Source organism: Impatiens glandulifera, chromosome 1, assembly GCF_907164915.1.
Source record: "Impatiens glandulifera chromosome 1, dImpGla2.1, whole genome shotgun sequence".
In the NCBI taxonomy this organism is placed as follows: Eukaryota; Viridiplantae; Streptophyta; class Magnoliopsida; order Ericales; family Balsaminaceae; genus Impatiens; species Impatiens glandulifera.
Window position 1 is genome coordinate 27,303,194 of NC_061862.1, and position 66,065 is coordinate 27,369,258.

General features: G+C 28.4%; 2 protein-coding genes across 2 annotated transcripts; both read right to left on the reverse strand.

Moving 5' to 3' along the window:
• Positions 1-14,383: 14,383 nt before the first annotated feature.
• On the reverse strand, positions 14,384-15,962 carry LOC124922117 (glucan endo-1,3-beta-glucosidase 14-like). The gene is made up of 4 exons (XM_047462846.1): positions 15,813-15,962; positions 15,216-15,602; positions 14,609-15,136; positions 14,384-14,531 (listed from the first exon to the last, which is right to left on the reverse strand). The coding sequence occupies exons 1-3, from the start codon at positions 15,960-15,962 to the stop codon at positions 15,062-15,064; spliced, it is 612 nt and encodes a 203-aa protein (XP_047318802.1). The 3' UTR covers positions 14,384-14,531; positions 14,609-15,061.
• A 15,185-nt stretch (positions 15,963-31,147) lies between these two features.
• On the reverse strand, positions 31,148-40,601 carry LOC124921163 (molybdopterin biosynthesis protein CNX1). The gene is made up of 13 exons (XM_047461784.1): positions 40,357-40,601; positions 39,858-39,984; positions 39,264-39,394; positions 38,752-38,853; positions 38,475-38,558; positions 37,950-38,177; positions 34,304-34,482; positions 34,034-34,138; positions 33,543-33,851; positions 32,469-32,626; positions 32,123-32,229; positions 31,486-31,542; positions 31,148-31,383 (listed from the first exon to the last, which is right to left on the reverse strand). The coding sequence occupies exons 1-13, from the start codon at positions 40,546-40,548 to the stop codon at positions 31,153-31,155; spliced, it is 2,010 nt and encodes a 669-aa protein (XP_047317740.1). The 5' UTR covers positions 40,549-40,601; the 3' UTR covers positions 31,148-31,152.
• Positions 40,602-66,065: the final 25,464 nt, after the last annotated feature.

A 66,065-nucleotide genomic window follows, 5' to 3' on the forward strand; every position in this document is an offset into this window, starting at 1 on the left:
AACTCACTTTTTCATCAGACTAATATTCAAAATTGTGAAACAATGTCATGAGAAATGTATCACAACAATTTATCGAATTCAAACAAAATAAAAAACTGGAAAATAAATTTCAAATTTTAATTAGGTCTATTTTACCTTATAGAAAACAACTTGAGTGAATACATAAGTCTTCATATGGGGAGTTTACCATCTAATTGTGTTTTCAAAGGTCCATTAACATTCGATATATAGCCAATAACTGGAATGTTTAGTGTCGATTGCCATTCTATTCTGATTAGTAGAGCTAAAACTCTCCAAGGAATTCTGATCCCTGATAATCAAATGCATAGATGTTAGGAAATAACTTCAAAAAGATTTATTGACAAAAAATGATAGACTAAAAAATGAGATGGGGCATGGATACTAGTAGGTAGAAGATGATGACCAAGTTTCGATCTAAATAAGGAATTTAGAGGATCATTAATGACTTTGTAAAAGTTACCATAAGAAGTAATGATTGCTTAGTTCATAGAAAAATAATCAATTAATAATATTTGTCTGTCAAATTGAAAAAAAATATATTTTCTTTTACTCTTTCTATTAAAATTTTTACTCAACAACATACCTTACATTCATTTTCATTAGTAGTTTGTAACCGGACATTCCAGGCAACACACTTCATATTGATATTGATCCAACTAGATTATTGTTTCTTGAATTTATTTAAATTGTTTCGCCTGGTACGTCGTATGTGCATTCTTGGACCTTTACTATTATTGTAATGCGAAAATACCTCTTACCTCTACTTACAAAATGTTCTAGGACATTTCCTAAAGATCTCCTTTTAGCTGTCTTGAATCTTTCGCATTATGAAGCACAAAATGGTAGGGTGTTCGAATTATGGTCTATTTTATTATATATTGGTTTATTATTTAATAATAATATAAAATTTAATTTTAATAAAAATATACAAGTTTGTTTATGAATTTGTGATAAATATAAGATTAATTTAATATTATTTATAATTATAATAAGAATATTTAAAAAAATAAATTATATAACAAATATATAAGTAAAAAAATCTAAATAAACATTAATGCAAAATATATGTTTAATAGATTTAATATAAATTTAAATTTAATAAAAATAGATTTATTAAAAAATTTAAATTATATTAGATTAAATAGAAATAATACAATTCTTATAAGTTATATGTAAAAAAATATAAAAGTTTGTTTATGATTTAATGATAAATATAAGTTTAATTCAAAATTATTTATAAAAATAGTAAGACTATTTAAAAAAATAAATAATATTCTTAACATAATAAATATAAAAGTAAAAATATAAAATTTAATACAAAATATGTTTATAATAAGCTTGATCCAAAATTAAATTTAATGAAAGTAAGTTTAATACAAAATTTAAATTATATTAGATTAAATATAAAAAATGCAATATTAATAAGTTTAATTTAAATTTAAATTTAAATTTAATGAAAATTCATTTAGTGCAAAAATATGTAAATGTGTTTATGAATTAATGATAATATGAGTTTAGTTAAAATTTTAAAATTATTTAAAAATATTATAAGAATACTTAAAAAAAAATTTATATGAAAGTTTAAATTATATTTGATTATTAAAAATTAATTATAAAAAAATAATACTAATTAAAATTATATTATATTTATAGAAAATATGAAATTTTTATAAGTTTAATGCAAATTTAAATTTAATTAAATATATTCAATATAAAATATAAATTTTATTTATGAATTAATAATAAATTTTAATTTAGTCAAAATTTTAAATTATTTATTAACATTATAAGATTATTATTTTTAATATAATATATATAAGTAAATCTAAATAAATATTAAATATAAAATATGTTTTTAGTAGTTTTAATTCAAATTTAAATTTAATGAAAATAAATTTAATATAAAATTTAAATTAGATTAGATTAAATTAAATTGAAAAAATATTTTTTATAAGTTTAATGCAAAATATAAAAAATTGTTTATGAATTAATGATAAATTAAGTTTAATTTAAAATTTAAAATTATTTATAAAAAAATAAATAATAAGAATATTTAAAAAAATATTCTTAAGAAATATATAAATAATAATTCTTAAGAAATATATAAGTTAGATGCAAATTCAAATTTAATAAAAATAAGTTAAATGTAAAATTTATATAGTATTAGATTAAATAGAAAACATGTATTTTTTTATAAGTTAAATGTAAGTTTAAATTAATAAAAATATGTTAAACTAAAACTAATAATAAGATATAGGGTTATTTATTTCTAAACTAAAAATTAAATTATTTAAATTTGAATTCTTATAAGTCTTAAAATCTATAATGCATAACAAAAATAAAAATTATTGCATATTAAACTAAATATATAATGCATAAAAACATGTCATGCATATAAAATAGAAATATGATAATACAAATTTAAGTAGAGTGAAAAGAAAACTTAGTATAGTGTTATTTAAACAAACATAAATATAGTAAACACATTAAAAAGATAAATAAAATTATTATACATGTAGGACCAACAATCGGCGGCTAGAGAGATTATTTTAGTTCATTCCACTTGATGTTTTAAACGTTTTTCACCTTTAGATTTTTTTCGTGCTTTTGAAACAAGTTCCAAAAGATTGATAAATTAAAATAATTAAAATTCTGTAAATATAGAGAAAATATAGAGAGCATCACAAAACCATGTTAAGCTTACATCATTCAATATTAGTAAATTGTTTTACCCGCTCAAAAGTCTAACCACTAGCACCAGATTGCCTCTCCAAAGACAGCTAAAGAATTTGGATTACCATGATCTATTTTGTGTTGAACAAATTTGTCAATCCAACCATTAGCTGCCTTAGGACCATCTCACTGAATATTTTGAGAGTTATTCCAATATCCCTATAATTCACGGAATCTATCAAGGTGATGGTATCTAGCTTTGACATCTCCATCAATTTTACTTAACAAGTAACATACTACATATGAATTTGCAAATAATGAAAATGCATAGAAATTGTAAAATATAAAACCTAGATAGAACCATAGTTTGGAAGGACCATGACACATTAAGTCTCTAGCCCATGATTCATGTCGCTACAATCATGTATAATGTGTTGTTTGTAACCTTCTAACACGCCTAAAACTAGAAGAGGCAACTGATTAAATGGAACACTAGCTTGACTGCTATTAACAAATTGATGTAGAAGATATACAAAAAAAAACCTTTTATATGAGAGTAGTCTTGAAACACAACAAGAAACAAACAACTCACTTTTTCATCACACTAATATTCAAAAGTGTAAAAAAATATCGTGAGAAATGTATCAAAACAATTTATAAAATTCGAACAAAATCAAAAACTTGAAAACAAATTTAAAATTTTAATTAGGTCTACTTTACCTTATAGAAAATAACTTGATCGAATGCAGAAGCCTTCATATGGAGAGTTTACCATTCAATTGTGTTTTTAAAGGTCCATTAACATTCTATATATAGCCAATAACTTAAATATTTGGTGTCGATTGCTAGTCTATTCTAATTAGTAGAGCTAAAACCCTCCAAGAAATTCTGATCCCAATAATCAAATGCATAAAGGTCAAGAATTAACTTCAGAAAAGTTTATTTACAAAAAAAATTATAAACAGAAAGATAAGATGAGACATGGGTAGTAGTAGTTTAGAAGATGATGACCAGCTCCGATTCAAATAAGAAATTTAGAGAATCATTATTGGCTTGGTAGAAGTTACCATCAGAAATAACGGTTGATTAGTTCATAGAAAAAATTATCAATCAATAATTTTTATCTATTAATCGATCCACTACATTCTTTGATAACATTATCACAACTGTAATCTCTTTGAAAAAACTCTGTAAAATTAAAAAATATATTTTTTTTTTCTCTTTAAGTTCAAATTTTTAGTCAAAATTTTAGACAAAAAAATTTACCTTGATCTTCATTAGTAGTTCGTAACCAGACATTCCAGACAACACACTTCACCTTAGTATTGATCCAACTAGATTATCGTTTCTTAAATTTATTTAAATAATTTCACCCGGTACGTGGTATGTGCATTCTTGAACTTTCACTATTATTGTAATGCGAAAATTTCTCATACCTCTATTTACACAATGTTCTTGAAGATTTTTAAAAAATCTTCTTTTAGTTGTCTGGAATTTTCCCCATAATCAAGCACAAAATAACATTGTGTTCGAATTCTAATCTTTTCTCAAAAATTAGTTTTATTTATTTAATACTAATGTAAAATTTGAATTTTATAAAAATTATACAAAATATACAAGTTAATTTATGAATTAGTGATAAATATAAGTTTAACTTAAAATTATTTATAAACATTATAATAATATTTAAAAAAATAAATTATATTCTTAATATAAAAATTATATAAGTAAAAAAACTAAAAAAAACTTTAATACAAAAATATATTTTTAATAGATTTAATACAAATTTAAATTTAATGAAAATAGGTTTCTTGCAAAATTTAAATTATATTAGAATAAATAAAAATAATACAATATTTATAAGTTTAATGCAAAATAGAAAATTTTATTTATGAATTAATAATAAATATAAGTTGAATTCAAAATTATTTATAAATTTAATAAGAATATTTAAGAATAAATAATATTCTTAATATAAGAAATATATATGTAAAAATATAAATAAAATTTAGTACAAAATATATTTTTAATAAGCTTAATCTAAATTTAAATTTTATAAAAGTAAGTTTAATACAAAATTTAAATTATATTAGATTAAATACAAAAAATACAAGTTTAATATGATTAATACTAATGCAAAATATAAAAATTTGTTTATGAATTAATAATAAATATAAGTTTAATTAAAAATTGAAAATTATTTATAAATATTATAAAAATATTTTAAAAATAAATAATATTCTTATATAATATAATAAATATATAATTAAAAAACTAAAAAAATTATAATTCAAAATATGTTTTAAAAAACATTTAATACAAATTCAAATTTAATGAAAATCAGTTTAATACAAAATTTAAATTTAATTTAAATTAAAATTAAAATTATATTTGATTAAATAAATAAAAATTTAATTTTATAAAAATATAAAAGTTTTTTTATGAATTAATAATTTAATATAAATTTTTTTGAAAACTAAAATAAATAATATTCTTAAGAAAATATAAGTATAAAACCAAATAAAATTTAATACAAAATATGTTAAATGTAAATTTAAAATTTAATAAAAGTAAGTTAAATGCAGATTAAATAGAAAAGATTAAATATAAAACATGTATTTGGTATGAGTTGAATACAAATTTAAATTTAATAAAAATATATTTAATAAAACATTTAAATTTAATAAGAAATTATATTTATATAAAAAATAATATTTTAATAAATTTAATAATATTTTTAACATTTACAAAGTTAAACTTAGTATATGATATATGTTTATTTAAATTCAAATTCTAATAATTTTTAAAATCTATAATGTATAAAAAAATGACTTTTAAAATCAAACCTATCATGCTCTAAAATAGAAATATGATAATATAAATTTAAAATATAAAACCTAGATAGAACTATAGTTTGGATGAACCATGACACATTATGGTGCTAAAAGTAGAAACTAAAAGGAAATATATTCATAGTTTCAAAATTTAGATTTCATAGAGAATATGGAGCGCAACCTGTGCATTAATTAATTCTTTGTTTTTATTGAAAAGAAGTGTTTAGCTCATGATTCATGTTGCTATGATCACGTATATTGTGTTGTTTGTCACCTTGTGCCAAGCCTAAAACTAAAAGAGGCAAATGATGATCATGTATACTGTGTTGTTTGTCACCTTGTGCCAAGCCTAAAACTAAAAGAGGCAAATGATGAAAAGGAACTCACTGCTAATAGAAAATTGATATAGAAGATTTATTAAAAACTCTTTGAATGAGGGCAGTCCTGAAACACAACAAGAAAGAAAAAGATCACTTTTTTATCACACTAAAATTCATAAGTGTAAAACAATATCGTGAGAAATGTATCAAAACAATTTATCAAATTCGAACAAAATCAGAAACTTGAAAACAAATTTAAAATTTTAATTAGGTCTATTTTACCTTATAAAAAATAACTTGAGCGAATACAGAAGCCTTTAAATGGAGAGTTACCATTCAATTGTGTTTTCAAAGGTCCATTAACATTCAATATATAGCCAATAACTTGAATGTTTGGTGTTGCTAGTATATTCTAATCAGTAGAACTAAAACCCTCTAAAGATTTTGATCCCTGATAATTAAATGCATAAATATCAAAAAAAATAACTTCAGAAAAATTTATTGACAAAAGATTTTAGACAGAAAGATAAGATGAGACATAGGTACTAATAGGTAGAAGATGATGACCAAACTTCGATTCAAATAAGAAATTTAGAGGATCATTATTGTCTTGGTAGAAGTTACCATTAGAAGTAACGGTTGATTAGTTAATAGAAAAAATAATCAATCAATAATTTTTACCTGTCAATCGATCCGATACATTCTTTGATGACATTACCACAACTGTAATCTCTTTGGAAGAACCCTGTAAATTAAAAAAAAAATATATTTTCTTTTCTCTTTATGTTCAAATTTTTACTCAAAATTTTAGACAACAAATTTTACCTTGATCTTCAATAGTAGTTCGTAACCAGACATTCCGAGCCACATACTTCACCTTAGTATTGATTCAACTAGATTATCGTTTCTTGAATTTATTTAAATAGTTTCACCCGGTAGGTGGAATGTGCATTCTGAGACCTTCATTATTATTGTAATGCAAAAATTCCTTATACCTCTACTTACACAATGTTCTTGGAGATTTTTGAAAATTTTTCTTTTAGTTGTCTTGAATTTTCCGCATAATCAAGCACAAAATGATAGTGTGTTCGAATTCTGATCTTTTCTCAAATATTGATTTTTGTTTAACACTAATGAAAAATTTAAATTTAATAAGAATATACAAAATATACAAGTTAGTTTATGAATTAGTGATAAATATAAGTTTAATTTAAAATTATTTATAAACATTAAAATAATATTTATAAAAATAATTTATATTCTTAATATAAAAAATATATATAAGTAAAAACCTAAAAACTTTAATACAAAATTTAAATTATATTAGAATAAATAAAAATAATACAATATTTATAAGTTTAATGCAAAATAGAAAATTTTGCCTATGAATTAATGATAAATATAAGTTGAATTCAAAATTATTTATAAACATAATAAGAATATTTAAGAATAAATAATATTTTTAATATAAGAAATATATATGTAAAAATTTAAATAAAATTTAATACAAAATATATCTTGAATAAGCTTAATCTAAATTTAAATTTTTATAAAAGTAAGTTTAATACAAAATTTAAATTATATTAGATTAAATGAAAAAAAATGCAATTTTAATATGATTAATAATAATGTAAAATATAAAAAATTGTTTATGAATTAATAATAAATATAAGTTTAATTAAAAATTAAAAACTATTTATAAAGATTATTAGAATATTTTAAAAATAAATAATATTCTTATATAATATAATAAATATATAAGTAAAAAACTAAACAAAATATAATTAAAAATATGTTTTTAAAAAAAAATTAATACAAATTCAAATTTAATGAAAATCAATCTATTTCAAAATTTAAATTTAATTAAAATTAAAATTATATTTGATTAAATTGAAAAAAAAAATTGTAATTTTAATAAATTTAATAAAAGAAAAATTAATTTTATAAAAATATAAAAGTGTTTTTATGAATTAATGATTGATAATAACTTTAATTGAAAATTAAAAATTATTAATAAATATTATAAAATATTTTAAAAAAATTTTAATTTAAAATTTAAAATTATTTATAAATATTATAAAAATATTTAAAAAAACAAGTAATATTCTTAATATAAGAAATAAATAAGTAAAAAACTAAATTTAATAAAATATAATTATAAAAAGCTTAATATAAATATAAATTTAAATTATATTATATTTATAGAAAAAATGTAATTTTAATATGTTTAATACATATATAAATTTAATTAAATAAATTTAATGTAAAATATAAAATTTATTTATGAATTAATAATAAATTTAAATTTAAGTCGAAATTTTAAATGATTTATAACGATTATAAGATTAATTTAAAAATAAATATTATTTTTTATAAAAGAAATATATAAGTAAAAAAACTAAATAAAATTGAATGCGAAATATGTTTTAAATAGTTTTAATGTAAAATTAAATTTAATAAAAAATAGTTTTAATTCAAAATTAAATTATATTAGATTAAATAAAAAAAAAATGTAATTTTTATAAGTTTAATACAAATTTAAATTTAATGAAAAATATATTTAATGCAAGATATAAAAGTTTTTTTATGAATTAATGATAAAAATAAGTTTAATTTAAAATTATTTATAAATATAATAAGAATATTTAAAAAACAAATAATATTCTTAAGAAATATATAAGTATAATTTAATAAAAGTAAGTTAAATGCAAATTAAATTAAATAGAAAACATGCTTTTTGTATGAGTTGAATACAAATTTAAATTTAATAAAAAAAATTACATTTAATAAGAAATTATATTTATATAAAAAATAATATTTTAATAAATTTAATAATATTTTTAACATTTATAAAAGTTAAACTTAGTATATGTGATATATGTTTATTAATTTTCAAATAAATAGGGAGTATTTAAATTCGAATTCTAATCATTTTTAAAATCTATAATACATAAAAAAAATGACTTTCAAAAATAAACATATCATGCACTAAAATAGAAATATGATAATATAAATTTAAGTAGGATAAAAATAACTTACTTGAACTCATAAATAGTGATATATAAAGAAGGAATCCTGCAATTAAAATATATTGTATAGTGTTCATCATACAAATATATATAATAAATAAAATAAAAAGATAAATATAATTTTTATACATGTATGGGCAATAAGCGCCTCTACTCCATGGCAACAATATCCGATATATTTACGTCTCTCATTTGATTCACCTTCATGATCTGAGATTAATCATGTTTAACATATAAAACATAAAGGTGTCAATAATTGTATATTGAAAAGATGAACTAAATAAATACAACAAGTTACAATCATTCAATAGAATGTGAGTATAAAAAAAATCATGTCAATGCAATAATAGAGAGATCAGTTTAGTTCAATCCACTACATATTTTACAGGTTTTTCGCATTAAGATTTTCTAGTACTTTTGAAACAAGTTTCAAAAGAATGATAAAATTAAAATCATTAAAACTCTATAAATATAGAGAGAGCGTCACATAACCAAGTTAAGTTTACATCATTCAATTTCAGTAAATTGCTCTACCCGCTCAAATCCAGTTCAACCAATAGCACCAGATTGCCTCTTCAAAGACAACCAAATAATTTGGATTACCATGATCTATTTTGTGTTGAACAAATTTGTCAGGTCAACCATTACTGCCTTAGGGCCAACTCTCTAAATAATTTGAGAGTTATTGCAATACCCTTCAATTCACGGAATCTGTCAAGGTGAGGGTATCTAGCTTTGACATCTCCATCAATATTACCTGACAAGTAACATACTATGTATGAATTTGCAAATAATGAAAAGGCATAGAAATTGTGAAATATAAAACCTAGATAAAACTATAGTTTGGATGAACTATGACACATTATGCTTGTATGTTAAAAGTAGAAACTAAAAAGTAATGTATTTATAGTTTCAAAATTTAGATTTCATAGAGAATATGAAGCGCAAGCTGTGCATTAATGAATTCTTTGCTTTTATTGATAAAGAAGTGTCTAGCCCATGATTCATGTTGTTCTGATCACGTATACTATGTTGTTTGTCACCCCTTGTGCCAAGCCTAAAACTAGAAGAGACAAATGATGAAAACAAATCACTGTTAATAGCAAATTGATGTAGAAGATTTATTAAAAATCCTTTGAAGTAGGGCAGTCCTGAAACACAACAAGAAAGAAACAACTCACTTTTTCATTACACTAATATTCCAAAGTATAAAACAATATTGTGAGAAATGTATCAAAACAAATTATCAAATTCGAACAAAATCAGAAACTTCAAAACAAAATTTAAATTTTAATTAGGTCTACTTTACCTTATAGAAAATAACTTGAGAATACAGAAGTCTTCATATGGAGAGTTTACCATTCAATTGTGTTTGCAAATGTTCATTAACATTCGATATATAGCCAATAACTTGAATGTTTGTTGTCGGTTGCTAGTCTATTCTAATCTGTAGAGCTAAAACACTCTAAGAAATTTTGATTCCTGATAATCAAATGCATAAATGTCAAGTAATAACTTCAGAAATGTTTATTGACCAAAGATTATAGAGAGAAAGATAAGATTAGACATGGGTAGTAGTAGGTAAAATATGATGACCAAACTTCGATTCAAATAAGAAATTTAGAGGAGCATTATTGGCTCGGTAGAAGTTACCATCAGAAGTAACGGTTGATTAGTTCATAGAAAAAAATAATCAATTAATAATTTTTACCTGACAATCGATTCAATACATTCTTTGATGATATTATCACAGCTGTAAGCTCTTTGGAAGAACCCTGTAAATTAAAAAAATTATATTTTCTTTTCTCTTTTATGTTTAAATTTTTACTCAAAATTTTAGACAAAAAAATTTACCTTGATCTTCATTAGTAGTTCCTAACCAGACATTCCGATCCACACACTTCACCTTAGTATTGATCAAACTAGATTATCGTTTCTTGAAGTTATTTAAATAGTTTCATCCGGTAATCATAAAAAAAACTAATTTTTCGGGAATCTTAGACCAAGCTTCTGCTAAACTTATATTTGACACGGTTTTGCCGTAATGCTGAAACTATGGCGATGGGAGGTACGAAGTCATGTAATGATAGAACAGAACGGCCGACAGCTACTTGTAGCCTATTCGTGAACACGCGAAATAGGGGATTTCCTAAGACCTTCCATTTTTTTCTTTGAAAAAGTAATAAGAATAAGGGTTGTTAAGCTTTTTATCATCCTGGCGTCGAGCTATTTTTCCGCAAAACCTCCCCTACAATATCGTTACCGCAGTAGAGTATTCTGAGACCTTCACTGTAATGCAAAAATTACTCATACCTCTATTTACAAAATATAATTTAAATTTAATAAGAATATACAAAATATGCAAGTTAGTTTATGAATTAGTGATAAATATAAGTTTAATTTAAAATTATTTATAAACATTATAATAATATTTAGAAAAATAAGTTATATTCTTAATATAAAAAATATATAAGTAAAAAACTAAAAAAAACTTTAATACAAAAATACAGTTTTTAATAGATTTAATACAAATTTAAATTTAATTAAAATAGTTTCATGCAAAATTTAAATTATATTAGAATAAATAGAAATAATACAATATTTTAAAGTTTAATGCAAAATAGAAAATTTTGTTTATGAATTAATGATAAATATAAGTTAATTCAAAATTATTTATAAAGAAGAGTGATAAAGAGAGTGAATTTGGTAAAGGAATTTGGTGAGGAATGACATGGCATCACCTTCATTTGGTTGGAAAATGTAAAAGTGGGAGGAATGAGAGAAAAGAGAGAAATTATTTGATTTTTATTATGCCAAGTCATTCCCTTACCAAATTCCCTCACCTGATCATTTCTGATTTATAAATATAATAAGAATATTTAAGAATAAATAATATTCTTAATATAATAAATAAATATATATATATAAATTTAAATAAAATTTATTACAAAATTTATTTTTAATAAGTTTAATCTAAATTTAAATTTTATAAAAACAAGTTTAATACAAAATTTAAACTATATTAGATTAAATAAAAATAAATGCAATTTTAATATGATTAATATGCAAAATATAAAAATTTGTTTATGAATTAATAATAAATATAAATTTAATTACAAATTAAAAATTATTTATAAATATTATCAGAATAATTTAAAAATAAATAATATTCTTATATAATATAATAAATATATAAGTAAAAAACTAAACAAAATATAATTCAAAATATGTTTTTTAAAAAATTTAATACAAATTCAAATTTAATGAAAATCAGTTTAATACAAAATTTAAATTTAATTTAAAATTATATTTTATTAAATAGAAAAAAATGTAATTTTAATAAATTTAATAAAAGAAAAAATAATTTTATAAAAATATAAAAGTGTTTTTATGAATTAATGTTTTAATATAACTTTAATTGAAAATTAAAAATTATTTATAAACATTATAAATTATTTTTAATAAAAAATTTTAATTTAAAATTTAAAATTATTTATAAAAATATTTAAAAAACAAGTAATATTCTTAATATAAGAAATAAATAAATAAATAAATAAAATAAAATGTAAAATTTATTTTTAATAAATTTGATACAAATATTAAATTTAAATTATATTATATTAAAAAAATATATATATAATTATAAAAAGATTAATATAAATATAAATATAAATTATATTATCTTTATAGAAAAAATGCAATTTTAATATGTTTAATACAAATTTAAATTTAATTAAATATATTTAATGTAAAATATAAATTTTATTTATGAATTAATAATAAATTTAAATTTAAGTCAAAATTTTATATTATTTATAACGATTATAAGATTAATTTAAAAATAAATATTATTTTTAATATAAGAAATATATAAATAAATAACTAAATAAAATTTAATGCAAAATATGTTTTAAATAGGTGAAATGTAAAATTAAATTTAATAAAAATAAATTTAATTTAAAATTAAATTATATTAGATTAAATTGAAAAGATGCAATTTTTATAAGTTTAATACAAATTTAAATTTAATAAAAAATATAATAGTTTATTTATGAATTAATTATAAAATTAAGTTTAATTCAAAAATTAAAATTATTTATAAATACACTAAGAATATCTCTTAAAACAAGTAATATTCTTAAAAAATAAAACTTAATACAAAATATGTTAAATGTAAATTTAAATTTAATAAAAGTAAGTCAAATGCAAAATTTAAAAAATATTAGATTAAATAGAAAACATGCCTTTTGTATGAGTTGAATACAAATTTAAATTTAATGAAAATATATTAATGAAAAATTTAAATTAATAAAAAATTATATTTATATAAAAAATAATATTTTTAACATTTACAAAGTTAAACTTAGTATATGATATATGTTTATTTATTTTCAAATAAACATGGATTATTTAAATTCGAATTCTAATCATTTTTAAAATCACAAAAAAGAAATGACTCATTCATTTAAAAACAAACCTACTATTACCCAGCTCTAAAATAAAAATATGTTAATATAAATTTAAGTATGATGAAAATAACTTACTTGAACTAATAATATATAATATATATCGAAGGAATCTTACAGCTACTTTTTCTCTCTTAACCAACCTTTTCCACACATTCATTCAGTACTTGAAAATACAATATGTATGAATATGACCACTTTAATTCTACAACACTTAAGAAAGAAAGTTTAGATAAACTTTAATAACTAAACCAAAAATATAATTTTCCAGACCAGACCATTTGAAAGAAATAGATATTTGTTGCAATCTTTCATTCATTAAAAAAATTTTAATTGGTAATATCATTTTTTGGATCATAATTTATATTATTTTCTAGATCACTATCGAGATTATAGTATAATTTTTTTTTTAATTTAGTGTTAAGATTATTTTTTAAATCAAGAACTGGATTAAAATATGAATTTTAACGTCATTTGATATAAATATCATTGTGAATTTAGTCAAATATAGATTTTTATGGATCATAATTTATATTATTTTCTAGATCACTATCGAGATTATAGTATAATTTTTTTTTTGATTTAGTGTTAAGATTATTTTTTAAATCAAGAACTGGATTAAAATATGAATTTTAACTTCATTTGATATAGATATCATTGTGAATTTAGTCAAATATAGATTTTTATGGATCATTATCCAAATTAAAAAATGCTAACAAACAGCATATTAAGTAATAAATACTAACTCATCATAAACTAGCTAATCACAGTATGAGAAAGATTACTTTTTTAAGTTAGGCTTGTTTTGGAAAATTTAAGAACTTAATCTGAATTCTTGTTTGAAAACAAATCCGGGGCTTCTGATCAGATATTTTAAATAAATTAGACTAAAATAACACAATGGTGTTTTAGAGATCTTCTTCCAAACAAGGTTATAGGTAAAACAGAGAGATTATATGCGGAAAAAAACTCTTAACACATTTTGTATAAGAAAACAAATTGTGTATCATACCTTTTCCTTCTTCGATAATTCAAATACCTTTTCCTTCTTCGATAATTCAATATGATCAACTTGGGATCAGTTGACATTGCAGCCTCTCTGTAGCTATTGATGCAATACACAAGCTGGTCTATCACTGAACCCCTCTCTGTATGTTCCTTGTGGCGCTCTTCAATAGGATCACCTTGCTACAAATTTGGTTTTTGAAGTTAGGCCAAGAGAAATTCCTCCAAATTCAGAAGATAGAGAGTATTGAAAATAGTACCTTCTTGAGTTCATCAAGTTTATCAACGTATACTCATTTAGTCTCATCCTCCCCATCTTCATACAACCAATCCTCTACTTCTTGTAGTTTGATAGCGAACCCTTCTCGTTCCGACTCAGTAACAAACTCTTGATACTTGTCATAAAGCTGAAAATATAACAACACCATATATAACTTAAAAGGCCCAAGAACTATTAGCGTCATATTGTCTCCTAAAATACAAAACCAAATAATTTGGATCACCATGATATATTATGTTGAACAAATTTGTCAACTCAACCATTAGCTTCCTGACTAGCTTCTGAATAATTTGAGACATATTGTCAAATTTTGAACTAGAATGACATATTTTAACATTTTGTGTATGAAAAAAAAGACAAATTAGAGGATTCTCTGTTCATGAATGAGTTTGAGAGCTTTATTAAAAATGAACAAATAAAAATTATAATACATCTAACTGAAATGAATGAGAAACAGAGTGGCCATAGCCCATGGCGCCATGTTTGTCCAACCGCCAAACCTGAAATTCTACATTGTAGAAGAAAACATTGATAAGTATATAATAGAAAAAAGACAAGTTAATGATTAAAGAACAATAAATACTAACCTTAATCTTAAATGATGAACCCGAAGAGGGTACAAGACCCCTAAACCCAATATCATAAGCAGTACTTCCATCAGCCTTAAACAATCCGAAATTCCTCTCAGAAGTAGGACCCGGTTTCAGATTCTCATTAAACAATGCGAAAACATATCCCTTCACAGTTCTCTTCGGGTTATAAGGAGTGCCCTTCTTCTTCAACAATCTCTTTCGTAGATTTTTATTATAAATCCTAGCATTCCCAACTTCATTCGCATCACCTTTAGAAGCCCACCCTGTTTCTGAAACAATCACCTCTGTTTTTCTAAAACCCTCCTTCTCCAGGGTTCCAGATGAAGACGGTATGCAAGGAACATCATTTGCCAAACTTACAACAACAAATAAACATAGAAACTGAAACAATCAAACACAGACTAACGAGTAAAAGCTTATAAAACAATACAAACGTAAAAGAGAAGAGCAGAACTAACCAAAATCAGTAGAGGGACGAAAACGATCCATAGATGTTAATATGATCGTGAAGATCCTCCGGTGATTGTCATTAATTGGATTGACCATAGATGATGGAGAAGAGGAATAGACATGGAAGACGATCGACTAGACTAGATCCTCGGCGATTTTCACGGTGGCGGCGCAACTTGGATCGTCGGTTGAAGAAGTCGGCATTTGGTTGCAGGCACAACTTGGATCGTCGGTCGATTTGGTTGCAAGACGGATATATACGTGCAGAGAAAGAGAGAGTTCATTATACATAGGTTATAGATTTTCTTAAGATTTAGGTTTTAATTGTCTTGCCTTTTGGGTTCAGGTTAAAGATTTACTTTTTAATTTTAGGATTTTCTGTTAAGATTTTTTTTTATTGTCTTGTTTTTTTGAAATTTTTCTCACAAATCTTTCCTAGATCTCATCAAGTCAAATTTAAAATTTAAAACTTAACATTTTATTAAATTAATACAAAATATTATATGAGCTTTTATTATAATTTTAATTTTTTAGATTAAGTTATATAATATTAATAATTTTATATATATATATAATTTTATTTTTATATATAATGAAAAATGATACAAAAAAATATTTTTAAAATTTGTTGTATAAAATTTAAAATTATTTTTTTATTATATATTATATGATAAATGTTTGAAAAATATTTAAACATAATAAATATATATATATATATATATATATATATATATATATAATTAAATAAATGTTATTTTATAAATAAACATAATTGAATCAAAATATTTTTTAATGATTTTTAAGCAACAATACATTCTCATATTCTTACTCTCTCACATTTTTACGCATATTTGTTCTCAATATTGTCAATTTAGTTACATTCTTTTTGAAATATATATTATTAACAATTCAACTCAATTCATTTTTTTTAATCCTTATATATATATACCACCATTGTCTATTGTCATTTTAGTCTTATAAGTTATACCACAAACATTTTAATCGCTAGATCAATTCTTATTGTTAAATTTAATTTTTATATATATATAATAGTTTTTTACTATTTTGGAGGCACGAAAAAGGAGGTATTATTGATTTCTTTAGGATGAAGATTTGAATCTGATATAGCTTGTCTTGCTAGCCTCTTTCTATTGAAGAAATCTTAATTGTTGAAAAAAAAAATCTAATTTAATTTATATAAATGTAATATCTTAACATAGTTTTAATAAATTTTATACAAGTCCAAACATTTTATGGAAAATTTCATATAGTGAAATATTTGTGAGACAAAAAACAAAAGAAAAGTTTTTGTCTTCACTCTACCAAGAGGGTCACGTTTATCTTTTTATGGCTCGTTCGTTTATAACTTTTTCATCATTATTCATTATTATATTAAAAATCATTAGGTACAAATTTCTATCTTATGTCTAAGTCGTAGTTTTGTCCCGTTTTTATATAAAGACTTAAGCTCGTGATTTTACGAACAAAATTTGTGTGCTTTATCACTGAACTAATTACGTCATTAATAATTTAAGCGATAAGAATAATTCTTAAGACTTATGAGATCAAATATCACGGTTTAAAAAAAAATGATTACATATCAATTTTAAGTAAGAGAATTCATTTGAAGTTGTTTCATAGGGAAGTTTATTTTGTATTACTGATATTATTATTACCTGTTCTAACTCACCCTTTCGAGATAATTTAATCTAGAGTATTTTTGTTTTTCTTAGATTTAAAAAATATATTCTTTATTACATTATTATAATTTTAATCATCATCACTTAATTATTTTCATTCCACTTTAGAGCACTATCCACAAGTGCATTTAAGGTGAACTTGTAATATTTTATTTTTGTCATTCCACTTTAGAGCACTATCCACAAGTGCATTTAAGGTAAACTTGTACTAGTTGTAATATTTTATTTTTGAAACATCATCGTATATTTGGATCAGTGGAATTTGAATTAGAATTGGCATTGGAATCTCAATTCCAATTCCATGAGAATTGACATTGAATTACAATTCAATTATTATGTTTGAAAAAATTATAGAATTGTAATTCAATCATAACTCTTATGTTTGAAAAAATTATAAAATTGTAATTCAATCACAATTCTTATGTTTGAAAAAATTATATAATTGTAATTGAATCTCAATTTCTATGTTTATAAAATAAAATATAATAAAAATAATTTTAATATATATTATCTATTTTATTAAAATATTAGTTTGACAAAACTAATTATGATATCTCAAGGTGAAAAGATTTTTTTTAAGTTTCGATTTTCATTGATATTCAACATGTTAACTTAATATATTAAAAATAAAAATATTGTTTCAACATTTTAACTTCCTAAATTCAAAAATAAAATATCGGTTCAAAATGTTAATTTTTTAAATATGTTTTCACATTTTTGGCACGTTTAACACGTTTTTACACGTTTAACACGTTTTTCAGGTTTTTGACATGATTAACACGTTTTCACACTAAAAACATATTTTCACACGTTTAACATATTTTTCACGTTTTTGACACATTTAACACGTTTTTGACATTTTTAATACGTTTAACATGTTTTCCACACGTTTTAACATGTTTAACACGTTTTTCACGTTTTTTGCACGTTTAACACGTTTTTGATATGTTTAACACGTTTAACATGTTTTTCACATTTTTGGCATGTTTAACACATTTTTGGCATATTTAACACGTTTTCACAAGTTTTACACATTTTGACACGTTTAACACGTTTTTGGCACGTTTAACACGTTTTGACAAGTTTATCACATTTTTGGCACGTTTAACATATTTTTAGCACATTAAACACGTTTTGGCACATTTAACATGTTTTCATCTTTTTGGCACGTTTTTTACGTTTTTGGCACGTTTAACATGTTTTTGACATTTTAACACGTTTTGACACATTTAATACGTTTTTAGCACGTTTAACACATTTGACAAGTTTTAACACGTTTTAGGCACATTTTACATGTTTTGACATGTTTAACGACACATTTAACATGTTTTGACACTTTTGACACATTTTGACACGTTTTGACACATTATGACACGTTTTATACGTTTTTGACATGTTTAACACGTTTTGGCCCATTTAACATACTTGTGAAACATTTAAATTTTTTGTCCGTTTAATTTACTTTTTGCTCCGTCTAATATTTCTTTGACATTATTATACGTTTTTTTATCCGTTTAATATAATTTTGATTTTTTTATATTATTTTAATATTTTAATTACTAAATTAGTTGAAGAATGTTTCTATTATATAATTTATTTCTGTGATTCGTGATAATCAAATTAGAGATAAATGTAAAGCTTAAAAAAATAAAAATAAAACGTAAAATTTGAAGCTTGAAAAACTTAAATGAAATTGAGCTTCGGAAACCCTATTTTTGTCATTTTGGTTGCACAAACGAAGAGACGTGACTAGTAAAGAGCAAACAAAAGAGCATCCGATAGGCAATAAGAACGCAAGCAATGGAAGATCCACCAGCCGGAAGTGAAGAAGAAGAAGAACGCGAGAGCAAAGGAATAGAAACAATAATAGAAGAAGAAGAAACCCAAGGAGATGCGACTGGTAGAGAGACTCTTTTTCGATGAGAGAGAAACGCATTTTCATTTTTTCTTAGTGTCAGTCGTTGCCTTCCTCAACCCTCTTATAAATAATATAAATACAATAACAAAAATCAGCTCGGAATTCGAGCTATCAAATTTGGGCCCATAATATTTTGAATGGTCTCATATTAACATCTACCAAACATATATTAGTCCAGTTGGGACCTTAGATCAAATTAGAGCTCGCCATGGTATTGGCCCAGCAAGTAATACTCTATACAAATATTTTACCCTTGCATTATATTTTATTATTTTACTTCATCTTTATTATTTTTCATTTCTTTATTTTAACAAATTATATGTTCGGTTTAATTATAGACGGAAATTGATAGTATTCTTTATTATTTTTTAAAATACAAATTGTTCTAATTTAAATATGGACAATAAGTAAAAGAAAAAGAAAATGGTCAAATACAACTTCCATGGATGATGGGGCCGATCATCTACTATTTTAATGGGCAAAAATTAAAGTTATAGCTAGAGGGTTGGAATAATGATAACAACTTCTTTTTTCCCTTTTTTAAAGTAAATTTGGTTAAAACACACCAAATTCCACAATGGTAGAAAAAGAAACTGCATTATCATTTGTTTATGAAATAGTCGTTATAGCATGAATGAATGAAGTTGAAATGATAACTATAAGTTTTGATGATGAATTTTCAAGTATATTTTTTTTATAGGATGCCAAATTATATTATATATATATATATATATATATATATATATATATATATATATATATATATATATATATATATATATATATATATATATATATATATATATATATATATATATATATATATGACATGAATACATGATTGATTCCTTTTAACCAACTATTATATTTATAGTGGTTAAAAATGTTAATGATTGAATATTAATAGTCCATTATCTTTTCTAAATGTTTTTTTAATAGTGTAGAAATACATGTGTATATATATATACCAATATTCTTTGGATATTTTTGTTGAATAATTGAAAACGATGTATATATTAGTGAAGAAGCGATGATATAGCACATAACAAAAAATAATTTAAATGTCTAAAATTATTTGATCAGCAAGTGAAATACATAAAAATGACTCGATTCACCAGTATTTTGAGTCTCTTATGTGTCAAACTTGTTTTCAGTTATTATTTTTATTAGTGATTTTTCTGATAAATATTTTTAATTGGTCTTATTTATGACAAATAATGTATAAATTGAACTGAATTATTTTTTATAGGTTTTTAATATTTAGTTGTGATTTAATCGATCAATTAGATTAATAAAATAATTTCATTCTTTAAAAAATATAAAAAAAAAATATTGTTTAGATAAGGTATATGGCATGGTACATGTTTGATTATATCTTTTAGATAAGGCCCATTGTGAGGGTCAATGACAAAACTAGTCAATAGTTATCCTATATCTTTTTAGAATTTATTAATTAAGTTATTTATGACTATATCACATTAATTATAAATATACATCTATACTATACTCCTATATATTATATAAATATAGAAGTACGTGATCAAACTTTCAATTTTTTTAGAACATATAAATGTAGTACAGACGGACCCTTCTAAGGAAAATAAGAGTGACCTAAATACCTAGTTCTAACCTATTATAATTAAATATCCCACAAGCCTATATAAGAATATGGAAACCGTCACAACGAATAATACAAAATTAAACTCATATAGTTTAGTGTTAGAATATAAATAAAAAAATGGTCCATTTTCTATATATAATTGAACTCTGAGTTGAGTCATTTAGGGTTCAAACTATTAAACATTTAATCATCTCATGTTTTTCTTCAAACGAACATTTTGGTATATTATTTGGACTCTTGAAATAACACTTTTTTAAAATCAAACACTCTCCTCTTTCACATTCTCTACTACACCATCAAACCCCATTTTCTTCAAAGCACCACCCTTTTTCCAATTTTTTATATGTAATTTATATTTGACTGTATTCTTTTTAAAGTATTGAGTTGTGTACAAGTCTATTCATTCACATGTGTATTTATTTTGGCTTTAACCATTACTAGAAGAAATAAAATCTTCTAGTTAATTGATTTTTCTTACTTTTTATAGGTTTTCTCTTGTTATTTTGGACCTTTAATTCTATCAAGCTTGAAAAAGGAAATAGGAAATATATCATTTTGGTTTTGACATTTGAATATGATATAATTAGTGATTAGGACTTAAACAAAAGCGGGGTTCTAAGAAAGGTGGTGTTTTGAAGAAGAAAAGAAGAAGAAAATGGGTATGACGAGGATTAGATGAAGCTTGATGAAGAATATGGAAAGTTGATCATAAAAAAAATATTTTAAGGGTTCAGGTATAATAAAATAAATTTGAATTAATTATTTTATAATCTATATAATTATATATTAAATATAAATATAATATTATATTTATGATATATTTAAATAAAAATAAATTCAATTTTTATATATATATATACATATATATTTATTTTATCTCTAGTAATTAATTTATATTTTATTTTCTCTTTTATCATATATATATATATATATATATATATATATATATATATATATATATATATATATATATATATATATATATATATATATATATATATATATATAATAATTCTTACACATAATTTTATCATTTTTTTAATAAAATAAAAAATTATACATATTTTATTTATTTAAAAATAAATATTTTAAAAAATATTAAGATTTCTCTCCTCTCAAATTTATATATATATATATATATATATATATATATATATATATATATATATATAATTATTATTTTTCTTAATATATATATATATATATTTATATGTCTAATAATTAATTTATATTTTATTTTCTCCATTATAATATATATATATTTATTTATTGTATATAAAATAGAACTCTCAAATTCAAAAATCATGACACTTTGAAAATTAAGTAGCATTATATATATAAAGATTAGTTAGTTAAAAAAATTAAATTTATATTATTAAAATGTCTCGTGTTCATCAAATTTGGTGTTGAATTTAAAATATAAAGTCTTATTAGCTTAGTTGGTTAAAAAGTTGAACTTGATTTTGTTAGGTTGTAAGTTTGAAACATACATATAACATTTTTAATTTTATTTTTAACTGTTTTAAATTTATGGGCGGGTCAACATAATCCTACCCAAATATCCATTATTCTCATATATATATCCGAATTAACCATAACTCTTAACCTGGAAATCTGAACATTTTGAAAATTATGCATTATTATATATATATATATATATATAGATTTAGGATAAAAGATCTGATCTGACTAAACAATACTGCACCGAACAAAACAAAATACAATATCAACTCAAATCCGTGTGGTGAAAAAAAATTAAATATAAAAGAAGTCATTAAATGAGCTAAAAAGAAAATAAATTTTGTAACTTTTCTTGAGTGTTTTTATAAAAGGAAGTATTTGATTTTCTTTTTCATATTATTATTATATAAAAATATAATTTAAATATATAGTTAAAAATATAAATATTTAAACTTAAAATATATTTAATAATAAGTCATACTATATATACCTAGATTGTCTCTCTCTTAAAAGTTCTAAAAATGTAAAAAAAAAAAAATATATTATTTTTTTTATGATTTTGTCGAATTCTTTATCTCAAATATATATATATATATAATATAATATAATATAATATAATATGATGCTTAATTTCAAAAGTATCCGGATTACTAGGTCGAGAGTTGTGGTTAATTTGGATATATATGTGAGAGTAATGAAATAATGGATACTTGGGGCGAATTTGGATTGACCCGCCCATAAAATTAAAACGGTTAAAAATAAAATTAAAAATGTTATATGTATATTTTGAACTTGCAACCTAACAAAAACAAGTACAACTTTTTAATCAACTAGACTAATAAGACTTTATATTTTAAATTCAACACTAAATTTGATGAATGCGGGACAATTTAACGATATAAGTTCAACTTTTTAACTAACTAATACATTTATATATGCTTAATTTCATAGTGTCCGAACATAAATTTAAAATGGTTAAAAATAAATTTTAAAATGTTATAGGTATGTTTTAAACTTGTATCCTAACAAAAAAACAAGTACAACCCTTTAACCTACTAGGTTAATAAGACTTTATATTTTAAATTTAATATCAAATTTGATGAACGCGGGATATTTTAAAAATATAAGTTCAACTTTTTTAACTAATTAATCTCTATATATATACAATGATGCTTAATTTCAAAGTGTTTGGACATAAACTTAAAACGGTTAAAAATAAAATAAAAAATGTTATATATATATATTTCGAACTTAAAATCTAACCAAAACAAATACAACGATTAACCAACTAGGCTAATAAGACTTTATATTTTAAATTAAATATCAAATTTGATGAACGCGAGACATTTTAATAATATAAGTTCAATTATGTAACTAATTAATATATATATATAATGATGCTTAATTTCAAAGTGTTCGGATAGTCGAGTCGAGAGTTATGATTAATTTGGATATATATGTGGGAGTAAATGAATACTTAGGTTGAATTGTGGGTTACCTGCCCATAAATAATTTATATATAATATAATATATATATATATATATATTATCAATAATTTATATATAATATATATATAAGGTAAATATATATAATGATGCTTAATTTCAAAGTGTCCGGATTGTCGGGTCGAAAGTTGTGGTTAATTTATATATATATATATATATATATATATATATATATATATATATATATATATATGAGAGTAAATGAATAATTGGGTTGAATTATGTGTTATATGTCCATAAATAATTTATATATATAATTTATATATATAATGATGCTTAATTTCAAAGTGTCCGGATTGTCGGGTCGAGAGTTATGATTAATTTGAATATATATGTGAGAGTAAATGGATACTTGAGTTGGATTGTGGGTTACCCGTTCATAAATAATTTATATATAATATAAAATATATTTTTTTATCAATAATTTGTATATAATATATATATAATATTTTTTATGAGTGTAAATATTTTTTTGGTTAATATAAAAATTAACTAATTGGTAATAAATATTAAATACAAAATATATATAGATACATAAAATAATAAAATTATTTCAACAAGTTCACATTTCATGTTTAAGACCAATGTTCAATTCTCAAAACATTCAAAATTAGATTTTCAAGAATGCATTCTTAACTATAATATATGTAAGCGCAACTTGTAAACAAAAGATATGAGACATCTGAAAGTGTGAGGTCGGAATTAGTGGTTGGTTTGACGAGCATTTGAAAGTGTAAGGTCGCGAGATGGAGATCAGATGGTGGATGGTTTGTCGAGTGTGAGGTTGGAATTAATGGTTGGTTTGACGAGCATTTGAAAGTGTGAGGTCATGAGATGAAAGTCGGGTGGTGGATGGTTTGTCGAGTGTGAAGTCCGAATTAGAGGTTGGTTTGGCGAACATTTGAAAGTGTGAGGTCACGAGATGAATGTCGGGTGGTAGGTGGTTTGACGAGTGTGAAATCGGAATTAGTGGTTAGTTTGATGAGCATTTGAAAGTGTGAGGTCACGAGATGGAGGTCAGGTGGTGGTTAGTGGTTGGTTTGATGTTGGATAAGAGGCTTGTGATCGATTGGGATTGGTTGTTGATTTATTGAAGTGGAGAGTAAAAGAGATGTCGACTAAGATTGGTGAGTGGTTTATCGCGGTATAAAGAGGCATATGAAAAAGTGTGAGTCATAAGATTAGAGTTAGTGGGTGGTTTGTCGAGGGGATAAAGACATATTAAAAAGTGTGAGTCACAAGATTATGGTCAATTGAGGATTAGTGGTTGAGTTTGATGAGAGATATGAAAAAGTGTGAGTACAATATGAATGTCAATTAAGGGGTTAAGTGGGCACCGAGGGAATAAAATAATATTTAACTTTAAGTTTAAGATTAAACTTTATTTTTCCAAACTAAAACTAATTTTAAATTAATTAAATTTAATAATATTAATTTTATCAAAAATATTTATAGATAAATAATATTTTGTATATATTTTTATCCGTGCGATGCTTGAAGTTAACAAGGAAATACAATAATCCACGTCATCAATTCTCTTTCCTAATAATTATTTTCTCACTTTTAATATATATATATAAATACATAAAATTATAAAATTATTTCAACAATTTCAAGTGGTCTAGCGATTAAAATGTTCAAATTTCATGCTTAAGACTAGAGTTTGAATCTCAAATAATGCAAATTTAAATTTTAAAGAATGCATCCTTAACTATAAATATTTTTTATCTTATATTTTATATTTCTTAATTATTTTCTCTATCATTAATTAATTATATATATATATATATATATATATATATATATATATATATATATATATATATATATATATATTCTCACTAACCATAATATATATTATATTATATTATTTTTCATCATTAATTTTATATAAATATATTTTATCTTTTATTATACATTTTTTATCTTATGATATATATAATTTTTTGGTAATATAAAAATTAACTAATTAGTAATAAATATTAAATATAAAATATATATACATAAATAAAATAATAAAATTATTTAAACAATCTCAAGTAGTCTAGCGGTTAAAGTGTTCACATTTTATATTTAAGACTAGAGTTCGAATCCCAAAACTCCCAAAACGTGCAAATTTAGATTTTCAAAAATGCATTCTTAACTATATATATGTTGGCGCAACTTTTAAAAAAAAATACGAGGTATCTAAAATTGTGAGGTCAGAATTAGTTGTTGGTTTGTCAAGTATTTAAAGTGTAATGTCATTAGATGGAGGTCGGGTGACGGGTGGTTTGTCGAGTGTGAGGTTGGAATTAGTGGTTGATTTGATATTTGAAAGTGTGAGGTCACGAGATGAAGGTCGGGTAAAATACGAGGTATCTAAAAGTGTGAGGTCAGAATTAGTTGTTGGTTTGTCAAGTATTTAAAGTGTAATGTCATTAGATGGAGGTCGCGTGGTGGGTGGTTTGTCGAGTGTGAGGTTGGAATTAGTGGTTGGTTTGATATTTGAAAGTGTGAGGTCACGAGATGAAGGTCGGGTGGTGGATGGTTTGTCGAGCGTGAGGTCGGAGTTAGTGGTTGGTTTGACGAACATTTGAAAGTGTAAGGTCACGAGATAAATGTCAGGTGGTGGGTGGTTTGTCGAGTGTGAGGTCGAAATTAGTGGTTGATTTGGCGAGATTTGAAAGTGTGAGGTCACGAGATGGAGGTCGGGTGGTGGGTAGTTTTTCGAGTGTAATGTTGGAATTAGTAGTTGGTTTGACGAGCATTTAAAAGTGTGAGGTCACGAGATGGAGGTCGGGCGGTGGGTGGTTTGTCGAGTGTGATGTCGGAATTAGTGGTTGGTTTGATGAGCATTTGAAAGTGTGAGGTCACGAGATGGAGATCGGGTAGTGGGTGGTTTTTGGAGTGTAAGGTCGGAATTAGTGGTTGGTTTGATGAGCATTTGAAAGTGTGAGGTCCCGAGATGAAGGTCGGGTGGTGGATGGTTTGTCGAGTGTAAGGTCGGAATTAGTTGTTGGTTTGACGAGCATTTGAAAGTGTGAGGTCACGAGATGAAAATGTCAAGTGGTGGTTAGTGGTTGGCTTGGCGTTGGATAAGAGATCTGTGATCAATTGGTTTAAAAGTTTAAGGTCACGAGATGAAGGTCGGGGGGTGAATGGTTTGTCGAGTGTGAAGTCGAAATTAGAGGTTGGATTGGCGAACATTTGAAAGTGTGAGATCACGACATAGATGTCGGGTGGTTGGTGGTTTGTCAAGTTTGAGGTTGTAAATAGTGGTTGGTTTGACGAGCATTTGAAAGTGTGAGGTTAGGAGATGAAGGTCGGGTGGTAGTCAGTGGTTGGTTTGATGTTGGATAAGATGTCTGTGATTAATTGAGATTGGTTGTTGATTTTTTGAAGTGGAAGTAAAAGAGAGGTCGATTAAGATTGATGAGTGCTTTGTCGAGTGATAAAGAGGCATATGAAAAAGTGTGAGTCACAAGATTATGGTCAATGGGTGGTTTGTCGAGTGTGATGTCGGAATTAGTGGTTGGTTTGACGAGCATTTGAAAGTGTGGGGTCACGAGATGGAGGCCGGGTCATGGGTGTGGTTTGTTGAGTGTGAGGTCAGAATTAGTGATTGGTTTGACGAACATTTCAAAGTGTGAGGTCGCGAGATGGGAGGTCGGGTGGTGAGTGGTTTGTCGAGTGTGAGGTCAGAACTCGTGGTTGGTTTGACGAGCATTTAAAAGTGTGAGGTCACGAGATGAATGTCGGGTGATGGTTAGTGATTCGTTTTGACTTTTGATAAGAGGTCTGTGATCAATTGGGATTTTGGTTGTTGATTTGTTGAGTGTTTTGTCGAGGGATAAATGAGGTATATGAAAAAGTGTTAGTCACAAGATTAGGGTCAGTGGGTGATTTGTCAAAAGGATAAAGAGACATATGAAAAAGTGTGTGAGTCACAAGATGAGGGTCAATTTGGGGGATTAGAGGTTGAGTTTGAGGAGAGATAAGAGGTGTGTCATCAATTGAGGTCGAGTAAGATTGGTGAGTGATTTACAGAGGGGATAAAGAGACATATGAAAAAGTGTGAGTCACAAGATGATGGTCAATTGAGGGGTTAAGTCGGGTGCCGATGGGATAAAATATATGTTAGCATTAAGTTTAAGATTAAACTTAATTTTTACAAACTAAAACTAATTTTAAATTAGTTAGATTTTAATAATGTTAATTTTATCTAAAATATTTATAGATAAATAATATTTTGTATATATTTTTATCCGTGCAAATCACGGGATTCATGTTAATTTTTATAATATTTGCAATTGTTGGTGGGATGATTACGGCTCATAACCTATAATCTCTAAGGGTGTGTTTGATAACTCTGGAATTGGCATTGAAATTGGAATTGGAGGGTCCAATTCCAATTATTATGTTTGTTAGACACTTTGATAACACATTTTTGACACGTTTAACATGATTTTAATGTTTTTAACACGTTTTTGGCACGTTTAACACGTTTTTCACGTCCTTGACACGTTTAACATGTTTAACATGATTTTAACATTTTTAACACGTTTAACATGTTTTTGGCATGTTTAACATGTTTTTGACACGTTTAACACGTTTTGACACATTTAACACGTTTTTTACGTCCTTGACATGTTTAACACGTTTTTGACACATTTAACACGTTTTTCACGTCCTTGACACGTTTAACACGTTTTTGATACGTTTAACATGATTTTCATGTTTTTAACACGTTTAACATGTTTTTGACACGTTTTTTACACGTTTTACACGTTTTTGACACGTTTAACATGTTTTGACACATTTAACACATTTTTCATGTCCTTGACATGTTTAACACGTTTTTGACACATTTAACACGTTTTTCACGTCCTTGACACGTTTAACACGTTTTTGACACGTTTAACATGATTTTCACGTTTTAAACATGTTTAACACATTTTTGACATGTTTTCATGTTTTTAACATGTTTAAAATGTTTTTAGCACGTTTAAAATGTTTTTAACACGTTTAAAACGTTTTTAACACATTAAACACGTTTAACACGTTGTTGACACGTTTCACATGTTTTTTATGTTTTTGAAACGTTTGACACATTTTTAACACATATAACACGTTTTTAACAAGTTTTTCACGTTTTGGCACTTTTAGCAAATTTCCACTTATTTGCATGTTTAACACATTTTTGATACGTTTAACACGTTTTTACGTTTTTGACATGTTTAACACATTTTAAACCTATCAAAACGTGTGAAAACATGTTAAACATATTAAAAATGTCAAAAACGTGTTAAATGTGCCAAAAACTTGAAAAACATGTTAATAACGTGAAAAATATGTGAAAACGTGAAAAACACGTGAAAAATATATTAAAACGTGTGAAACGTGAAAAATGTGTTAAACTTGCCAAAATGTGAAAAATATGTTAAACGTGTAAAAAATGTGTAAAACATGTGAAAAACGTGTTAGACATGCCAAAAATGTGTAACGTGTCAAAAACGTGAAAAACATGTTAAACGTGTGAAAAACATGTTAAATGTGAAAAACGTGTGAAAAACATGTTAAACGTGCCAAAACGTGAAAAAACGTGTTAAACATGTCAAAATGTGTAAAACGTGTTAGACATGCCAAAACGTGTTAAACGTGTGAAAACGTGAAAAACATGTTAAACGTGTGAAAAACGTATTAAACATGTTAAAAACGTGTCAAAACGTGTTAAACTTGTTAAAGTGTGTGAAAAACGTAAAAACGTGTGAAAATATGAAAAACGTGTGAAAAACGTGAAAAACATATTAAACTTGTTAAAACGTGTGAAAAACGTGTGAAAAAACGTGAAAAACTTGTTAAACTTGTTAAAACGTGTGAAAACGTGTGAAAAACGTGAAAAACGTGTTAAAACGTGTGAAAAATGTATGAAAAACGTGAAAAATATGTTAAAACATGTGAAAAATGTATGAAAAACGTGTGAAAAACGTGAAAAACATATTTATCGTGACGTATGATAGATGTGTGAAAAACGTGTCAAATGTGCCAAAACGTGAAAAAACGTGTTAAACGTGTCAAAAATGTGTAAAACGTGTTAGACATGCCAAAAATGTGTTAAACGTGAAAAACATGTTAAACGTGTAAAAAACGTATTAAACATGTTTAAAACGTGCCAAAACGTGTTAAACTTGTTAAAACGTGTAAAAAACATGTTCAACGTATTAAAAATGTCAAAAACGTGTTAAGCATACCAAAAACGTGAAAAACATGTTAAACGTGTGAAAATATGTTTTAAGTGTGAAAATGTGTTAAACATGTCAAAAATGTGTTTAAACGTGTCAAAAACGTGTAAAAATGTGTTAAACATGTCAAAAACGTATTAAACGTGACAAAAACGTGAAAACATACTTAAAAAGTTAATATTTTAAACCGATATTTTATTTTACAAACATAAGAATTAGAATTGAATTACAATTCTATCATTTTCCCAAACATAGGAATTGGAATTGAATTACAATTCTATAATTTTTCCGAACATAAAAATTGAATTATAAATTAATGTCAATTCTCATGGAATTGAAATTAGAATTCCAATGTCAATTCCAATTCCTCTTCATCAAACACACCCTAATTGTAATTGTTGAAGTTACAACATCTAACAATTTTGACAACAAGGTTGTTAGATCTTTCATAGTATTTAATATCTAAATTATCATTTAATTGTTTTATTTTTGTTTATATTATTTTACAAAATTCTCAATATAATTCCTTATTTGAATTCATGATAATTAATTTCTTAAAAAAATCATAATATTAATAAAAAAATATTAAAATATAAAAAGGATAACTGAGTTTTAACAATATACAAAATTAGTTTTAAAAAATGAACATTTAAAAAGTTCAATTTCAAACTAAATCAATTTGGAAAACTCTAGAATTTGAACCCATAAACCAATCAATCAATGTCTAGTATCGTGTTTTAATTGGCTACGCACATCGTGTATGTCCAAAGTTAATAAAACATTTTAGAAACTATTATGCAAAATATCTTCACACCAAAATAAGTTGGATAAGTCAGTTGATCAAACACTAAGAGATACATTCTTAACACAGCTTGAGCCATGGAATAAGAGAGCATAAAGAGAGGCATGTCTAAAGTTTAGACAAATAGCTGATTGTACACATACATGTAAAGTTTTTTTTATTATTATTTCATTTTGTACTGGATTGGATTGGATTGGTTTGGTTTGAAATTTGAAAATGGCCCTGTTTATACATTTTTTTTCTTTCTTTCTAATGAGAACAAGAACAACCGTGTTCTTTGTTGCCAGGATAAGCCGCTTCATAGCTGCGCTGCCAGGTATCAGCAACTTGTGGTGGTGGTGTAGCTTGTGCGTGTGGAATGTGAAGAGGATGCTTCTCTGTTTTGTCCCCTTTTATCTGTTTCAATGCATGTTTGAGTGCCGGTAGCAAAGCCTCCATGCATTCCGCCACCGCATTTGGATTTCCTGGCATGTTGATGATCTACAACACAACAACAACCTCACCTATCAAACTTAGATTAGGTATTTTGGTCATTTGACCCAAATAAAATGTAAAATTATGCAGGTGAACTGAAGGTATTACCAGTGTTGATCCTCTAATACCAGCTGCTGACCGCGAAAGCATAGCAAATGGAGTTACCTGTTTCCATGTGATTGGAAAACATAAATAATTTAGCCATAACCATTTCATACTTCCCAAAAGAGAAAGATTAGACATTGCACCTCCAACTGAACAATTTATTTATGTAAAAGCAATGCATGTCTTGTCAGTCAAGGGAAAACAAAGAAACCGAAAGGATAAAATGCACCTTCAACCCAAGAGAAGCATGTAATTCTATAAATATGCAATCATGTTCAAAGCTAAACATTAAAAAAGTAACCCTTTTGTGTCAATGTCTCTCATCAATAGATAGACATTATGCTGAACTGTCAGTATATACAAAATTTTCCAACTTATTGGATTTCCTTTAGATTCTTATATATATAAAAAAATCATTTAGGTAATATAGTAAATTGAGGGGAGGTGAATTCAATAGGATTTTACCATATGTGAAAAGTGTAACAAATCAGAGTTTCATGTTTTATCAAGACAGGTTTCAATTTAGCTGCATAAAAGCTCTGAATTTCCCAATTAGTGTTTTTTTGTAGAACAGGGTTCTTTCCCTGGAGGAGGCTAGTAAATCCCGTCACCTAGTTCAACCGAGTACTTCCTTATTTACCTTGAGGCTTTCTTGCAACATCACATACAAAAGGCCTGGGGTTTCTCTCTCAATAACTTCTTTCGTAGCCTCCGGGGTGACATCTCTGGGTGTGAAACCAGTACCACCTACATTTACAAGCCATCAACCGAGGCATAAGGGAGAAAAAACCCAAGAAAAGAAATTCACATGATCTCCTTAAGCTTAGAAAAGAAATGCAAATATGGTTAGTAACAAAAAAAAATCAGGATCTGATGGTTTTGGAGAATTTGTTGGTGGATAATAGTTGATGTAACATAAAGTGGATCCTTTATTTGATATAAAGTCGTGGGTGACAGGAGAAAAAATATTCCACTCAAAAGCTCACCCAAAGTAAGAACAAGATCCATTTGGTCTATATCGCTCCATCTCCTTAAGATTTCTTTAATTTTAGGCACTTCATCCGGAACCACAGCTGTCGCTACAACTCTAGCCCCTCCCAGTTTTTCTGATGAAGAATTCACAACGGAGATGGCTCTTGGACCACTTCACATTCAAAACTCAACCAGATAAGTATATAATAAATGTAAACAGTCACTACCCAAACATGGATAATAAAACATAGTAATTAAATTATGAACAAGCTCAGAAGAGATATTTGGCATTGACAAAAGTACCTAGAGATTGCATGATCAGGTGCTTCATAACACCGCATCATAGAAAATCTTAATAACAAATTGAATATCCACTTTGATACGATTAATTAGGGCTGAACAGAAAAACTAAATGGCAATAAGGGGATCTCCCATCTTATGCATGAATAAATACCATCACATTTTCTTCAGCTATACACAAGATAGAAATGTTGCTAGCTAATTTTTTTCTGAAAGGACAAAACCATTTTATTGATCCACATTTTTGCGATGGTCGCAAAATATTGCTAGCTAATTTTTTTAGGTGCACTATGTTTCTTTGTTTGTCAGTCTAGAAGAATGGGAGATTTTTTTCTGATCATTCATAAACTAAATAGACAACAGAATAGACCAACATAATCTATTCACATTGTTTCATGTGCACATGAAACAATGTGAACAACATAGCAGAAAGTAAAGAAGTTACCTAGAAACATGTGAAACAATGAAGGTTATTCTAAAAGTGAAAGCAAAAAGGAAAATGACAAGACGAGAAGAAGAAAGAAAAAGAAAAACCTCAAATATGGTCTGTAAGTGGAGTATAGAACATGAAAAATAGAATTAGTAACCAATAATAAAATTGATTCATCTAACTAAACCATGGGTGTAAAATAATTAATAGCAGGAGATGTATCAGAATATCCATAAGCCCTGATTTGGTATCCTTCCTGTCATTCTAATTAGTGATCACTCATCAAGAACACAATCATAAAGCATTTTTTAAGGCAAGGCTAGATAGCCATTCAAGCAGCGACAGCATAAGGGAGTACCTGCGGTCAGGACCTGCTCCTGATGCAACCGTATCACTCACTGTGAGAACAGCTACTTTGTACTTAAAAACATGTGGAACATCCATAATCACCTGCTCTGGATTAGGTGCTACTGAAGAATTAACTAAATCAGCAGATACCAAGCTGTTGCTCTTCGTCAAACTGCTAAAATTAGATATTACTATGGCTGTAACAGTTGTTCCAGCAGGAATTACAGAATTTGATTCTGGCAAATGTAGCAAAGCATTTGCTGATTTCATACTTAAAAGTCGACTACTCCTCTGATTTCCAGTGCTCTCAGCAACAAATCTTTAGCCAAAAACAAAGGAAAATTTGTCAGCCAACCAAAAGTTGAGGGATGGGACGAACAGTAAAAGGTTGGACAAAAATGCCCCCTCTCCCCAGCCAAAAATAAATAAATAGAAATAATGTGAATCTGGCTAATTACAACTTATTATTAGTACCAAAGTAATATAGAACTAAATTCTCACCCGGCTATGCCTGTGGTAGCATCGACCTCCCACCTAATTGTGGCACGATGAAACTCCGGGCGAGTTGGATCTGCTTTTAAGGAGTGCTTGATTCGAACATGCACACTGCAAAAGAAAATGAAAATCAAACTATGCAATGTCAAATAGATGATGATGCACTTTCATAGTTTAAGTAGTGTTGAAAGCAGGGTAGAGCAGGATAAAAGAAATGTGGGAGTTCGTATATGGGCGGATAGCAAATCAATTCAGCTCCTTGGGACTTGCAACAACCTTGGATGATGAGGGTTTTCATGTCCTGCAAGACGGTGGATGGCTGGCACCACAAAGACATGGAAACAAACTAAACAGCTCACTGGATTCCCAGGTAATCCAAAAACAAGGATCTTCTTAGTTGCAGATTGTGTACTGATCTCAGCAAATGTGAGAGGCTTTCCTGGTCTCATCCGAACCTGGAAAAACCACAATACCAGATGAAGGCAACACCATTATCTCGTAGACATTGTGAGAGCTTCAAGAATATAATTGCCTTCATAATTGAACAATTTTACAAGTGCAAACAAAAAGCATGATCCTGCAAGCAGTGCATGCAGGCTCCACCAAGGGAGACGAGACAGATTTCCAAACAGGAAATAAAGATTGCTAGGGGTGGTGATAGGTTGATTTCCCTGCTCATGTTATCCAGATACCACAAAGGAAACTGCTAAGCCAATTACAATACTTCCAAGTAAAGAACTTCATACATGACATACCCAAACCTCTCTTTCTTCAATGTCCATTCTTTTAACCTCTGAATACCATTAGCTGTAATATTTGTGAATAAAATGCAATGTTTAACCAGCCGTTGAAAGGAGAGATAAGGTATATAAAGCACTCTTTGATATGGTTAGGGATCCTCCTTGTAGTTTAGGGAAAGGTATTATGATACAAGGGGAAATGGTTAGGGTTAATGCCCTATGGTCGAAGTATGCGGTTAGTAGTGGGTAGCAATAGAATAGTATAATAGGCTAAGTAGTTGTTATGTTGTAGTCAAGCAAAAAATTAATTGAATATACAAGGGGAAAGGGTTAGGATAATGCCCTATGGTTCTTACATTAGACCTAACCATTTCCTCTTGTATCATATTCACCCTGAAATATAACAGATTGCATCATATGAACCATTGTGAATATAACATTGCAGGCTTATGTTACGAGAGAATTTTAGGGTTAGGTTTTCTAACCCTTAATAAGTCGACGGATTGTTAACGAAGTCGGCAGGTTCGGTAATTTTGGTAATTTCGTTGTTAATAAGCTGTATTCACACAGCAGGGTTTTAGTCTGGAATAAGCTGTTACACAGCATATGAAAGTTCTTGTAGCAGTTGAGTAACTGCATTAGTTATAACAGAATAGTAACAGCTGGCCTTACCATCTGGCAAAGGAAGTTAGAGAGTCATGTAAAGGGGTGAATGATTCTGCCTTAAATACTTGCTTAACTGGAATAGAAATGACTCTTCAGGTAACCCTGATTAACTCTTCCTATTCTCATTCTGCATCTCGTCTAATCTCTTCTTTTAATTCAATCTCTTCTTCCTATCAATTGTTGATCTGCAATTATTCTCATTCTCTACTCCTCTAATCTCTCATCTTATCGGCAGTTACTAAGGTACTGTCAAACCTAGATTTCATATTGTATATGTATAGTTCTCTTAATATCATTGGTATCAGAGCGACATTCTTGGCAATATGGTGGAAACACGTATCGACGGATAGTTGAATGAAAATCATAAACATAGTCAGGCGTATGAATGAATAAAGTGCAGTGAGTTGTCAAAATGAATTTTCCAAAATTCTTTGGAGAAAATGTCGAAGATGTTGAAGACTGGATTTATGAGGCAGAAAGATTTTTTCGGGTTAACGACACACTTGAAGAAGACGAGGTTCATCTTGCGACAAGTCACATGAGGGAAAAGGCACTACGATGGCTTAGGGAACACGTGGTCATGAAAACTCTCAGCAGAGGATTGACGTGGAGAGAGCTAAAACAACTATTGCGACGTGAGTTTGGGTCATGTGTCAGGGACGATCCACGACATATACAAAAGAAAGTGCAACCAGAACCATGGAAGGTAATCGCGGAACAGTGTCAACAAATAACCGACTTGTTAAAATCATGGAGGATCGCTGATGAAATTAAAAGACAGAAACAAAAGGCCGATGAAGAAATAACAAGGCAAAAGGGGGAAAATGATCGTCAAAAATTGATAGTCGAATCCGATGAGTTACTGGAAGATGACAAGCAACCTGTAGAAAATGTTGGACAATCGACACATTCCACATTGACACATTCACAATCGATGCCTTCCCCATTGACATATTCGGCTCTAAGCAAAGACGAAACCTCTTTTAATGATGATTGTTCTAAAGTGGAAGACGCACCTCCTGTTGAAGACTGTTGTTATGGAAAAGAAATGGAGACTTCAAATACTCATGATATCAAACACGACAATCTCATTCTCGATGAAGAAATCTACGATAATTCAAGTTCTTCGATTATTTATTTGCAAGTCTCACAAGTGTACGATGACAAAGAGAATGCGAAGACAACCTAGAAGATCATTATCGGGTTGACTTGGGAGAAGTAAAATTTAAAAAAATATTTGAAGATGTTTTGGGCCTTGAAGATAGGATGTTGTCGTTTGATCCCATTTCTCAAGCATACTTAGCGCCAAGTCCAAATTGCGTCCAGATTTTGTGGTTCAAGAAATCTCAAGATGTTGGATCTTGCTTTCAGAAAATTTTATGGCATAAAACATGGATGAGATGCAAATACTTATTATGGTTTGAAGAACCACCAGATGCAGAGTTTTGCAATTGTTCTTATGCCTTACAATTGGGAGATATTTTGAAACAATTTGTGTGGTTTGAAGAGCCACCTGATACTTGGGAGTGTCAGTTAAACCTTCATTTATTATCTACAGGGGAGAATGAATCTTGGTTGGAACATGAATTTTCAAAACTTTGGTTTGTTGGAAATAAGTTGGCTTCTTCTTTTAATTGTGTTGTTTGTGGTCGAACAAATATTGAAGGGGAGGCTAATGTTACGAGGGGAAATGCAGTAGCCAATCCTCATATTCCTATCTTACAAGAGGACAGCCTTGTGGAACCAGTGGCAATTCTAGATGAGAGAATTGTTTGGAAGGATGGAGTCAGTATGGGACAATTCCTGATCAGGTGGTCTAACGCTTCAGATGATGATGCTAGCTGGGAGGAAGAGTCATGGTTGATGACAAAGTATCCTCAATTTGTGTTGACGGTGGAAGACACAACTTCTTTCAATCAACTTGTTCGTGGGCGAACAAGTGTTGATGGGGAGGCTAATGTTACGAGAGGATTTTAGGGTTAGGTTTTCTAACCCTTAATAAGTCGACGGATTGTTAACGAAGTCGGCAGGTTCGGTAATTTCGTTGTTAATAAGCTGTATTCACACAGCAGGGTTTTAGTCTGGAATAAGCTGTTACACAGCATATGAAAGTTCTTTTAGTCTGGAATAAGCTGTTACACAGCATATGAAAGTTCTTGTAGCAGTTGAGTAACTGCATTAGTTATAACAGAAGAGTAGTAACAGCTGGCCTTACCAGCTGGCAAAGGAAGTTAGAGAGTCATGTAAAGGGGTGAATGATTCTGCCTTAAATACTTGCTTAACTGGAATAGAAATGACTCTTCAGGTAACCCTGATTAACTCTTCCTATTCTCATTCTGCATCTGCATCTCGTTTAATCTTTTCTTCTAATTCAATCTCTTCTTCCTATCAATTGTTGATCTGCAATTATTCTCATTCTCTACTCCTCTAATCTCTCATTTTATCGGCAGTTACTAAGGTACTGTCAAACCTAGATTTCATATTGTATATGTATAGTTCTCTTAATATCAGCTTACCTTGTGAAAATGGACATTCCCTCTTTTCTCAAGCAAAGGTTTCACAAAATCCCTATCGCCCATTGAAACTCCCCCCGAAGTTAAGAGGATGTCAATTTCACTTGAAAAGGCACGATCCAAAATCTTGTCAATCTTTTCTTCATCATCACATCCTATACCAAGGTCAAGAACTTTGCAGTGCATCTGCAGTGCAGCAGCGAGTAGCATCGAAGAATTGGAGTCCCTAATCTGTTGAAAGGCATTAAAAGCTCAATAGATGATTTTATGCCAATAATGGATGCCCAATTGTAACAACACTACATTATGTTCTTATATTAGATAACTAACAGTTGGAAAATAGGCATACATGGATTACTGAACTAAAAAACTATCAAACAGATATTTGAGTAGCTGTCAAAATTTTGAAAGATGAGATTCTTAAGTGACTCACATTGCAAGGAGCTTATTCTATTTTAAATAGCAAGACAGTTGAAAATGACAATGTCACCCAGGGTGATGGTTAGTGAACTTAATATGTTGGCATACCTGACCACGGCCTAAGTGTTTAGTTGATGGTTCCACAAGCTCGTCTCCGGTAGAAAGCACACCAATGGTGGGAAGAGGATATACCTGCATAAGGGACACAAATCAGCTTCTCAAAATATTCAAGAGAAGATACTAATATTCAGAGCGTAAAATGTAAAAGATTTCTTTGTGAATTCACAAATAGCCCAGATGTTCCATCCTAAAGCTTACTTTCCATTTTTTTGTTGGTAGTTTTATAGGGGGGCATACCCAAAGAAGAAAGGATTAAGAAAGATACCTTGACCATCATCACACCAACAGTAGCCAATAGGCCAATTTCAGCAACACCTATTTGGTCCCCAGATTTTAATACAACAGCATCTTTCTCTATATCACAACCCTGGTCAGAAAAAATTACCATTTTTTAGACTTGGTACATGCAAGCAATGGGAAGTTACAAAAGGGTGTCCAACTTGGGAAGAAGAAAACCCTAAAAAGTTACAAGTAGATGGTTCACATGAGCTTTTTCTGCTTTTGTTATAAAGAAAACCTTGTACTCAGAGTGATAAAGTGTAAGTTTAGCATTAATGAGGGGCTACAGGAAATGGAGCAACAAGACACTCCATTTAAGCAACCCTATGGTAGATACATACATTGTGTAAGCAAAAGTTCACTCATATATATGATCACATTTGGGAAAAGAAACATGTGTTCAAAACCTATTCTTGGGATTTTGTAAAATTTGGACAGTGAGAAATTATTTGAACATGACTGAAGTTGATGATACTTGGTGAACGTAACAAATCATACCACATGACGAATATCTACCCCCTTTCTAGTTTGTATCAACACTTTGACCCGCTTTGACTCAGTAGAGGAAGTTGGTAGTGGTTCAGTATCCTCCACTTGAACAACTGCATCAGCACCATCAGGTATTGGTCCTGTTGAATTAATAGGAGAAGCCATTGACAAATAAAATTAATTTCTTCGCCTTAAAGTGACAACGCTCAGAATACAATTCAAGTGTGTCACGGGAATTTCCTCCACCGTGTTTATAATGCAGATGAAGAACTTGATTATTTTGTACAGTATCTTCTCATCACTTTAAACCAACGGAAATATTATTTGATGAGCAGATACTGTACAAAATAAACCAACGGAAATATTATTTGATGAAATGTTGAAACAAACAAAGAGCTGTTAGCAAAATATGACAAGCATTTTGAACAAGGAAGAGGGACAAGTAGTATTTGACAAAGCAGACACAAATACAGGTTCATATTTGAAGTAATTCATCGGTAAATGGACTACGAAGCACACAGAATAGGTGGATATGAGTAGATTTTTTAATTCCATTGTGTGTTTCATTTAAGTTGGTGAATTATGATTAATGAGTAGACTCACCTCCTGTTGTTACATAAGCAACAGTTCCAGGAACAACAAGTGCATCAATTCCATCATTTCCTGCTCTTGACTCGGTAATAATAGGGTATTCACCAGGCCCATCTGCAGCAACTACTGCATAGCCATCCTGCCAAATGAGTGAGAATGAGTAAGCCTAAGCTCATAATGAGGTAAACTTTCAAAACAATCCTGGTCCATTAACATTGATTTCTAGCATTTTTATCCAAACAACTAAATGTCACCACCACAAAAGAAAGATAAAAAGCAAATTGACTAAAACATAAGAACTTCAATCATATAAAACATAATTCGTAGCAACCTTGTCACCTTGGATTGTAATCAAATATCTTGAAAACCAAGCAAATTAAGAAATTTCCTGTAAACATAGACGCATATAGAGTCCATGTAGTCACACTACGGAGTACTGACAAGCATTGACTAATAAATACACGTGGGTGTATCTAGATATGTAGATAGAATAGAGAGTAAGAATGAATACCTTAATTGAGGCGGGATAAGGGGGAAGAGGATCAGGAGCTCGAACGTCTTCGACTAATACTTTATTGAGTGCTTCGTGGAGGGGTACTGTGACAGGTGGGAGTCGCTGAGAAACACTAAGAACAATCTGCAGAGCCTCGTCAACGGAAATCATCCCCTTAGGTTGGGAGTGGCAGATGGCGATTTCCGCCATTGAAGTTTCTGCCGGCTGCCCAGGTGAAGAATAGGGATGAAAGTAAAGAAACCAGTTGAGAATTGAGCAGAATGAGTTTATTTATATAATGAATCATTCTGAGAGTGGTCCAGCGATGGAGGAAGAGAGAGGGAGTGAGATTTTTTTTACTCTAAACAGTGATTATTATTTGTAAATTTCGCATTTACTTTTGATAAAAAAAAAATAGAATCAAGACAATTAAAGTATGTATTTTAGAAATAGACACTTTAACCCATCTTTAAAAATTACCTAAAAATATAGGTGTTTGCCTCTAACCAAACTTTCTTGATAATAACGCTAACGCTAATTTGGTAATATAACGTGACAATATAACGTGATAACTTTAAGTTAACAATGATTAAAAATTTATAAAATATTTTTCATTTTCAAAATAAATAATTTTTTAATATTTTTAATTATTATTTCAAAAATATAAACGGAGATAAATTATAAAAAATAATCAACTCAATAATAGAAGAAGGAAAAATAAAAGACATAAATCCTATAAAAAAAATCTTTTTTAACATAAAGAAAAAAACGTTGTAGAATGAAAACAGATGAAACTAAAACCTTACCCTACTTATGTTTCTCATTTTATGAACTCCAATAGTTTCTTCAAAATCTCATCAACAAACAATTTCACTCAAATATCAGATAATATTTTCTCATTCATCCTCCTACGGACATTTCGTGGTAGCATCAGCGCATTCTAAGCCTCGTACTCTTTTAAATCTCCAATCATCATGTCAATCAGTTTCTGTAAAACTATGATGGAAGGAGGCGTGACAATCAAAGGCAGTTGCTCCGACATCCTCATATCATTATCATGTGAAACAAACAATTTAGTTCACATATTCAAGTGTTCATTATTCCACATCATTACACTAATTTTCCGTAGCCGTTGCAGCATGAACGACACAGTGTTGGTAATATTATCTCGTAAAAAATTACACGTAAATAATATATGAATACAATAAAAGGATAATACAACAGATACAATAGATTATGTAATGAGATGAAAAAATGTCTTTTCGTTTGCTCCGAGGCCTGTGAAACACAGTTCCCTTAAAACAGTTTCACCGTCTCCCGTTTGTGCTGGAGAGTTTCGTCGGTGGCTGCTTCCCAGGGTACAACGGAACCTATAATGATTTAGCACAGAAAAACCACTACAACAGCGAACTAAACAAAAGTACCTGAATCACAATCACCGGGTTTCGCACAGAAATGATCGAGTCAAGAAACTCAAAGAACGCTCACAAGAACACTCACAAGAATACTCACAAAAACAAGGAAAGACTTTAGAATTCTAGAAAGAGAATTGATAAGATAATGTGTGGAGAGGAATACAATGTGAAGGGATATTTATAGTTGAAAATTAAACTCATAATCAATTCTTTAATCCAACGGTCACTAATCCATCATCCATTCATCCAACGGTTATCGTTGCTTGCCTTTTCATCATCTTTGCAAGTTACATCCTACAATAAATATTTTGTAGTTCAATGGCAATTAACATCATTTGTTAATTGCCTCATTCAAGACATTTATGTTAATTGTAACAATTAACAAATTTAATTCACAATGAATTTGATGTGAATTTCATTTGGATGAAATTTCACCTTAATTTACATTTGAATTTCATGTGAATTTCATTTGGATTAATTTCACTTTAATTCACATTTGAATTTCATGTGAATTTCATTTGGATTAATTTCACTTTAATTCACATTTGAATTTCATGTGAATTTCATTTGGATTAATTTCACACTTAATTCACATTTGAATTTGGTGTGAATTTCATTAGCCCAAATATCATTTCCATTTAATTAATGGAATTAGTTTAATTCCAACAATCCCCTACATTAATGGAAATTGAAAGATTAACCTGGTGAAAGGTTTAACAGTTGAATTTTACATAGGATAGGTAGGTGCAACCCTTTGAACCTTCCCTTATGAAAGTATATAACTTTACTAGCCGATTAGTAGACTCGATGTGCTTGAACTATTCTGCCTTTTGTGTAAACGATTACACACTTTCACATAAAAATCTTCCTGATACATGTTAGTTCTCATGATTGTGTTCGTTTTGGCCATGAACACTCGCCTGGTTCAGTGAGAGGGTTTAGAATTGAGCCGTACAATTCTTTCGAAGCGGCCCCACTTCTCTCTCACATAGGTGATCTCTTTATTCATAAAGAATCATTAAAAGCATGTGTGCTTATCCTTTCCCGAAATGCTATTTTATTGTAGGATTTTTTACCCATAGCAATCTACCAAGTTTAGTACAATTAGGTTGTCCCATTGAACCTAGTTCTTGGGATCTTCAGTCATCATAGGTTGGGTTTCCCTTCATACTAACTTATTGTAGGCTTAAGTCCCATTCCTTGTGAGGACTTTAACACCAACTCTCTATTTAACCCTTTAGTTAGCGGATCCGCAATATTATCTTTTGATTTTACGTAATCAATTGAGATAATTCCAGTAGAGAGTAATTGTCTAATGGTATTATGTCTACGACGTATATGTCTAGACTTACCATTATACATATGACTCTTAGCTCGTCCAATCGCAGATTGACTATCACAATGAATAGAAATTGCTGGTACAGGCTTAGACCATATTGGAATATCTTCTAAGAATAGACGTAGCCATTCAGCTTCTTCACCACATTTGTCAAGAGCTATAAATTCAGATTCCATCGTGGATCTAGCAATAACAGTTTGTTTAGAAGATTTCCAAGATATAGCTGCACTTCCAAGTGTAAATACATATCCACTTGTTGACTTAGAGTCTTTCATATCTGAAATCCAATTAGCATCAGTGTACCCTTCGATAACAGCAGGATGTCTCGTGTAGTGCAGACCATAATCACGAGTATTTCTTAAATACCTAAGTAATCGTACAATGGCTTTCCAATGATTATTACCCGGATTACTCGTGTATCTACTTAGTTTGCTTACTACATAGGCTATATCTGGTCTTGTACAACTCATTAAGTACATTAGACTCCCAATTATTCGAGAATATTCTAATTGAGAAACACTCTCTCCGCGATTTTTAGATAGATGTTGACTCGTATCTATCGGAGTCTTAGCCAATGTAGAATCATCCTTGTTAAATTTTTCGAGGATTTTATCCACATAATGTGATTGACTTAGAACTATCCCTTCCGATGTTCTAATCACTTTGATTCCAAGAATCACATCAGCCAATCCCATATCTTTCATGTCAAATTTTGAATTTAACATATCTTTAGTGGATTTAACCATTTTATCATTACTTCCAATGATAAGTATGTCATCTACATAAAGACATAAAATGACGTAACCATTTTTTGTGTCTTTAATATAAATACATTTATCACATTCATTGATCTTAAATCCACTTGAGATCATAGCATGATCAAATTTCTCATGCCATTGTTTTGGAGCTTGTTTTAAGCCATACAATGACTTAACCAATTTACAAACTTTACTTTCTTGCCCTTGAGAAGAAAACCCTTGAGGTTGATCTATGTAAATTTCTTCTTCCAAGTCTCCATTTAAGAAAGCTGTTTTTACGTCCATTTGATGAACTTCTAGATTACGCAAAGAAGCAATCGCAAAAATCAATCGAATAGAAGTTATTCTCGTAACTAGAGAATATGTATCAAAATAATCAAGACCTTCTCGTTGGCGATATCCTTTTACCACCAGTCTTGCCTTATATTTATCAATTGATCCATCAGTTTTTATTTTCCTTTTGAAAATCCATCGGCAGTCTAGTGGTTTATTTCCCGGAGGCAGATCCACTAGTTCCCATGTATGGTTTTGTAAGATAGATTTTATCTCACTATTAATTGCCTCTTTCCATTGAGGCCCTTCAGACGAGTTAATTGCCTCATTATATGTTTGAGGTTCACTTTCCATCATGAAAGTAATAAAATCTGGACCAAATGATTTTTCGGTTCTAGCTCGTTTACTTCGTCTAAGTTCAACCTCAACTTCATTCTCCTTTTCTTGTTCATCTAGTTCAAGAAATCTTTTTGGAGAACGTTGTTCTTCATTAGACTTATATGGAAGTACATGTTCAAAGAACGATGCATTTCTCGATTCCATTATCGTATTCTTATGAATATCCGGAATGTCTAATTTAAACACAAGAAAGCGATAAGCACTACTGTTATGTGCATATCCAATAAATATACAATCAACAGTTTTTGGTCCAACTTTCACCTTTTTAGGTAATGGTACGGCTACCTTAGCTAGACACCCCCACATTCGTAAGTATTCATATGATGGTTTTCTTTCATGCCATAATTCATATGGACTCTTATCTAGCTTCTTTCGTGGAACCTTATTTAAAAGGTAATTAGCTGTCAAAATAGTTTCTCCCCACATGTTCTGTGGTAGACCAGAACTTAATAGAAGTGAATTCATCATTTCTTTTAATGTTCTATTTTTCCTCTCAGCCGTACCATTTTGCTGAGGAGAATAAGGTGTTGTCGTCTCATGGATTATACCATGTTGAGCACATAGCTCGGCAAAAGGTGATTCATATTCACCTCCTCTATCACTTCTTAACACCTTGATCTTTTTACCAAGTTGGTTTTCAACCTCATTTTTATAGAGAGTGAATTTCTCTATGGCTTCATCTTTACTTTTAAGAATATACACATAACAATATTTTGTGTTATCATCAATAAAAGTAATGAAATATTTTCCTCCACCACGTGTTGGTGTTCCTTTTAAATCACACACATCTGTATGAATTAAATCAAACGGTCTATTACTTCTTTCAACGTTTCGAAAGGATGATCTCGTCAATTTCGCTTCAACACAAATTTCACACTTGTGTTTCTTATTAATTTCGAATGTAGGTATACTATTCAGTTTTATTAATCGATGCATCGAATCATAATTAATATGACCTAGTCTACCATGCCATAAAATGGAAGACTCCAACAAATAAATAGAAGACTTATTCTTTTCATTCATACTTGGCTTAACTGCCATTACATTTAGCTTAAAAAGCCCATCAGTAGCATAACCTCTACCTACAAACATTCCACCTTTGGATAAAATAATTTTATCCGACTCAATCACAATTCTAAAACCATGCTTACTTAGAAGAGATCCGGATATCAAATTTTTCTGAATCTCCGGAACATACAACACATTAGTCAATGTTAAATCTTTCCCTGAAGACAACCTTAACACCACTTTTCCTTCATCTTGTATGTCAGAAGTGGCAGAATTCCCCATGAACAGTTTTTCACCATTCTTCACTTCTTCGAGGCTTGAAAATACTTCTTTGTTGGAGCAAACATGTCTTGTTGCTCCTGTGTCAACCCACCATTCTCGTGGATTAGACCCCACCAAGTTAACCTCAGATATCACCGCACATAGATCCATGTCCGATAATCCTTGAGTCAAGTTAGCCTCTCGAACTCTTCTCGGCTTCTTGCAATCGGAAGATTTATGTCCCATACCATTGCAATTGAAACACTTGCCCGTGAACTTCTTAGAAATTCCTCCTTTAGGATTAAGGCTCCGGTTTTTGACAAAAGAATTGTGTTTCTTCTTGTCTTTACCATGCTCAACCACATTTGCTTTAGCCACATGTTGACTAAAGTATTTCTTTGAGGCGCTTTTATTTTCCTCTTCAATGCGTAGACGAATCACCAATTCTTCTACGTTCATCTCCTTTCGCTTGTGCTTAAGGTAGTTCTTGAAATCGTTCCAAGACGGTGGCAACTTCTCAATAATAGCAGCCACTTGGAAAGTTTCTCCCAAAATCATGCCCTCAGCATAAATTTCGTGCAAAATAACTTGGATCTCTTGAACTTGTTTAATGACCGGTCTTGAATCTACCATTTTGTAGTCCAAAAATCGACCGACCATAAACTTTTTTCACCCGCATCTTTTGTTTTGTACTTACGTTCAAGAGATTGCCATAGTTCTTTGGCCGTATTCTTCTCACTGTACACATTGTACAATGAATCTGATAAGCCATTCAACACGTAATTTCTACATAAAAAATCTAAATGGTGCCAAGCATCAATGGCCGAAGTCGCGTGCACATCAACTTTCGGATGCACGTTTGCATCCGACGATGAAGTCACGTTTGGCTCATCGATTTTGGGAGTGGGAGGATCCTCCGTGAGGAATCGCGCAAGACTTAGGGTCGTGAGGTAGAAGAACATCTTCTGTTGCCATCTCTTAAAGTTTGAGCCATCAAACTTTTCTGGCTTATCCAGATGGTTAGCTGGAACTAGCATCCTCATGTTAGAAGCAGGTGTTTCGGTAGTCATTTCTGAATCACAAAACCAGAAACGTGTAAGAATCTGAGATAAGTAATATTTGCTAACTGTTTTAAGATTGTTGGTAATATTATCTCGTAAAAAATTACACGTAAATAATATATGAATACAATAAAAGGATAATACAACGGATACAATAGATTATGTAATGAGATGAAAAAATGTCTTCTCGTTTGCTCCGAGGCCTGTGAAACACAGTTCCCTTAAAACAGTTTCACCGTCTCCCGTTTGTGCTGGAGAGTTTCGTCGGTGGCTGCTTCCCAGGGTACAACGGAACCTGTAATGATTTAGCACAGAAAAACCACTACAACAGCGAACTAGACAAAAGTACCTGAATCACAATCACCGGGTTTCGCACAGAAATGATCGAGTCAAGAAACTCAAAGAACGCTCATAAGAACACTCACAAGAATACTCACAAGAACAAGGAAAGATTTTAGAATTCTAGAGAGAGAATTGATAAGATAATGTGTGGAGAGGAATACAATGTGAAGGGATATTTATAGTTGAAAATTAAACTCATAATCAATTCTTTAATCCAACGGTCACTAATCCATCATCCATTCATCCAACGGTTATCGTTGTTTGCCTTTTCATCATCTTTGCAAGTTACATCCTACAATAAATATTTTGTAGTTACAATGACAATTAACATCATTTGTTAATTGCCTCATTCAAGACATTTATGTTAATTGTAACAATTAACAAATTTAATTCATAATGAATTTGATGTGAATTTCATTTGGATGAAATTTCACCTTAATTTACATTTGAATTTCATGTGAATTTCATTTGGATTAATTTCACTTTAATTCACATTTGAATTTCATGTGAATTTCATTTGGATTAATTTCACTTTAATTCACATTTGAATTTCATATGAATTTCATTTGGATTAATTTCACACTTAATTCACATTTGAATTTGGTGTGAATTTCATTAGCCCAAATATCATTTCCATTTAATTAATGGAATTAGTTTAATTCCAACACACAGATAGGGGTTCAATCTCTTCAAAATCTCTAATCGGATTTTGAAGTCAATTGGATTCTTGAAAACATCAATCTTCTTCTTCAACGTATTGTACGTAAATTGAGTTTTTATCGCCATCAATGTATGTAGACTTTATTTTAGGAAATAAATATCGTATTTAAAAAATACCCAAAAAGTACAAGTGGTTACTTCCGACCAAATTTTTAGCAAAACAAAAGACATAAACTATATAAACAATTTTTTCAACAGAAATAAAGAACGTCGAAGAATGAAAAAAAGATTAAACCAAAACTTTACACTACTTCAGTTTTCGATTTTATGCACTCCGGTAGTTTCTTCAAAGTCTCATCAATAAATATTTTCAAAGAAATATCATATAGTATTGTCTCATGCATCCTCTTAAGGACATTACGCTCCCGCAACGGAGAATTCAAAGTCTCAAGCTCTCCATGTCAATCGGATTCTATAAAATTGAAATGGGAGGATGTGTCAATAAGAGACAGTTGCTCAACAATCCACATATCTTAATGTGAAACAAACAAATTGATACAAACATTCAAGAGTCCATTCTTTCACATCATTACACTGTTTTTCGTCGTCGTTGTTGCCTGAGTGACACATTTAGGGCCCCAATCTTTTCCTAATCTCCACTCGGATTGAAGTCATGAATTATTAATCTATCAATCTTCTTCTTTGGCATATTGTAAAGTCTGCAGACTATATTTTAAAAAGTTAGACACTTTACTCTCGTATTTTAAAAAAAAAATACCTAAAAAGGGTACATGTGTTTATCTCCAACCAAATTTCTGGTGACCTGTGCTGACGTGGTAGTATGACATGACAACTTTTTAAGTTAACAGTAATTATAAAATTTGTAAAATATTTTTTGATTAATAATGTTTTTTTTTCAAAACTGTAAAAACAGATAAATCAAAAAGGCAATATATTCTTCAACTAAATGGTTGAAGAAGTAAAAGAAAAAGACATAAACCATATAATGAATCTTTTCAACAAACAGAAAGAATGTTGAAGAATGAAAATATGTGAAACTAAAATTCTACCCTACTTCCGTTTATGATTCTATGCACTCTAGTAGTTTCTTCAAAATCACATCAGCAAACAATTTCACTCAAATATCATAAAGTATTTCCTCATTCATTTTTCTAAGGACAATATGTGGTTGCATCATGCATTTGGAGCATCAAGCTCTTTAAAATCCACAATCATAATATCAATCAGGTTCTGTAAAACTGCAATGATAAGAGGCATGTCAATCGAATGCAGTTGCTCCGCGATTCACGTATCATCATCATGTGAAGCAAATAACTTGGTACATATATTCAAAAGGTCATTCTTCCACATGATTACACAGTTTTTTCGCCGTCGTTGCCGCTTGAGCGGCGCATTTGAGCCTCAATCTCTTCAAAATCTTCATTCGGATTGAAGTCAATTGGATTATTAAAAACATCAATCTTTTTATTTCAGCGTACTATACCTAAAATGAGTTTTTATCGTCGTACTATACGTAAAATGAGTTTTTTTCGACGTACTATAAATAAAGTCTGCAGACCATGTTTTAGGAAATAAACACTTTATCCATCGTATTTAAAAAATAACCAAAAAAATAAATGTGTTTACCTATGACCATATTTTTAGTGATCAGCACTTGTGTGCCAATACATGACAACTTTAATCAACAGTGATTAAAAAATTGTAAAAGATTTATGTTCTAAAAAAATCCTTTAATATTTTTTATTTTTATTTTTAAAAGGGTAAAAAAAGATCAATTAAAAAAGCAATATATATTCTTCAACTAAGTCACAACAGAAGATATATAAACCCTATAATGAATCTTTTTAACAAAAAGAAACAACGTTGAAGAAAAAATTTGTAAAATATTTTCCGATTTCAAAATAATTAATTTTTTGATATTTTTTATTATTATTTTTAAAAATATAAAAAGAGATAAATAAAAAAGAATAAATAATTCTTCAACTCAATAGTAGAAGAAGACAAAATTAAAAGAGATGAAATTAAAACCCTGCCCTACTTCCGTTTTTTATTTTATGAACTCTGATAGTTTTTTCAAAGTCTCATTAGTAAACAATTTTAATTTAATATCATATAATTTTCTCAATAATCTTTCTACGGACATTTCGCAACCAAATAGGCGTATTTGGAGCCTCAAACTCTTCAAAATCCCCAATTATCATATAATCGAATTTTATAAAACTACAATGTGAGGAAATATGTCAATCAGAGGCAGTTGCTCCGCCATCCACATATCATCATCATGTGAAACAAATAATTTGGTTCACACATTCAAGTATTGTGGAATTGGGCCTAGGAGTTTTGAGACCCAATTTAGTGTGCATAAATGTTAGGTACAAAAGAAGGAAAGAATTCATATATATTATATTATATAGAGATAAAATAATATCTTTTAAAAGGAAAAGAATATTTATATATATTATATATAATATAATATAGAGAGATAATGATTATTTTCTAATTATGAATTCCAATATTTTAAAATACGCAATTTGACCGCCGGTCCAATCGGCCGGACCGTGAAACGGGTGATTAATCGTATCGGTTGTTGACTTCAATATGTGAACCTTACGAACCGGTCAAGATCCGATTAGACCGGACGGTTCGGACAGAAAACTGATCCCGAAATTCCCGGATGGAAAGGTTAGTCCAATTCTATTTCTTTTCTCTCTCAAAACACCAAAATTTCAATCTGATTATGAATCTTCTTGAGGAATATAATTCTTATACGTTCAGTTTTCTCCTCTTCCTCGCCTCCATCAACCACACCGTGTAAAAAATAACTGAATTAAAAGACGGGCATTCGGTGTTTTGGTTCCTTCGACCACGATTGAAACCTGAGGGTTTGAGGAACATACCGTAAAGGAGACATGATGCGGCGAGTCCAGCGGAGGCGTGAAGTCAACTGCCTCGACAAATCCATCATCGAAATAGGGGCAAACATCAGCGGTGTTGGACGAAATCTAACGAATCTAGTACAACGGTAGCACTAGTAGGACACCGTGGAAGGGTTGGGTCTCAAAATACATATCTAAAAAGTGAAACATGTTAGAAAACAATTATCGTCAACAATTTCGGTGAGTAGGGTTTGTGGCGTTGGATAGGGTTTGTGGTGAATGAGAGTGTATGGTTGAATTTCGACATTTAATTTATTTGAATTTGGTAAGATACAAGCTGCCTTGATGTATATTTGATTTTCCAACTCCTCTTCTTCTGAAATTGCTTTAAATTTTGATTATTTCAGACCTTGATTGAAATTTGCATTTCATAATTCCCCATTCATTAGTACTTAGCTTTCGAAGACATGCAATAATGGTGAAATCAGTTTGTTTCTGCATTTTGTTGTTGTCGCTACTGCCAGTAATCCTTGTCCACAGTTCGAAACAATCAACAACGACTTATCGCATTAGCTGGTTCGCCTGTTCAAACTTGAAATCTTATTATCATTTGATCAATAAAGGTTTCTTTTCCTGTTCAAATAATCAAAAATTTCTTTCTTGATGTATATTTATACAAAGAAAAGAAGAGAAGAGAAAGAGAAAGATGTGATAATGTACCTGGTTTGACCGGTGGTTCATCCGGTTGGACCTGTCGAACCGGAATTCATCAAAACAACTAGTTTGATCACCGGAACAGTTTTCAAAATTGATGAATTTTAAAAGCCTATATATATTTAAATTATAAACGAGTTGTATAGTGTGGTGAGACTAAAACCTAGAACATACAAAGAGTTAGAATTTGTAATTATAACTTTATTGAATCGGTTCTCTGAAAGCAGGACGTAGGATATTGTTGATCCAAAACTGGGGTATAACTCTTGTGTCGTTATTCTATTTATTATTTGTTTTTACCTTATTGTTCTACATCCATTACGATTGCTATATTTCCGTTTTTCATTCTTCGGGTGATAGTTTTTACAACAAGTATCTATTTTCCACTTCATTACACTATTTTTCTGTCGTCGTTGTCGCTAGAGCAACGCATTTATGGTTCAATCTCTTCAAAATCTCCATTCGAATTAAAGTCAATTGGATTCTTGAAAACGAAAATCTTGTTCTTTTTGGGCATATTGTACGTAAAATGAGTCTCTATCGCTTTCAATGTTTGTAGATGGTTCTTTAGGAAATAAAAATTTTACCCCCATATTTAAAAATTACCCCCAAAAAATACATGTGTTTACCTTCGACCAAATTTCCACTGAATAGCACTAACGTGGTAGTACGACGTGGCAACTTTAAGTCAACAATGATTAAAAAATTTGTAAAATGTTTTTCGATTCTGAAAATAAATAATCCTTTGATATTTTTTATTATTATTTTCAATAGTGTAAAAGGAGATAAATTGAAAAATAAATATATTTTTAATTAAATTGTTAAAAAGGCAAAGCAAAAGATATAAACTCTATAAGGAATCTTTTTTCAACAGAAAGAAAGAACGTTAAAAATTGAAAAAAGATGAACTCAAAACTCTACCCTATTTTCGTTTCTAATTTTATGCACTCTTGTAGTTTTTTCCAAGTCTCATTAGTAAACAATTTCACACAAATATTAGATAATATTTTCCTCATTCATCCTCCTAAGGACATTTCGCGACCGCATTAGCGCATTTAGAGCATCAAGCTCTTCAAAATCTCCAATTATCATGTCAATCGGATTTTGTAAAACTACAATGCAAGGAGGCATGTCAATCAGAGGCGGTTGCTCCAACATCCACATATCATCATAATGTGAAGCGGACAAATTAATAAACATTCAAGAGTCCATTCTTCCACATTATTACATTGTTTTCATATTGCCTCTACCATCTAAGCGATGCATTTAGGGCATCAATCTCTTCAAAATCTCCAGTCGGATTGAAATCAATTGAATTTTTGACAACATTAATCTTTTTCTTCTTCGGTGTACTATACGTAAAATAAGTATTTATCGTCATCAAAGTCTTCAAACTGTGATTTAGAAAATATATATTTTACCCCTATTTAAAAAATACCCAAAAGAGTACATTATTTATCTTCGGCCAAATCTTCGGTGACCAGCGTTGAAATGGTAGTATGACGTAGCAATATGACGTGATAACTTTAAGTCAACAATGATTAAAAAATTTGTAAAATCTTTTCCGATTCCTAAATAAATTATTTTATGATATTTATTATTATTATTTTCAAAAGAGTAAAAGGAGATAAATCAAAAAAGGAATATATATTCTTAAACTCAATGGTAGAAGTCAAAGTAAAAGACACACTAGTAAAAAAAAAGGTCAATATCAACGGGTTTTTTCGTTGATATTGAACTAATAACGGTTAGTATTGAGTAATAGCAACCGTTCAAAAAGCAGTTGACATCCGTTAGTAGAGCCTCCATAATCATTGCTCAAACATGAAATATCAACCATTTTGGGGCGGTTGTAAATACTCAATAACAACCGTTTTTTGGGCGGTTATTATTAAGCAATATAAATCGTTTTAAAGGTTGTTGTCATTACTCAATATCAACGGTCCTAAAAACTGTTGTTATTAAATAATATCAACCGTTTTGTAAACTGTTACTATTTAGCAATATCAACCATTATAAAGACGGTTGTCATTTTAAATATATTGTTAATAATCAATATCAACCATTTTGTAAAATGTTATTATTAAGCAATAACAACTATTTTAAAATACGCTTGTTATTACTTAATATTAATCGCTATAAAAAATGGTTGTAATTACTCAATAATTACTAAAAAAAAAAGGTGACACTTATTTATGCGCCGGTAACAATAATTTAAGCATCGCCAAAATTTATTTTATTTTTGATTTTTTAAATAAAAGAATAATCATTATAATAAATATTTAAGAAATTATTTAAATTGAAATTTTAAATAATAATAAAAAAAAAGAGATTATTTAAGAGATTAAATATTTTTTTATAATAATATCTCATCAAATCATACATACTTAACTAAAAAAGAACATTAACTAAATGATTACAAGTTCTAATAATTTTGTAGGAAAGCCTGAATCTCTAAAAAAAATTATAATAGATTTCCAATTTTTCAAGCCTTTTTTCTCCTGCAAAGAAACAAATCTTGATAAATTCATCTTTAAACAAAATATATCAATTAAGATCACAAATATTCTAAATTTCTGACATCTGGACATACCATAAAAAGGACAGATATACACGATGAAGAAGAATACCTATACGATGGAGAAGAGTGTTATATAAATTAGATTCTATAATTTGGATCAAGATCTAGAAAATAAGTTGGATCATAATGCGGAAAATGTCTTAAGCTATGATGATTTTTAATGAGATTCTAATAATAACAAAATACTATATTTTAAATAGGGTAATAAATAGGAAATGAGAGAATCGGTCTTTACCAGTAAATAAGCACTAAATGGACTGCCAAACACGAAAAGAAAGCCACCCAATCCTTTGAGAACGATAGCAGCAGCTACAAAATGGCTAACCTGAATTGAAGAAGGGACTCCTTTGGTAAAGAAGCAAATACAAAACAGTAATTTTTATTTTGAATGGTAAAGAATAGAAAAGACATTGATGTCTCACTCACATCAATCTTTATTGTCACATCTCCCAAATTGGAAGTCAGTTACCTTTGCTAAATCCTTAGCTGTAGGGCCACCATCAGTACCAAATTCATTGTACCTATACAAAGTTGCTTTACAACTTCAGAACCAAACATGGGTAAACTTGTTTTTTTCTTTTGTAACCAGGGTAGGGAAGGGCAAATTTTCTCGCACCTTGACTAATATCTGGAGGAGATTAGCACAACAACCAAACATGGGTAGACTACAAGTAAATACGTGCACATGAATTTTCCTAACCTTTGAAGAATAAAAATAGATGAAACTAGAACTCTACCCTACTTTCATTTCTAATTGTATTCACTTCATTAATTTTTTCAAAATCCCATAAATAAACAATTGTACACAAATATCATATAGTATCTTCTCATTCATCCTTCTATGTACATTTCGCTGCCGCATTGACGCATTCAGAGCCTTAAGCTCCTATCCTATAAATCCCCAATCATCATGTCTATTGAATTTTGTAAAATTACAATGGAAGGAGGTATGTCAACTGGAGGTAATTGTTCCGCCATCTACATATAATCATCATGTGAAACAAACAATTTGGTACACACATTCAAAAGTCCATTCTTCAACATCATTATATTAATTTTCCGTCGTCGCGACCGCCTTAGTGGCGCATTTGGGACCTTAGTCTCTTCAAAATCTCTATTCGGATTAAAGTCAAATGAATTTTTGAAAACATCAATCTTCTTTTTCTTCGGCATACTGTACATAAAATGAGTCTTCATCACCATCAAAGTCGGTAGATATAGAGATGTCATTGTTGACTTAAAATTGCCACGTAATGTTGCCACGTCATTACTGGTTACCGAAAATTTGGCTAGAGGTAAACACAGATACTATTTTGAATATTTTTTAAACACGATGGTAAAATGTCTATTTCCTAAAATACAAGGTACTCAAATATCTTTATCTCAAATTATATTGTTAGTACTCTTATTTTAATTTTGGGATAAAGACACTTGAGTACCTTGTATTTTAGAAAAAGACAATTTACCCTTCGTATTTAAAAAATACCATAAAAAGTACTTGTGTTTAACTCCGGCCAAATTTTTGGTGATTGAGGCTGACGTGACAACTTTAAGTCAACAATGATTAAAAAGTTTGTAAAATGTTTTTCGATTTCAAAATACATAATTTTTTTATATTTTTCATTATTATTTTCTAAAGTGTAAAAAAAAGATAAATCAAAAAAGGAATATATATTATTCAACTAAGTTGTTGAATAAGACAAAGTAAAAGACAAACTTTATAAGGAATCTTTTTCAACAAAAAAAGAACGTTAGAAGAATGAAAAGAGATGAAACAAATACCCTACCTTATTGATTCTATGAACTCTAGTAGTTTTTTCAAAGTCTCATAGCAAACAATTTCACTAAAATATGATATAGTATTTTCTCTCATCCTCCTACGGACATTACACGGTTGCATCTGCGCATTCGAAGCCTCAAGCTCTTCAAAATCCCCGATTATCATGTCAATCTGATTCTATAAAACTACAATGGGAGAAGGTGTGTCAATCAGAAGTAATTACTCCTCCATCCACATATCATCATTATGTGAAACAAACAATTTGATACATACATTCAAGAGTTTATTCTTCCATATCATTACACTATTATTTTGTCGTCGTTGCCGCTTGAGAGGCGCATTTAGGGCTTCAATCTCTTCAAAATCTCCATTGGATTGAAGTCAATTAGATTTTTGAAAACATCAATCTTCTTTTTATTCGATGTACTGTACGTAAAATGAGTCTTTATCGCCATCAAAGTATATAGACTATGTTTTAGGAAATACACTTTACCCTCCAAATTTAAAAAATAGCCAAAAGGTACATTAGTTTATCTACAGCCAAATTTCTGGTGATCAGTACTAATGTGGAAACTTTAAGTCAACGGTGATTAAAAAAATTGTAAAAATTTTCCGATTCCAAAATAAATAATCTTTTGATATTTTTTTATTATTTACAAATGTGTAGAAGAAGATAAATAAATAAATAAACAATATATACTTCAACTAAATGGTTGAAGAATGCAACTAAAAGGCATAAACCTTATAAGAAATCTTTTCAATAAAATGAAAGAATGTTAAAGATTGAAAGGAGATGAAACAAAAACTTACCCTACTTATGTTTTTGATTTTATGCACTCTTATATTTCTTTAAAGTCTCATTAGAAAATAATTTCACTAAAATAACAGATAGTATTTTCTTATTCATCCTCTTATGGACATTTTGCGGCCATATCGGCGCATTCGTAGCCTCGAGCTCTTCAAAATCCTCAATCATCATGTCAATCGGATTATGTAAAACTGCATTAGGAGGAGGCGTGTCAATCATAGTCAGTTGCTCCGCCATCCAAGTATCATCAACATGTACAACAAAAGTTTGATACACATTCAACAGTCCATTCTTCCACATCATTACATTGTTTAACAGTCCATTCTTCCACATCATTACATTGTTTTTCAGCATCGTTGCCACTTGAATGGCGCATTTGAGCCTCAATCTCTTCTAAATCTCTATTCGTATTTAATTTAATAGTATTTTTTAAAATATCAATTTTTTTCTTCTTCAACGTACTGTATCCTCATCAAAGTATGCATATATAGAGATATCATTATTGACTCAAAGTTGCCACATAATATTGCCACGTTAATGTCAGTTACCGGAAATTTGGCTGGAGGTAAACACAGATACTTTTTGGGCATTTTTTAAACACGGGAAGGGGTAAGTATATATTTCTTAAAACACATGGTACTCAAGTGTCTGAATCCCAAAATGTTTTATTATTACACTTATTTTAATTTCGAGATAAAGAACAATTGAGTACCATATGTTTTAAAAATATACATTTTATCCCGTAATTAAAAAATAACCATAAAATACATGTGTTTATCTCCGGTCAAGTTTAAGAGTTACTATCATTAACCTATAATTACCAAAACAAACACATAACTTGCTTAAAATGTGCAGTACAATATCAGTAGTATCAATAGGTCTATTCTAATATTTAGTTTTTTTTCTTCTAAATGTGTGACTAAGAGTAGTTTTAGTATGCCCTCGACTAAGATTTTTGTAAATAGATAGAGATCCAAAAACTAGAAACAAAAATACAAAAAGTTTTAAATAGTAAATCAAGTTCCCGAACGTGAACATGTTCGGAAACTTACTTTCTATTAGTATTTTTGACAGTCTTGGATGTAGTTGCATGAATCTGATTCTCCTAAAAAGTAAAAGTAAAATGACATAGGGTTAGTATCACTTTAGGGTAAATCAAATCATGTTGTCCGGGAAAATTGTTGTTCGTCATTAAAGGCTTACCATTTTCGAACTTGCTGAAGAAGAGACGCGGAAGAAGGAAGAAATCGCCGAAGTCCGAAGTCACGGAAAAAAGAAGCCGAAGTCGCCGAAGAGAGAAACGCCGAAATCAAAAGTGAAGAAAATGATGAAAAAACTGAAGAGACGGGTGAAGGAAAAAATAAAAAACTAATACCAAGAGGCGGAGATTAAAAAATTAAAAATAATTTATTATTATTTTCTATTTTAATTTTTAATTTTTCTATTTCATTCACATGTAGCAGACGGATTCGTGGTCTTACTTTCGTTATAAATTTGTTGCCCAAACCATTTCTCTTTATCAAAATAACAACATTTTATAAAATTTAGTATATTTTAATAACTAATATTGGTTCTTATATATTTTATGCTATTTAACTTATTCGCTAAATGATTATATAGTTTAATTTTATTGTGAAGAAGGATATGGTCATTTAGGACGGATATCTGGTGGGCTGAAGGCTATTTAAAAAAAAAATGTTTTTTTAAAAAAAAAATTATGGTCCAAAATGGGATATTACACATAATTTTTTTTTTATTTAATACACTATTTTTCTATCTATTTTTTTTTTAAAAAAAAAGACAAAACTTACCTTTATCCACTCTCGTTATTTTTTTAAGTCCACACCAAATTTTTTTCAAGCCAACCCCAACTTGGATTCCTGAATTCGTCACTGGAGTCATTTGTTTGAAAAAAAAATTGAGAAGAATGAGATTATTTTATTTTTTCAGTCAATCAAATTGCGTCACATCATTCTCTCTTACACATTCTCTTTCAAATTTTTTCTCCTAATCATTTTTCTTTTATTTATAATGATAGTTTATTTAATCTAAAAAACAACTAGAGCAGTTAATAAATTATATTTTTCTTTCATTATTATTATTATTATTATTATTATTATTATAATAGTCATTTTCAACATACCGGTCATCTATTTAATAATGCTGCTTTTTAGTAGATAGTGAAAGTATGTAGTATTAATCCATCCCAATCAAACATACAAAAATCATACTTATAAATATTTTTCTTTCTCAATTAAATTCATCAATTTTTTTAATTTAATTTTTTATTAAAAATATTAATACCTAATCTTCTCCTTTTAATTTTAGAAGTTGAAGCTGAACGAAATACAAACATATATTAAAACGATTGTAAAATGAAGGAAATAATTGTTATTTTTTATCCATTAAAAATATTGGTGTGGTAGGTTAGCTAAGTTAGTGCTGGTGAGTTGGTAGCCAACTTTGTTAAAAGAAGAATGAAATGTTTTATTTTGTTTTCTAAAAAGAAGAATGGAATTAATAAAAAGGCAATGACTTTTCAAAAAAAATGTGGAAATTCATGACAAGAGTACAAAAATTATTCCATTTGTCATAAAAAATCTCAAAAATTTAGAAGTTATGTATATTTTCCAGAAGGATCCTATATCCTTGTGAAATACCTAAATAATAATTTTTAATTATTTGTATTTTTTTGACAATTTTTTATTTGGATAGGAATTAGTGGAGTGTTAATAAATAAGATTGTTTCCTGATATAAATTTACTGTAGTTTAAATGTTAAAAAAGTGTTTAGTATCATAAATCAAATATTTGAAGTTCCAAAGCATGCTACTTGTCTTGTTAGCTTTTTAATATTTATAAAAGAAACAAATAAATAATTATATATACATATTATTAATATAATTGTAAGCATTACAAATTTACCTAACCGTTTATAAAATCAAAATAATTAACTCTAAAGTCAAAATTCAAGATAATTAAAGTCTAATTAATTAAGGAAAATTGTCAAAATAAAAAATAAAATTATTTGGAATAAATGTTATACTCATTTATCTTAAATAATTTTATAAAAAAATAAGGGATTAAAATAAATAAATTGGGATGAAATGAGGTACCCATTTCATCCTAAAAAATAATTAATTTTACCCTAAAATATGTACACACAAAAAAAATGATAAAATATTGCCATATTTATTTTAATAATTTGTGTATTTAAAAAAGATCAAAATTAAAAGCTAAAAGGGTGAAAAAAAATCAATTTCAAACAAACCCTTAAAGTTTTAAAATAAAAAATAAAATCAATAATCGGTTGTAGTCGAAACTCGAAAAAAAAGTTACAGTCGAACACACAGCCAATGGATGAGCGTTGGATTGTCATTCAACGCTTCGGTGCGCTCGCGTAGCCGGTTGTAACCGAGGAAGCACGCACCTACATCGCACAGGATCGACTAACGCGCGCCTCAACGTCGTTAGCCAAAAACGCCCAAACGTAATAGCGCCTAGACGGAACGCAGATTGAATGCTTCGCGGTCGCATTTTCCCTCGAAAGGGCATTGTTTCCTCCAGCGATCATCTTCTCCTACGCGACGCCGAAAGGATAAGAACAGTCGCTACTTTTGATTTTCCAAAAGTGGAACTCAGCCGTTAGTCTACCAAAACGGTTGATTCGAAAGGTGAAATGATCACCCTACCCGGTAATCATTTCTCCTACAATAATAGAGATGAATCACCCCTATTCTGGCCAAGTCGATAAAGAACAACCAAAATACCATAAATGGATTTTGGCTGATTCGATCCACTTGAAGCTTCCACCGACTTAGGGATGCTATAAATACACCCTCTAAATCATTCTGAACTGAAAAGATCCACTCTCCACCTTCAAATCAAAGAAAATCAAAAATTCGTCATTAAAGCTTCAAGCTTTTAGATTTTTCGAATTTTCTGTTTAAGTCATTAAAACTTGGATCTGAGCATCCCAAAAGCTTTCCTAATGACCTAGGAGTGTTCTCCAATCCTTGAGGTTCCAATTACTCTTTAATTCATACTTATAGTTTGAATTTAAAATTTTTATATTTCAAATTGAATAAGTTTGTATTTATGTTATTTATGGTGTTTTATGGTTGGAAATCGATCCTAGAATTATTTATAAACTTTCTGGATATGTTAGAAAACAGAAAAACCCAAATTTGAATTTTTAAAAAAAACGTATTTGTTGTTCTTGGACTAATTCTCTTGAATCATAGCCCAAAAAACTTCTCAACATGATTGAAATTATGTTGGGCAACTATTTGGATCATGTTTGATCAAAATCAAAATTTTCAAAATAATTAAAAAATTTGAGTTCTTGATTTGGTCAAAACGAACAGTCAGTGTTTTTGTTTTGGTATCAATCAAGTATATGAGATGTAATGAAGTTATTGGATAGTTCCTTTCTCCTCAAAATAGTTTTTAAACCAAAAATCCAATTTTTTTTATCATAAACTGTTTTGAACGATTTGATCGTCATCTAGGTTGATTGATACCTTGAGATGATGATCAACATGTTCCTAGGAGCTTTGTGAAACTACTCAACCCCTTGAATCAAAGAATCCAAGCTTAAATCAAAATTGCAAAATCTGTAACTTTGGTGTTCTTGAGGACCGAGAGGTCCGACCGACAACCATCGGTCCGGACCAAGTCCTAGGACTGAGAAATTCAAACCTAAGATCGAGAGGTCCGACTGAGAAATTAGATAGGACCGACAGGTCCGACCAATATTCTTGAGTTATGACCGATGTTCTTGAGCTATGATCGAGAGGTCTGACCAAGGATTTTTATATCTAGGATCGAGAGGTCTAACCTATGACCGACAAGTCCAAACCTAGGACCGAGGAATCTTGACCCTGACCGAGTATTCTCGAACTTAGGACCGATAAACTTTTTTTAGAGCTAACCCAAGATAGATGAGTTTATACACCTAGACCGATGATCTCAGCCAAGGACCGAGAGTCCTTAGCACCTAGACCGAGGGACTTTAGCACTCCAACCGAAGATCCTAAGCCGCGACCCAGACCGAAGGTTTTTAGACCCCGACCGATAAAAACGTACCCATGGCCAAGAACTCCGACCCTAAGGCCTGTTTGGTTCCACTTTTCAAAATACAAAATTATTTTTGTAATTTTGAACCCCAAACCATTTTCTAAAAATTCCAAATGATTAGAAAATGATTTCAAAATATTTTTGGGATATTTCTACAAAAAAATATTTTGACTAACGTTAGTTTAGTGTTTATTTGTAAAGCCTAACACCCTTAAAATGACTGATGTTCTTCAAAGATAATCCTCTCTAAGTATCATCAGCAACAAGCAACAGGTACAAATATTTAGATACTGTTGTTTCAATATTTTAAAATAACGCTAAAACATAGGAGCATAACTAGGACCGAAAGAATGATCGGTGAAAATAAAACGTGATACAACCGATTTTCAAAAACCAACTTTATAAGTAGATACTGTTTTTAAAACGTTTTTAAAACGGGTATGGAGAATGAAACGCGAAAACCTTTTTTTGAATATCATCAAACTACGAACTAAAAAACTATGATCAATACGTTTGTATATGTATGCCAACTTTTATTGATTTAAAAAAAATCAATTGACGACTTTTTTTCAAAACAAATAATATTTTAAATTAATTATGTTTAATTAATTTAAACTAACTGATTTCTAAAAATCAAATTGTAATTTGATTATCATAAATCTCCGAATTATTTAAAATTGAACCCAAATTATCTTTTTTTAATTAATCGGTCAAGGATAATTAAAAATCTTTTAAAGATAATATTTTATTTTAAAATAAAATTTCTGACACGCAAACCGATATTAAAATTTTCTAATCTTGAATTTTTTCACAAAACCAAAACAAAAAATTTTTTTCGGGTCTACAATAATGTTTAAAATAATCTATAATTGGTTTGTAAATACATTGCTATGTTATTAACCAAAAAAATAGCGGAATTTTAATCATACTTTTGTATTAGATATTGATTGACTTGGATTATTTGAAATTAATTTTAAATAACTCAATTTATAATTAACAACTTTTTTATCAATCATATTATTTAATAAATCAGAAAAACTAAAATATCATCTATCAAAAAATTATAATTGATATATTCTTCCATAAAAAAAAAAATTATGTTGATCATAATAAAAAAACATTATCTCTTCAATTACTTATTCAATTCATTCATTAAAATACTAAAATATTATATTTATCATTTTATTAATATCTCTTTACCAGCATTATTCTTCAAAATCACACTAATTCAACAATTTTTAAATAAATCAAAGTTTAATTAAATAACCATAACCAAACAAGATTAATTATGATATATATAGTACTTCTTCAAGTGACTTCCAAAATAAGTTTGGTTTTAATCCTTATTTAGTTGGACAACTACAAAACTGATTGTGTATTTGAAATAAGAAAAAAATGATATTTAAGGTAATCTTAATTAATTATCAACCAAATCATCGAGAAAGACTAACCATCCACTTAACTCTACCGGATATATATTCAAAGTTGTCACCACAAGCTCCATGTTTGATGTTAATTTTTTTTTATTCTTTGATAAAAAGAAATATATGACTTTTAATTTGTTGAATTATTAAAATATTTTTATATTTAAATTTAATAAAATTAAAGTAAAAATATTTTATTATTTTAGTTGATGAAATGAGTGATTTGATAGTTAGAATGATAGGTATGGGTCGATTTTAGATTATTTATATAATCCAAAAAAATTAAATATTATTTCACTTTCTTCTCTTATATATCAAATCACTTAATTTATTAATTAAAATACTTAAATTTAAAATTATCATTTTTTATTTTATTTATAATACAACAATATATTTATTACCGAATAAATATTTCCATTTTTTTAAAATCATCACCGATCATATTTTTTTTCCTCCAAATTATTCATATAACATTTACTGAACAAGTTATAATGTAATAAAGAGAAAATTTATAAAAACAATTATAAAACTTAAAAATAAAATCCAAAAACTCAGATCAAACAAACTCCACTAGTAACGTGTGCAAAACATGTGCACTGAAAACTAAAAGCATGTGCAAATTAAACATGTTTGGATTGTTTTATTTAAACCTAAATTCAACAACGGCTGCTATTTCTCCCACCGTTGACGGTTTCCACTGTCGCCGTTCAAGGACAATCAATAATTGTTTAATACATTAGATTTTCTTAATAATAAGAATTAATATATATAATGAAAAAATAAATTATATAAAAATTATAAAAATATTTTAATATTTTAATTAATAAATTGAACAATAAAAAAGTTAATAAAATTATATTTAATTATATTTAAAAAAACTCAACTACCAATATCTTTTATACTTGTTAATAATTAGTACGATCAATTAAGTATTAATTGGATTGATGATAAAGATTAATTTCTAGCTAGCTATTGACTTCCAGTCTTCTTAATGAATTTGATTAAGCAATTGTGTTAATCCAATGAGAAATATATAAAGTGATCATGCATATCATATAGAGTATAATCCTTTTGAACCGCTTCGTCTATAGTAACATGGTGTTTTGAACAATAATTGTCGATCTTATTGTAATGCTATACGAAATCGGGATTTTGTGCATACAGATAATTAACTCATTGTAATAAACCCACTTACAACATTCATTATAGGTCAGATTTTGGTAATTATGGACTAGTGGTTTTAAATGCTTGATGATCATATGAGATAGTGGTTTTCTATTGCCATTTTGGTCTTCCCACTTTGTTAATCACAAGAGAATTTCATTTGTTTTGATTGGTGAATTTTTGTTGGTATTTTTGCTTTTTCCACTTTGTTAATGGTAAAAACAATATGATTTCCAATTTGTTGAAAACTTTTTAATTGGGATTATTGTTTTCCCACTTGGTTAATTAATGAAGAAAAAATAGGGATTTCAAATTTATTTTGATTGTGCTAACTATGTTTCAAATTATTAAATATAATTATTTTGAACGATTTGTAATGTATCATAAGACGATGTTTTGAATAAGAATAGTTGTTTTCACTACAAGAAAGTAGGTCATTTGTGACGTATATTTTTTATGGAATTTTTGACGAATTTATAATTAGTAATATATTTTCTATTTTTTTAATAAACGTCAGTATAACGCTCGTCAGTAAATCTTACGACGTATTTGATTTCATTGGAAACTTTCTGTAGGAATATACGTCGGAAACTTCTTGATAATTCTGTAGAAATATCCATAGGAAAGTTCGAGCAAAAATTTCTTCATGATAATTTCATAGAAATATCCGTCGGAAAGTAATATATTTCTTTAAAATTTTATTTTTCCTAATTATTTCTCATATTACATATTTTTCTTAATTATCAACTATATTTAATAATAAAAATTAAAAAAATAACTAACTATATTTTAAAAGTATTAAGTACAAATTTACTAACAAAAAAGACCCAATGAAATTTAAAAAGAAATGTATGACTCAATAGTTTCTATCAATAATTTTTTCATAAAAGTGAAATTAAGCCTCTACTCACATTTTAGTACTCAACTTTCATCCCTTCTCGTCCATACGCATTAGAACTCTATTCCCATTTTAGTAGTCATCTCCAACTCATTTGCTCCAACTCTCATCACTTCTCATCAATATGCATCAAAGAGACTTGTGAATAACAAAATTATGCAAACATATCATATCACCCTGCAAAAAAATGAATGTCTTATATCCTAACTAAGAGAACTCAGAAATAACACTTCTCAATTCTCATCACTTTTTTTCTTATATTTAAAACCGACAACAATCATTTGCAATATCTCCCAATTACCAGGGTTAAGGAACAATTATTTTGTGTTGCTTTTTTCTTGTATCATATGCAACATTCCTTATCCAGAATTAATTTAAAATATTGTACTTATAAGGAGATGACATATCGACTTACTTAAGTCCGATGAATTTGATTTCTAAAATATATCTTCAGAGACATTTTTCTATCAACAAATTTCAACTTGATATATTTATGTACAATACTCTAAGCAAACCAACAAATCAATGACTATAAATCAACAAGGAATCTCATCAAGAGAAATATATTATAAATGGAAGTGATAAATATACTGCAATTCTTAACAAATAAATTTTCACACTATTGATAAATTTGCATTATCATTTTGAAATAATGAAAGAAACATGGAAATAGACTAACTAACCATGGATTTGATTTCTTGGATCTAGTAGTTCATCAAACATATATTTAACCACCAAATATCTCATATTATATTTCTTGGATCTAGTAGTTCATCAAACATATATTTAACCACCAAATATCTCATATTATATATATATATATATATATATATATAAAGAACTGAAAAATAAACCTGAAAGATAAAT

Bases quoted from the DNA above. Each gene is read 5' to 3' on its own strand.
- LOC124922117 (XM_047462846.1), bottom strand. From the start codon at position 15,962: ATGTATAATGAACTCTCTCTTTCTCTGCACGTATATATCCGTCTTGCA. The intron at 15,603-15,812 runs GTCTAGTCGATC...TGATTGTTTCAG, and splicing joins TGAAAATCGCCGAGGATCTA to TTTCTATGTTTATTTGTTGT. The intron at 15,137-15,215 runs GTTAGTATTTAT...TCTACAATGTAG, and splicing joins GTTCATCATTTAAGATTAAG to AATTTCAGGTTTGGCGGTTG.
- LOC124921163 (XM_047461784.1), bottom strand. From the start codon at position 40,548: ATGGCGGAAATCGCCATCTGCCACTCCCAACCTAAGGGGATGATTTCC. The intron at 38,178-38,474 runs GTATGCCAACAT...GCCTTTCAACAG, and splicing joins AACACTTAGGCCGTGGTCAG to ATTAGGGACTCCAATTCTTC. The intron at 31,543-32,122 runs GTAAATAAGGAA...ACATGGAAACAG, and splicing joins TGTTGCAAGAAAGCCTCAAG to GTAACTCCATTTGCTATGCT.